The following is a 68,967-nucleotide window of genomic DNA, read 5'->3' on the forward strand; positions in this document are numbered from 1 at the left end:
AGACGTTATTTAATAATAAATTACGATTTATTTATATCCTCGCTTATTAATAAGAATACTTTCAGATAGTAACCAGAGATATTCCGACTACTGATTTATATAAGTCAGATATTTATTACTTTATTATATCTTTAGTTCCTTTTATTATATTTACGTTTTTTATTTTATTTCTTTTATAATTATTAAAAACTTATTATTTTTAAAAGAAGTTTTACTAGTATTAGTTTGTAAAATTATACTATAAAAATATAAAAGGTAATTAAAAGGTATAAGTAATTTTAGTTAAAAGATAAACTCTTTTTAAATATAAACTGAAAGTTATTTAAAAAAATAGTATATATTCTAACCCTTAGATATTCTTTATAATATACACTTTTAAACACCTTTAAACTAAACCTTATATTTTAATATATATTAATATATACTTATTATTTGTTTACTAGTACGATACTAATAGTAAGGCTAACGTTATAAGGCTAGTATAAGGCTAGAGTTATATAATAAACCTAGGACAAGCCTAGTTTAATAGTAGTTATATTTATCTTACTTATTTTTAAGGCTCTTTAAGAACCTTTTCCTCTTATTATTATTTCTACTTTATATTATAACTAGTACTAATAAATCTGTATTATGTCGTTATAACAAATATATCAATGAAAATCCTAAGAACATTACACTTAGCGCAGTCTTAATATACTGTATTCGCATGGTACTAAGACTACTATCTTATCTTATTAATATACGACAGACTCACTTATGTTAAGAAACCGCAAATCTTTTGGTCTATTATACTCTAAATATACAGAAAAGAGTTTGGCGCCAGATGACTATTGTTAATTTTATCCCTATACTAATGACTAACTACTTTGTCCCAAAGCTTGCACGAACAGCAGCACCGAATCTCTCAATAGCTTCTATCATTTTATCCTCGGCAGCGGCTGCAAATGTGGCCCTAAAGAACATCTCCGTCTGGACAAAGCCAACACGGTCTGCTACAAACCAACTACCTTTGCTGACAAGAACCCCTTCATCAACTGCTGCGAGGAATATCTCTTCTTCGATCTCGGAATGTGTCTTGGTCTTGGCGTGTGGGTGGAGGTGCCAATCAACCCTGAGCCAGAGCTACGCTCGTTAGTCTGGACTTTTGAACAGGGTTCTATTGGAGAGGGCTAACTCACAAACATGCCTGCAGCAGGTGGGTTCCAGGAGACCACTTCCTTAGGTAGGTTCTTCTCACAAGCAGCAAGAATGACATCTCTTCGCTTGGTATATACCATACGGAGGTCGATCAGCCACTTCAGATAGCCATCGTGACCCCAGTGCTCATCTAATAGCTTGAACAGTACCATCTGAGAGATACCGCTAGGATTCTGGACAGAGCATTCATTGGCTCGTACGAATCGCTCAATGATCTGCTCTGAAGCAGTGACCCATCCGACTCGAGTGCCGGGAGCAATAACCTTAGAGAAACTGTCCATCCTCATGACGCGGCCATCGACATCCATGCTTAGGTAGGTTGGGACAAGAGATTTGAGGAACTCATCGTTGGTAGCTGGTGGTGGTACATCTGGGGAGTCAGGGCCAGTATATGGTTGCATTTGCAGAAAGTAGTAAGGCTCGTCTTCAAATATGTAGAGATCATGCTTCTGCGCGACTTTGTAGATCTCGCTTCGGCGAAGAAATGATTGCGTTGCTCCGGTGGGATTTTGGCCAGAAGGCACAATATAGAGAACAAATGGCTTGCGGGCGCCTCTTGCTTTTTCATCCCAACTAGACAGGATATCATCCAGGCTCTCGGGGAGTAGTCCTTCGGCATCCATACTTACTCCGATAAATCTAACTCCCAAGGCAGCAGCTGTTTCGACCGCTGAGGCAAAAGCATAGTCTTCTGACAGAATAAAGTCGCCTCTTTCACAGAACATCCGGATAGCAATATCTAGCGCAGATGTGCTACCGACAGTGAGAGCGCATTGCCAATCTGCGTATGCCGGGTTACAGACTATTTCCGTATGTTCAGTAACGAAACGGATCATCTGTGCTGACCCTGTTCCCAGAGCATAATTCAGCGCAATGGACAGATCATATACGCCATCATCTGTCTCTGTGACATCGTACTTTCCAGCTTTTAGTGTTGTTCCATTTCTTTTTGTCTCGGTTTCGGAGAAGTCAGGCACAGTTGGCACTTTAACGCTGATCTCTTCGATTGGGAAGTTCTCTGCTAGCGGAAGGCCGCCTCCGAGGGTTATCAATCCAGGTTTACTGAGATATTTGGCTGCTCCTTTCAAGCTAGAGGGCTGTCTTGCTTTAGCTTCAACGCTGAGATAGTCTGTAAGATGTAAGCAGTGGCTGAGAGTGGGCTGGCTTAGGTAACAGACGATCCCATCTTTTTGCCCTAGGTTTGCCAGCATTCTAGAGATATTAGCCTATGCCGTTTAAAAGATATGTTAGGACTAACCGGAGTCTTGAATAGGTCACTGCTAGTTGCAGCAGCAGTCTTTGCGACCAATCTGCCTGCTTTGATACGTCTTGCTGCAACGGCCTTGATAGTCAATGGGTTGGGGAGGACGATCGCTTCGGTATCCGTGACGGCCTCAGCTTCAAATCCATTTGCGATTGCAGATGGAGGAGCCATGTTGGTGTGAGAGTACAAGTGTGAGTATAAACATGCAGCAGAGACAAGAGGGGAGTTATCAGAGAAATCGAGACTTATGACGGAATGTAGAGTCGGGTTGTACTTGGGCAATAGGATGTCAAGGTGTCAAGCACGGTGTCAATCCAAGGGCGGGCGTATCGTATCTGTGCAATCGGAGTTCGCTATTAATCTGCGAGCGAGCTAGGGACACACGGGACGAACAGGGCAGGCGAGGAGAGAATAAGGTACCTTAAGCAAGCAGTAAGAGTGAAACTAGAGGGATATCTGCTGTCATTCGATGCTTTTTTGTAGTTATAGACGGCGCTTTATACCTTAGTAAGTACGAGTAAGTAAGGTAAATCCACATATTCTACTCCGAGCTCCGATCACGGAGTCGCTTTGCTGTGTCAAACTTCATGCCTTCCTTCGGTAGGCCGAAGATAAGCGCCGCACACTCCGTACCTATCCTGGCTAAGGTAAATTATCTACTAGGTACGGTCTCCAAAGCACCACCAAGTTGGATCACGAATCACGCGTGGTACTCCCGAAATTACAGTACCTAATTTACAGCCTTTCCAGTTACCTACCTAGGCAGTGAGGAGTGGGGTTGTCATATATTCGATTGTCGGTACGGTACGGTACGGTACAAGCAAGAAAACACAAGATATTGCAAGTAATAAATAGGCGAGCTTGACATTTTAGTGGAAAGAATTAGAAAGACAGGTCCGTGTAGAGGGGAAAGTGGAGAGGTTGACAATGGAAGTGAAGAAAGCCAGGTGTATTACAGTACAATACAAGGATTCGAGGGAGCACCTTAGAATTACCTTACCTCGTGCGTGGGCAAGTCGGCAAAGTTAGGTTCTAGAGGGGTGGGGTGGCTGGGAGGGTAAAGGTCCTACAGTAAAGGAGGCTGAGCAGAAGTTTAAAGGCAAGGAGATTCCCGTACCCGAATTCTGGGGTGGATTAAGGATTAAGGTACTTTCGTACCTTAAGCTAAGGTAGAGATGATGTGGGGAGTTTTAGCACGGGAGGGGAGAGGGACAGTCGGACAGTAGATTATATGATATGATCGCTTTTAGCATGTTAAGCTGGAAGAGGGACGGGTGGTTGGAAGATAGATACCTTAGGTTGAGCCCCTAGGGCCTAGGGGCAAGAGTACCTAGGTAGGTACTTCGTACAGGTACCTGTGCTGTCTGTACCTTAGTGTCACAATCACAATCGGAAGGGTCACGCGTGTCTTACAGTAGCCCTGTGGCTCGGCAGCCTCTCTCCCTCTCTCTTGACTTCTACAGTATCCCTTTTCTGTCTTCCTGTTTACTCCTCAATTTCACTTTCTGCCCTGCCCACGGTCAACTTTTTTTCTACCATGACCCTGCCGTGCGCGACACTATTGCGACAACAGGACCACAGGACAGCAGCGCTCTACTCGTAATCCGTGTCCCAGCCATGGCTATCATGCCTGATGACAAAGAGCCAGCCTCGTCGTCGACCCCGCCGACCAAATACTCTAGATACAGACGCCAGGCCGTCAAGCCAGAGCCAGAACCCGAGCCTGTACCAGTACAAAACCCCAACAATGACTTCGCGCGCTCGAAAAGCATGTCTAGATACCGACGCTCAGTCGTACCTGCGAAAGCTGCGCAAATCGCAGACTCCTCGAATCCTCCAGTCCCAGCTCTGCCAAGGGCGCTGAACACAAATGGCGCAGATGTCAGAACTCCTGTCAGACAGGTCACGGAACCGGCGAATAATGGCCGTATAGAAGAGCGACAGGGGGGAAATAATGGCAGATCACAAGGGCGACCACGCGAGACCGAGGAGGAGCGCATGCGCCGAAAAGTCAAGGAATTCCAGGAGCGCGAGGAACAGCAGCGCAAGGTTCAAGCAGCAAAAGATGAGCAGGAACGATTGCGAAAGCAGCGGCGGGAGGAAGAAGAGCTGCAGAGGATGGCAGAGGAGGAACCTGAGAGACTGCTAGCTGAGCAGAAGCGCAAAGATTTGGAACGACTCCAAGCCGAATTGGATGCTGCTCCCCCGCCTCTACCAGCGTGTGTGGCAAGTCCAAAGAAGGAGAAGTTTGCCTTCTTCTCGAGGAAGAGGGCCGCGACGAAGACTACACCTCCCACAACTTCTGGAAGTGGATCCGGGACGAATTCGATGTCGAAGTCGCGGAGTCATGAGCCACCGAGAAGTACTGAGGTTTCAAGGAGTACAGATTTACCCAGAGGAATTGAGCAAGGTGGTGGTGGGATTGTGCCTCAAACAGATGCGCCGATATCCGCCTCCAATGCTGGAGAACGGGTAAGTGTACTGATATTGATTTTGAGGGTATTTCTGACTGGTAGCAGAGAGTTCTTATCCGGTGCATGCAATCCTCCATCAACCTTCCCATTACCCCCGAAACTACACCTGTCGATATCATATACTCTTCTGCAAACATCATGTCACAAAATATCATTCCATCTACGGCTATTCTACTCGAATCTTATACACAACTCGGTCTGGAACGGCGAGTACGGCGTTACGAACATATTCGAGACATCATGAATTCTTGGGACCGGGATACCCAAAACGCTTTGCTACTCATCAACTCAGACTCTCCAAATTTCGACAAAGATCTCGAGCCTTCTTCAATTCCTAAAGCGGCCCCAGCAAGTGTAACAGTCCTAATGTACCATTCCCAGAAACCTGGCAAATGGAGCAAGAGATATGTCACATTACTTTCTTCGGGCCAAATGTACACAGCCAAAAAGGCTGGTGCCAAAATGTCAGATAAAGATGTGTTGAGCATATGCCATTTATCTGATTTTGATATATACACTCCTACTGCTCAACAGACACGAAAGGTTCTCAAGCCTCCCAAGAAGTACTGCTACGCAGTCAAAAGTCAGCAGAAGACAACCATGTTCCTCAGTACCGAGAACTTTGTTCATTTCTTCAGCTCGGACGATCTTTCCATAGCGGAAAAGTTCTACGACGCAGTTCAAAACTGGCGAAGTTGGTACCTCGTAAACAAAATGGGCGAGGGCAAGAAGGTCGAAAACAAGAAAATCCTGGAACTCACCGAGCGTGGACGAACAGGAAACAAGGCCGGTCATGCAGTCAAAGTCTCCGTCGACGAAAATCCCTACACTATCGGCTCCTTCCAACCTTTGATGGATCTGAATCGCTTCAACAACGGCTCTGACGAATACGATTCAGAAGAAGAGAACATGCCCCGACAGATCCCCTTCCACCTCCGTAACAGTGTTTCCCTCTCCCCGCGTGAGAGTCGCCGCCATCCACCACCCGTATCCTACAAACTCCCACCCGAAGCAGAGGACGAATTCGCGTCCTCTGGTCTCCTCGGTCGCACCTACTCGCAACGTCTGAAAGTCTCAAAAGAACGCGAGGAAAAACAAGGCCCCTTCATCGAAGGCCCATCACTCCTCAACGGTCCCGGTCCAGGCCATCAACGTACCCTCTCCGTGAAATCCACCAAAGCTGGAAAACGCCCACAGACTTCCGGGGCCGCAGGAAACGGCGGTGGCGACTTACAGCGTGGACCAAGCCAGAAGATCCCGAAGCCGCTCCTGGATTTCACGCCGACTTTTCAAGAGCCGCCGCAGTGGGATCGCAAGGGGAAGGGACATGGCGTTGTGCCTGTGGAGGGGGTGCCGCTGGTTGAGATTGCTACGACGCCTGAGAGTGGCATGCCGGAGATCCCGAGGAGTGGGACGGTGTTTAGGAGGGATGCGAGGCCGGCTACTAGTTCTGGGGCGTTCGTGAAGGGAGGTTTGGTTACAGGTGGTGCTGGTGCTGGAGGGATGATGAATAGAGGGAGGGCGAATCATGATTGATGGGTTTGAGTTTCTTTGTGAAGCTGAAGCTGCAGAGCAGAGCTGAAAGCATCCGTCGCTGTATCGTCTTTTTTGTTGCATTGCGTGGATTGTAAAATGGGGTAGGCGGGAAATGGTGGTGTTGTCTGTATAATTTTCTGTTGTTTCCTAACTTTTAAACCAAGACCTGAGTTACGACCGGGGTTATCGATTCAGCGAGTGTCATCTTGGGTCTGGGTCGTTTCTTTATATACCATTTAGTTCTCTTCAATAATCTTTTTGATTCTAGGCCGCTAGTTCTGGTGCGATGCGAGTTGTTGGCCTCCTCTAATACTGTCTCTTCTTGTTCTGTGTTTATACCCAGGCTCCTGTATTTCAATGCTCACAAGCAAGTATTTAGAGGACGTGAGATCCTTGTTCATCTAAGCTCGGGCGAAAGTCATCTCTTGGTTGAAATTTGAGCGTAGAGAGGAGAGGGAGATGCTAGTCGTCACCAACTTTTCCAAATCTCAAATCTTCTGAACAAGGTGGAACTCTTTCTAAGCGACGATTGCTTTTGTTTTGGCAATGTGACTCTCGCCGGGAAGACGCGACGGAAGCGACGGAAGCGAGGAAAGCTTGTTGTTTTTGAGGCCGCGGAGCTGGCTGTAGTTTGTTGATTGGACAAGTCATGATGGATGAGGATGAGATCTGATTCCGGCCGCTGCGGAGACTATTCAAGACTTGATTGTTAATTCTTGGGGCGTCGGAACGCTGGGGTGCCATTGAGCGCTTAAGATTGGGACCGTCCTTTTGTTGACGTTTAGTCGGATAGAGAGGTGTGCAGTAGCTATCTTTGTTGCTAATGGACATATCATCACCGGCATAGCGTCTATGGTCGGGACCACTTTCCCTTCCAGCATAGGAATCACCATACACCTGAAGAACGTCAAACTCGAGATTAATGCTGAAGAGCGGAGGGAGACTGACTTGAGGATGATACTTCTCGGCTTCTGTCATCAATCTCTCTTTGAGCCTTGTTGTTCCTTTTTACAAGCCACCTCTACTACGACTTGTACCAGAAGCTAAAGCCGAACCCTTCTTACGAGAACAAGGAGCTGCCACACCACTCTCTAACATATCATCATCTCCCTCCTCTTCTTCCTCCTCATCACAATTGTTATCGTCTACTATAAACCCGCCCAACGTACTCTTCGGCGGCAAGCGTACCCCTCTCTCCCTCTTCTTCTTCATACTACTCCTGTCCTTGTAGGTCGGACTCTTCTGACTCGGATCCCAATCCAATTTACTCTTATCGTACTCATAACTGTTCTTCGTGGCCTTCAGCATGCAGGCCTGGCAGTATTACAAGGTGCAGTTGTTGTAGCGTTGAAGAACTTTATGCTTCTTGGTGTGACAGCCGTCGCATTTGGCGGAGTGGATGTAGATCAGGTTACAGGTGTAGTGAGATTTTGTTAGTAGCAGAGGCAGGGTACCACTGAGAGATTTGGAAGTGTTAGAGGAATTAGGAGAAGGGTTGAGATCGGAGTTCAGATTGAGGCTGCTGCCCATTGGTGGAGGCGGGAGGGGACTAGTGTCGTCGTGAATTGTGTGTTAGGACATGGCGAGCGTGTATTCAGGGTTCTTGTTGTCTGCTATTATGCTTTGAAGGGAGCAGAAAATAATCGAGACAAATTCAGAGCGTTTGTTGTAGTTATCGAGGAAGTTTTGGAGAGACGAGATTACCAAAGTCGAAGAAGGGAACCATTTGTAGACTGGCCGAGTGACTCCCTTTAACTAAATATAATAAACGACTGTGATTCACAGACATTCAAATCACTTGTTATTAGCTCTTGAAAATCAGCGTCCGTGAATCAGAGTGGAACTCGGATAGTGAACGAGATCATAATCCCAAAACAAAAGCGATATCGCTGTGGGTTTTTTTTGTTTTTGATTTAAAGACACAGAAGATCGGACGGCTTGGATATCAAGACTAGCTGTATATGAGTATTTTCTGGGCATATTTCAGCAAAAGTAAGGTTTCTGTGTCATAATTACAGTTGCATAAGGAGCTACTACAGAGAGAGAGAATCTCCTATATAAAGGGGTAGCGTACTTAGTAGTACGGCCTACAGTACTGAGTCTACGCCTACAATCCCTATATTTCTAACAGCCCCCCTATTCTCTATATCTGTAGTAAATAGAGCCTTCTAAAGCAGTATAGCGCTGAATATTCCCGAAGTGATACTAGAGTATCGCCGAAGTATTGCCGATAACTTGTATCATATAAGGAGCCTCGATTGTGCCTTATTAACTCCTGTAATATACTAGTATATATATAGTGCCTACGTCTCTTATTTTCCTAGGAGTTTAGCAACTTTGCAGTATTAAGGCATATAAAACGGTACAAGAGTGCACCTAAATCGCTCCCTTATTAATGATCTCCTGCTCCTGCCGCTCTTATTCACCTTTCTTTGTAGCTACCTCGCACCTTCCTTTTATAGCTACTAAGATATTCCTTACTAGCTTTCTCTCTAGCCTCTAGGGTATATAAAGGTCGTCCTCTTCTAGTTCTGTTTCTTTTCCTTCTTTCTTTAACCGCGGAACAAGATTCGTCTTAACTATTAGGTGTAGTAGTTGTGTGTCGTGTTTTACTTGATTCGCAGTTGTATATTGTTATTAAGGAAGATATTTATTAAAGGACTGATTTTCCGCGAAGAATATTCTATTTTTTTTATAGGTTCTACTACTAGAAACAGCCTTGATTTATACAGGTCTACTGTTAATTAGCCAACTGTTATTAATCTTAGAGTTATTATCAGAGAATCAGTTGTTACCAGGTAACCCTATATACATCTTATATCATTTAAACGATTCTGAAGGTAAAGCCTTCATAAGAGTATCTGCTATGTTATTATTGCCTGGAACGTGTTTTACTACTAACTTATTATGTGAAACTATATCGTCTCGAATGTAGAACTAGCGGATATTAATATGCTTTGCCTTTAGATGGAATTTCCGTTCTTTTAAGAGAGATTCGGCTCTAGCGTTATCGAGATATAGCGTAGGAATTCAGGATAGCTTTATATCAAGGTCTTTCCATAGCTTAAGTAACTAGGCTACTTCTTTAGAGCTATCACTAGTAGCTATTATCTCAGAATCTAAGCTGGAGAGAGCTGTAGACCTTTACCTATTAGTAGCCTAAGAGATTAGACCCCTGTAGAACCTTGCTATCTATCCTTGGAACGATTTCCTGTTATATTCCGTCCCTTATGTAGCGTTAGTCTAAATATCGAATATATTATTATCCAGCTTTCCCCTGTATTCTATTCCGATTCTAAATGTTATTCCGTTACCTTCTATATGTCGTAGATATCGGAGGAGAGGTTTCGTGTCTTAGAGGTGAGATTTAAGGGGATTTAATATATGCTGCGCTAGCTGGCCTATTATATAGGTAATATCAGGTCGTGTGAGGTTCGAGAGGTATATTAGAGAGCTGATAATCTGCTGAAATAGTGAGATCTCTTCAGGGGAGGCTAGTATGATACCTTTATCTTTAGCTGACTCCCTTAGTACTGTTCTAGCGGCTGCAGGTAAGGTATTGCCTCTAGCTGCGGCTATTCTAAACCTTTCTAGTAGCTTTTGTGTATAGGCTGTTTGATGAATCCGCAGAGTCTTATTCTTCTTGTTCCTCTTAACTTATAGGCCTATAAACGTATTAATAGCTCTGAGGTCTTTACTTTTCTAGGTCTTTAAGAGCTGTTTCTTAAGATATTCGTAGTCGGCAGGGTTACCTATAATTAGTATATCGTCGACGAAGACTAATACGTACGCTCTATTCTTGAAGATAAAGAGATTAGGGTTAGTCTCTGACGCTTCTAGACCTAGCTTTTCTATCTTATCTTTAATAAGGAGCTACTATTCCCTAGGTACTTGTTTCAGGCTGTAAAGAGAGCGTAGGAGCTTTAGATATATATCTTTCCTTCTATTTAGCTCTGGGTGAAGCTTATTCTATATCTCCGGCGTCTTATTATTTAGAATCGTTATATATATATCTTCTTTCAGGTACGCGTTTAGGAAGGTAGTGTTGATATCGATATACTTGATCTCTAGGTCTCTTTTAGCTGTAATAGCGAGTAGTGCTCGTAAGGTAGAATAGCGTACAACGCTCGTGAAGGTGTTGAAGTAGTTAAGGCCGTGTTTTTACTTAAAACCTCTTACTATAAGCTTAGCCTTTCGCTGTGCTATAGAGCTATCGGAGTTGATTTTATTATATAGAACTAGTCTTAAAGATATCAGTTTCAAGCCGGAGGGAGGCTTACCAAAGTATACTCTGTAGGTTCTAGCGCTTTATATAGCCTGTAATTCCTTAAGAATAGCGGCCTTCTATTCCACTGGATTCTCCCTTAGAGCCTCTGCGATAGTTATAACCTTAAGAGGTTGTATAGGTTCACCCTCTAGCGTAATTAGCGCTATTTGATAGGTTAGTGCCTTATTAAGGATTTGCTGAGAGTATAGCTTCGTAGTTATTACCTGAGCGGCTTGCTTGAAGTGTTGTTTTCTACGCTGTTTCCTACTATATCTTAATAATGGAGTGTTATTAGACGTGTTTACTAGTTAAGTCTATTCAGGGAGGCGTTGATTAGACGCTCCCTTAGTATCTCTTACTATGTTTTCTATAGCTGACCTTCCCCTTAAAGGATTTTCAGCTTCTATAGCTGGCCTCTCTCCTGGAGGTCTTTTAGCTTCTATAGCTGGCCTCTCTCTTAGAGGTCTTTCTAAGCCTTTAGTACCCCTAGCTGGCCTCTTAGTAAGTGCTGGACCGGTAGCCGGTAGCAGAGGTCTTTCTACTGCCTTATTACTGCCTTTTAGTGTAGTTTCCTTACTACTAGTGTGTATAGAGTATATTATATACTCGTTGAAGCCGTAGTCGGCTGTTTCTAGTTCCTTGAAGGTTTCTATGTTTAGGAGCCTATAAGTTGAGGTGTTAGCTATACCTACTAATACGAAATACCCCGGAATCGTCCTTTGCTTTATTTTGCCCTGATATAGCCCTGGTGGATATAAAGGGTACGCTATAGAGCTAAATACTCTTATTTTAGAGAGGTTTACAGGCCGTCCTCTGTACACTTCGATTAGAGTGAGTCTAGTGGCTGTTTTATATAGTAAAGCAGTAGTTAGGCGTTTGTTCTTTAGCTTTGCCGCCTACTTAATAGCGTAGCACTATATATTCTCGGGTATCTTCGTGTTATAGAGGATTGAGCGTGTAATCTTAGCTAGTTTATATATCTATCGCTCTACGACTTTATTCAGAGAGTGTTTATATGGAGGAGAGGGTTCAGGAACGATTCCACTCTCTTACAGCTAGTTGATAAACTCAGGACTGAACTCTCCCTTGCTATTATCAGTCCTCTAGTAGATAATTATGCGGAATTTGCTTTGCCCTTGAGTTTTAAGCTGTAGCTTTAATTTCTGAATAACTGGTTGAATAGTTGATATAGACTTGTTAACTAAGAGATCTACCTAACACGTCCTCGTAGTATTATCTACTACTAAAAGGAAGTATTTATAGCTGTGAATTAAGCGTGGTAAGATACTAGAGATATTAGCGTGTAGTCGATAAATAGGTATATTAGTTCTACTGTCTGACTTCTTATTGAAGTGCTCTTTTATACGGCCTGCAAGGTAAGCCTTGTAACACCTCTCTCTCTTTAGCTCTGGAATAGAAATCGGTCTTATTCTATAACCGCTGTGAGTAACCAGTTTCTTTAAATAGGCGTAATTTATATAGCCTAAACACCTATAGAGCAGATCTGCCTTTATTTCCTTTATGCTAAGCTAACTCTTTATTTGTTCCTTCAGTGGCTTTAAGTCTAACGGAATTGCGTTATACGTAACTTAATATTAAGGATTCGTATCTAGAATGTATAAACCTCTGTTTCTTATACCTATAAAGGCTAGTTCACTATTCCGGTATTTATTTGCTGATATCTTAGTTAGTTCCGTATTAATTCCTTTGTCTAAGAGTTGATATATCGATACTAGCTTTATAGCTCCGAAGTTAGGTATATACTACACGTCTTTAAGGGTTAACCTATTGATAGTAATATCTCTATAACCTTTAGCTGTCGAGTACGAATTAGTTGCTGTTTTAACGTATTTGGCGTTGCGCTAGCGCTTGAGTTGCTTAAACTTAGCTAGAACTCTACTGAAGTGGCGAGTGGCGCTAGAGTCGATTTTTTAGATAGATTCTGTAATAGAGATTGTTGATAAAGTATATTCTACGTCTTTAGTGTAGTAAATCTCTTCCGAAGGGAACACGGGATAAGTATTATCGTCTTTAATTTCCTCTACTTTATTAGCGCTATCTCTCGCGTAGGTATTCTTAGCTTCCGTGTAGTCTACGTACTAGTGGCCGTAGCCTTTGTACCGGGCACACTGATTTCGGCCTAATTTAGGGCGATTTCCTCTCTTTTCCACGCGCCCTCTATATCTCTATTAGCTACTATCCCTGCTGTTATTATTCCGTCTTTCCTATCCTCTCCTATTCTCATATATATTACCTCTCTTACGTGAGTAGCCTCTACCCCTCTGGCCTCTACTATCTCTGCTACCTCTCCTTCTATTATAGCTTCTATTCGTGTAGTTCGCGGCGTTACTAGTAGCTATAGGTTGAAGCTGTTCCCTCTATTGAATTTAATATTCGTTAAGCTTTCGTATAGTATCTCTAAGATCTAGGTCTTACGATTCTAGGGTAAGTGCTATAGTAATCCAAGCTCCGGACGCTAGTAACGACTGTAATAGCTTAAGATGTATATCCTTATTAGTGAGAGGTTTACTATTGCTACTGAGCTTTACTTTGAAGAGTAAGAGCCTTATAATATAGTTCTAAAGTGTTTCCTCTCCTAGGATAAACTTTATCTTGAAGAAATCGTCTCTTATATTAGTAAAAGTAAGACTCCCTTGAACTACTTTGCCTTCGTTTATATAAATAGCTTCCTAGAGAGGCTTGGCGTCGTTCAGTTTAATAATATCTCTATACTTAGGAAAGAGAAGCTTAGAGATTAAGTTAACGACTATTTTGAAAGCTTTCTTCTTTTCTTTAGCGTGAGTATTCTGCTGATTAATACTATTTAGCACGCTAACTTCAGTAAGAATATAATGAAGAACACTAGCCTTAGTTAGCTCTTGTTTAGTCTTAAGCTCCTATTTAAAGAAGTTATCGAACTCTAGTAGAGTTTTGCCTTTTAAGGCTCTGGCGACGTGGGGAATTAGTGCTTTTAATTAGGATGATATCGTAGTATAGTAGCAGATACACTAAGAGTTGATGAAGTAGAGATCTTGATAAAAATAAAGTTTTAAGGTCTTTTTCGATCAATTGGAATTGCTACCATGTTATAATTACAGTTGTATAAGGAGCTACTACAAAGAGAGAGAATCTCCTATATAAAGGGGTAGCGTACTCAGTAGTACGGCCTACAGTACTGAGTCTACGCCTACAATCCCCATATTTCTAACATTCTGAGATTGGTATTCGTATGAAGTCAATCCGACATGTCCCTGAAACTACCATAAATGTGTTCATCTCGAACAATGAACTTTTGCTATCCAACCGGAAGTACAGGATCAGATATGTTAATCGAAAAGGTGATCTCGAGAAGTTCAAGGAGCGAGGACTCCTTGGCGCCATGACCGTCACCGAAGGTCTTCTGAAGCGAGCCAGAGGTCGATGGACTATGGCGAAAGTCGCCGAAGAGGAGTGGGTGAGGGGAGGTATTGAGATCGAGATCCATGGATCGAGACAAGCTTCGGGGCATGCAGTCCACGTCTCCTCCTTTTCCCCAGACCTAACAACGAGACCCGACAGATACCGCTTCTGCACCCTCCCAGGTTTACCTGACTGCGATTGTCTATAGATATGGACATGATCCCCAACTATGGAGCTGCTGTCAAGCCTACACGCCAGTCTCTTCTATACCTGCTTTGAGCAGTCGTGCTATGTTACTACTTTATATTATAAGTCTTGCACGCGTGGTTCGTCTCAAAACTCATCTCATCGCCACTAGGACATCAAAATATAAAGCTCAAATGCCAGACTAGAAACACACGGTCAAGAGAATTGAAGATACTCCCAAGCATGTTCCCAGAGCCCGAGGAAAAGACCGTGCTGCTGAACTCCTCAATAACACCACGGAACATGTCGTTCTCACCGAGGCAGAGAACAAACGGATCCTGAGGAAGATCGATCTCACTATCCTCCTTATCATGCTTGGCGTCTACTTCCTCTAACAACTCGATAAGTTAACACTGTCCTACGCCAGTGTGTTCAGTCTAGTGGAAGATGCCAAGCTCAAGGGAGAAGACTAGTCTTGGCTCGGCTCGATCGTTTACATTGCCCAACTCGTCATGCAGCTGTTGATTGCGTACGTATTGGTTCGACTACCCACTGGCAAGTTTGCAGGTGCTATAGTGTTTTGCTAGGGGGCTGTTCTGAGTTGTATGGCGCTTGCCTGTAATTTTCAAGGACTCTTTTTAGTACGATTCTTCCTTGGTTGCTTCGAGGCTTCCGTTGGTCAGGACCTCTAATCTACTTTTTTGATCAAGACTGACCTTCCTGAGTTCCTCTAGGACCAACATTCTTAGCTATCACGACGATGTGGTGGTGAAGAAGCGATTAGACGAATCGAAATGCTGCTTGGTATGCTATGAACGGTGTCACTAATATTATATGTTACTTTCCGATTCCCTCGCTGCGTGTACTTGCTGACTGGTCTCTAGCTCGGCAGTTTACTGTCATACGGGTTTGGCCACATCTTTTAATAATTAATAGCCGTCGCCTTAAAAGGGTAGTCGGTAATCTCGCGAAACGATTTACAGCTAGAACAACGTAGTTGATTTGTAAGGAGGTCTGTAAGTATCATTTTACAAGCGTACAAGCGTGTAGTCGTGTGTTAAATGAGCTGTAAAGCTGTAAAGGTAAGGTATATAAAGGTAAAGGCACACAGGCCTCTACGTGACAGCGTCCGTACTCTCCGGGGGAAAAAACGCTCAATATAAGATAGATGGTGCGCTGCATGTCATAATTGACCTCCCTGGCGCTAAAGTGATGGCAGCAGTAACAGTGATTTCGAAGGAATGGGCCCAGGCCTTTTGGACTGTTTGACTATCCGGCCTAGTCCGCTCATAAGGTTATGCTCCCATTTATATTTAGGTCATTTCTGTTAGATAGAAGAATCAATGTCCACAGTCCAAGCACTCTTAGGTAGTCTCAATGTAAGATGGATGGAAGTGTGATCGACTGATCACGTGAATAGGGCTAAACGTCACAGGGCTGAGGCTACCTAAGGTAGGCGAGCTAGGGCGGAGGGTAGGCCGAGGGAGGGATCAAACAGCGACCTAATAATAATGTAGGACTACCAGCCTGTAGCGGCCGCACCTCCTTGGCAGACCCAGACTCCAGAATACAGAAGCACCAGAAGCATCTCCTGGTTTCAACATCCCGTCAACTTACAATCAAAGAGTGCTAATCTCTCAATTGAGCTCTTAACTATGGCGCCCTTATTACCACGTCTCCTACAGTTCTCGCAAGGCCGAGCACGACGCCTCATCTTCGCTCAATCCCGCCCAATCCTCCTTCCGCGCCAGTTTTCTCGCCCCGCGTTTACAGCAGCAGCCAAAGCCAGCTCCCTCGTCACTAGACTCAAGAATCTGCTGTACGGCACATCAATCTCACTCTTCGCTCTCTTCAGCTACCTATACATCACCGACACACGAGCGAGCGTGCACCAATGGCTTGTAGTTCCCACTCTGCGGTGGGTATATCCTGATGCAGAGGACGCACATCACACTGGCACGAAAGCCCTCAAGGCTCTATACTCTCTGAACCTGCACCCTCGAGAGCGGCCCTCGAAGAAAGACGCGGCGGATTTGAGTGTCGTTGTTTATGGACAGAAGCTGCAGAATCCAATTGGGACATCGGCGGGGATAGACAAGTTGGCTGAGGTTCCAGATGCGCTGTTTGCTCTTGGTCCAGCGATTGTGGAGGTTGGGGGAACGACGCCGTTGCCGCAGGAGGGGAACCCGAAGCCGAGAGTGTTTAGGCTGCCGAGTAGGAACTCGATGATCAATCGGTATGGGTTGAATTCGAAGGGCGCGGATGATATGGCTAGGACGTTGCGAGAACGAGTTCGCGCCTTTGCGTACCGCAGTGGGTATGGCATTGGAGATGATGCTGAGAAGTTTGTGCTGAACGGTGGTGCGGGTGTGCCGCCTGGAAGTTTGACAGAGGGAAAGATGCTCTTGGTGCAGGTTGCTAAGAATAAGGAGACAAGGGGTGATGATATTGAGGCTGTTAAGAGAGACTATGTTTACTGCGTTGAGAGGCTAGCTCCTTATGCGGATATTCTTGTCGTCAATGTCAGCAGTCCGAATACCCCAGGTTTACGGACGCTGCAGAGGGTAGAACCTTTGACTAGGATTCTAGAAGGTGTAGTTGAAGCAGCGAAATCGGCCAAGAGGAAATCGCCGCCTAAGGTCATGGTCAAAGTCTCTCCCGACGAAGACCAAGATGAGCAGATTGAGGGAATTGTGGAAGCGATTTGGAAAAGTGGCGTGGATGGCATTATCGTTGGTAATACTACAAATCGAAGAGACAACATCCTTCCTAAGGACCTGGCCTTAACAGCAAAAGAAAGTTCAATTCTAGGCGAGAAAGGAGGTTTGTCTGGTCCACACATGTTCGAAAGAACCCTCGGACTAGTGAAACGATACCGACAACTCCTCGACCAAGGCCCCCCGCTAGAACCTAAACCTAAAGAATCGACGCCGGCGAAACCTGTCGGTAGTCTGCTACCAGGCGACGAACCTGGTGCTAATATCACTAAAAAGCCAGAATCTACAAAAGAAGTTGTCACTAGTGCTGTGTCTGCGGTAGTCTCTGGTGTCAAGGATACTATCAGTAGCAAACCACATGAACAGAAAGTCATTTTCGCTACAGGGGGTATTACAAATGGGAAGCAGGCGTTGGAGATTCTAAATGCTGGTGCAAGTGTTGCACAGGTGTATACGGCGCTTGTTTATGGGGGTAGTGGGACGATTACAAGGATCAAGAGGGAGATGAAGGAGGAGATTGAGAGGAGGTAGGAGAAGGGGTGGGAGAGATCATGCTATAAATAATGTATTCTAGTACTCTGTATTCATATCAGGTATGCTGAATAAGCCCTCTTGTTTTTGGAACGCTTACTTAAAATCTCACAGATCATATTTCTCGCATGCGGACTCCTCACAGTGGTCTTCTCTTTTATTGTTAAGTAAGTATCATCTGGTACCAATAACCCTGCACTCAGAGCCTAACAAATTCAGACTGTTCATGCCAGACTCCCCTGTCAGCGCGATATTTTTCAACGAATATGACAAATTGTTAGCAGTTGAACGTCTGAGGGCAAACCAAATGGGTGTAGTCTGAACAACATGGAAGTGAGAACACGTCACCGAAAGTATGATCGACCTTAAGACCTGGCTCTGGTTTACTCTGATATTCTCCATCTCGTTAGTCTTGCCTACTGCCCTCCGGCCTGATGACCCTCGCTGACCAAAACAGAATCCCAAGCGGCGGTATCACAACCTTCGGCCCGCTTATCATCAGCTCCTTCGGGTTTGATAAATCCAAGACCATCCTCTTGAACATGCCATTCGGAGCTGTTCAGATCATTGCCACGATGGGTGGCGCATGGTTGGCAACTCGATTTAAGAAATTACGAAGAATGGTCCTGTTCTTGCCCTTCTTTGCATTCCACCAATCATCGGAATGGTGATGCTACTATGTATCGCCTACACACCTAGTAACCGAGGTCCTCTTTTGGTGAGATACTATCTAGTCAGTATCGCCCTTGATACACCTGCTTCTCAGCGCCTCATCTGACTTGTGACATAGATCTCGTTCTATCCTGGTATCTGTATGCTTTCATGGTTGTCTCCCCGAGTTCCTCCCAGCTGACAAGCTCTAGCCCTATTGATCTACTCGTGGTCCTCACAGAACACCGCAGGCGAAACCAAGAAAAAGATCACCATAGCTATGCTCTTCATCGGACAGAGTGCTGGCAATATACGTACTACGCTATCTCATATCTTATCAAGCGAGTATCACTAACTCTCTCAAATCATTGGCCCTCACCTGTACACTGTTGCAGAGAAGCCGCTGTACAGACGTGGCTTGATATCAAATCTGGTGCTTTTCGTCCCGCTCGTTATTCTTGTTATGTAAGTCCCACACATATACATCTTCATATCTGTGAACTCTTCGGAATTGTGGCTGACATGAAATAACTAGCCTTACAACGCTCTACCTGATGTTCCTGAACAAGAAGCACGCTACTCGACGTGTTCAGCTAGCCAAATCAGCGGTCATCGCTGATCGCTCGATGATGACTACAGAGGAAAGGGTGGTGAGTGATGCTGTGGATGAGGCGAATGGGGTCGAGAGCAGCGAAAAAGCATTTGATGAAGAGACTGATCCGAAAAATAAGGATTTCACGTTTGTTTACTAAATTAAGGTTGATTCCTTCCTCTCAACAAGGAGCTCCATGTAGCTAGTTACTTAAATTGACACAAAAAGCCAACTGTGTTGACAACTACGCACTGTTTTGATCCTGCGTTTGGATTCCTGCCAGGACTGAAATTTCCACTGCTATTTCAACGCCTTCGATTCGCACAGGACCTCCGCATCTGTACAGTCTATATAGCTACCAGTGAGCGAAATACGGGAATAGAGACGAAAAATGATCGAAAAAATCAAAACACGGCGCACGATACCCGTTCATGAGTTGACAAGCGTCCCAAGTACCAAATCAAACCCCAACTATCGCAAGACGAAATGGTCAATCATGTTTCCGTAATTCCTCAACTCATTCATGCTGCTAATATCATCGAAAGAGACACGCCGTCCATCGGTTAAGTAGACATCAACGTCAAGATTCCGACGACTCTGGACGTAGTCCTCTAAACAGCCCCATATATCGCGCAAGGAAGCCGAAAGTGGTATCTTGATAGTGTTATTGCCCTGGCCTCGATGATATCGCGTTTCATCTATTAGAGCGATATATAAGCTAGTCCCCAAGCTTGAGTAGAGAGGATAGCTGCCTCGCCCGCTGCTATTGATAATCTGTACCCTATTTCTTCGGAAAGAAGGAGATCGAGATCGGCTCTGACGACGAGTCCGCGAGCGAGATCTCGAACGGGATCTCGAACGGGAGCCTCGATTGAATGGAGACTCCAGACTCGAGTGGCCATGAGAGCCGGAGCATCCGCGCCTGCCGCGACAGGTGGAATGGTTGTCAGATACGTGGTGATGATGACAAGGTAGGGATTGTTCATGGTGATGGTGGCAATGCGGCTGGGCGAAGATATTGGGATATGCGGGAATGTTCTGGTACATTGCAGCTGGTGTGAGGCCAGCGGCGATCATTGGGCTTGAACGGCCTTGGGGGGCGAAAGGAGGCATAAAGGCAGCTATGCGTTGAGGACGGAGAGGTTGCTGGAGTTGTGCAAGTTGGAGCAGATTTTGTGCCATGGCTGGGAAAGGTTGGAGTGGTGCTAGCTGAAGGTTCTGAGCGATCCCCATTTTGAAGCTGGAGTGAATATCGGCAGATTTTGTGTGTGTTTGATGCGGTTGAAAGACAGAGGAATGGGGGAGAAGTTTGCAATGAGCGTGGCAGCAAGTCTATATCTGCCTCTGCCTGCTCAGGTTATACAAAAGAAAAAATTCAACCGGACTGTAGTTGTAGCTAAGATTCACTCAGGAGATCCATTACCGCGCTGGCAGCCGCTGAATCTGTGACACGGGTACAACAACAAGTAACGTTTTGCGCATGGCGAAGCAGAGCAATGTACAAACCAAAGGAGATTAGTGTAGGGTGACCCGAGCGGTCAATGTCTCCAGGTAAACCTCTCTTGCGGTATGAGCTGATTACAACTGGTTCCATGCATTTCACGGAGGCATTATCCGAGGAATCAAGGCTGAGGTCTGGAAACACAAAACACAGTACATTTCGGGGAGCCGATGGACAGCATAGTGAGTGGCTGCATGCTTGAAAGGTCATACTGGTGTTTGCATTGCCGATCTAGGAGCCGAGGTGTTTGCTTCGTTTTGGCTGCCATCTCTCGTGGCGACCTGCCAACTGCTCTACTACCAGAGACCGAGGCTTGAGTGGGAAATCGGAATAGAAAATCCTCGGCAGATATAGAAAATTGTTCACCGCACAAGGGTGATGCTGTAGAGACTTGGTTATGGATACTCGAGGACGATTTTGATGAAATAGGCTCGTTCTGAAACTAGCCGCTGAAGTCTGCCTGTACAACAACAATGATACCTCCAGAGATAACGAAGTCACCTGGTGACATGATAATGGTTTCCTGACCTATTCTGGTGACCACAAAGATTCTTGCTGGAGCAGCCAGGCTGAGCATGATGCTCAGACAAGGGGGACAGCCTCGAAGTGAAGAGAACCGATACCACGATTCATTCAGAGTATTGCAGAAACACCAAGAGCAAAAGAGGTCCGTGTACTAGGCATCAATTGCCAGTTCGGAAGTAACAATGGTCGAGCCCGATGACCCATCGTAAGTTCCGCCGACGGGGGGGGGGGGGGCAACATCTTGACTTCAGCTGGTCATCCAATAGAACCTTTGGAGGAAGACTGACTCAGTCATAAAAGATAAGCGCCTCTACATGATATCGGAACTAATAGTGATAAAATTTTGTTCTCGTCATCAGCTGATTGGGAGCCAGCTCTAGATTCTGCCAGTCCTGCTGTATGTCGGGCTGAGAGCCCAGAGCCTTGAGCTGGGACGCGCATGTGAACTAACAACAGACTGAGAGACTAGTGGCACCATAATTCACACTAAGAAAAAAAAAGACATGTGGTGGCTGTTCGTCGAACAGTGTGCTCTTGGGCAGAGAAGACGACTGCGGCTCAGCTCCATGCTACATCATACCAAACAGACTCGTCGTGTATCCATCCTGAAATCAAGTGGACCGCGAAGAACCACCAAATGGCTCGAATTTGACAGTCTCCTGGCCAAAGTGGACGAGTCTGTGATCCAATATACAGCCAAGAGCAGAACAAAGTAAAGCAGAGACTGAAAAAGCTGGTTCCACTCGCAATACATCGTGACTTGAAGCAGACAGATGCGAGGCGACCCGACTGCTACTTGAGAGCAACGGGAGCTTCCTCCATCACATGAATCCAAGTAAACGTAGGTAGTAACGAGACAAACGTACACGTGCAGGTTAACAATACCACAACTTTGCCTTACCCAAGGTCTTTGATGTTATTAGTACCTTCAGTTGTGCCTCAACTGTTGTGGTCCAAAGGCTTAATTCTTAAGCCGGGCCACTAAAAAATGAATAAATATGCGTCGAACATAGTTTTGTGAGTTAGAGTGCAATTACTTTATAGCGCTTGCTATCATCTACTAATGAAGTTCAACGTCCTGCTCCTGCAGCTTTCGTCCTCTGTTACGCCTACTTGTATACTGCACGTTGTTGATTTGCATACGTGCACACTATCTTGATGTAGGAATTAAGAACTGGAGGCTTATTAGTCTCACGCTCTTAATTCCTTATTTTACTTAGCCATTTCATCCTATTAATGAACTTTGATAACAAAATAGCACAGTTCATAAAGGTAGCCCTTATTATTAAAAGCTTTAGTACGAAAACGCATAGAATCTCAACCTAGTTATTATGCATGCCATATCCCGCTACTAGATTATCACGCCCTCCACTGTTACTGCCGTTTTCTCAAGACAGATATCTCTATTTCCATGTCTATTCAGGACTCTAGTATCGATTTAGTCTAATTCTGCTTGCTATATAAGATGCTACTTAACAGCCCACGCTAGTAGTTGCGAGAATTGTTTCCGCTCGATTTGCCTCCAACGCTTCTCACTGATCTCAGCGATCTTCAATATCATTTCTATTAACGTTTTGTCACGAACCAGGCTCAGTCTTGGTACAAGTCACGGGTTAGCACTATAATACTGATGGTACTACTAAGTGGATGGCACCAGTCGGTATTTAGTACTAAAGGGTTAATAGTACCATTAAGAGAATAGCACTAACAAGAGAATAGTACGAATTAGCGAGTAGTACTATACTCTACGCTTATTGTTATAATAATAGTTATATTAATCACAGTGGACATAGGTCACGTGATATACTAGCTTACTAGACAGGCTTACGGGCTTACGCGCCTTATAAGACGTCTTACACAGCTTATATAGGAAGTCGGAAGTTCTATATAACAAGTAGGTAGTTTCTTAGATAGTAGAGCTTTATACTTAAATCAAATAGTAAGTTTACACCTAGTTTACTACTACTTGTAACGTCTTAATTCCTATTAAGAATCGAGCGTCTTATTACCTTACTTTATAGCTGATACTAACTGACGAGTCTATACTCACGATACCGACCGAGTTAGAAACGTTATACTTTAAGCACTTTACTTAAAGTATCATTAGTAAGACACAATAGCCCCTAAGGAAGGATCTGTTATAGGAGAAAGCTCCTAGACTAGTAAGAAGGAAGATAAGGTTACTCTACCCTAAGTTAACCTACCGGATACCTTCTATAGTTAACGATCTAAGCTAAGATAATTCGTACTCTAGTACTAGATATACCTAGCCTTCAACGGAGACAAGTTTAAGGCCGAATCCCTTAAGGTCTTATAGATCGCCTCGTTCCTCCGCGACACTATAGTACACTAGATCGAACTAGCCCTTAGCGACTACTTTCTCAACTGATATATAACCGGAGCTTGCTCTACTACTATAACCGAGAAGAGTCGCGTTATCTTCCGCACTATCACAGGATTTACTACAGCTATCAAGGGAGTCTTCAAAGACCCTAATAAGAAAGAATAGTCTAAGAAACACCTACTTAGTATCTGCTAACAAGGATCTGTTCACGAATACACTACCGAGTTCTACTATTACTCTATACGACTAGACTAGACAGATAGTGGTTTAAAAGCCTAGTACTATAAGGGCCTAAAGGACTATATTAAAGACGAACTCTCTAAGGCCGACAAACCCGATAGCCTAGAGGAAATAATTAAAATAGCTATAACTATCGACAAACGGATCTAGGAACAATAGAAGGAAAAAAGAGGGTATTTTACCCCTACTTAATACAGGAAGCCTCAGTTCCCGGAACAATATAGGAAGAGAGGAGGAAACTTCTAACTCTACCCTAATAATAAACAGAGTTATTATAACCCAATAGAAATAGATAAGGCTAAGAGAGGAGGCAAGGGCTAAGCTAAGAAATAGAAACGACGAGAGAAGGGCTTATACTATACCTATAGTAAAGCCGGCTACCTCACTAGGGACTACTCTTAGAATAAGAATAGAGGGAAAGCCCCTCTTAAAGATAAACAATAATTCGCTTTAGCTAAACAAAAGACTAAGCGCCGCGAAGCAGTAGTACTTAAACGAGTTAGCAAGGACAACAGTTAGGAGGAAGTCCTAACTAAATCCCTTAAAAACTAGCGAATCAGTGATATAGAATCCCTAGATACCTAACAAGAAAGCTAAGTAACTAATAATCACTAGGTAGACCAGCTGCCTATCATTAATAAAAATTAGGCCCTCCGCTCTTATAACAGAGAACAACGAGTCTAGATACACATAGGAGATAAGCTAGACCTAGCGGAAAAGCAAAAGACTCACGATACCTTAGAGCGAGGCCTTAGTTACGTCGTTATCTACTAAGACACTGAGATTATCGTATTCTAAGAGAACACCAAGTATATAGATTAACGATCTAAAAGATACACAGCTAGCCTTGTAGAAGAACCCGAGCCTCGGGAATATAGCTAGCTAGACGACTATCTAGAAGTTAAAGATACGTAGGTCGTAACTGTAACGACTAGCGGAAAACGGTATTAGAAGCGAAGATAATAAGTATAGGAACCCCTCTGATTCCAGAGGACAAGAGAGGAACCTATACAGAGCTAGGTTAACCTTAAGGAGGATATCCTATACACCCTTATTAGTTATAACTAAGGCTTAAGGAAGTAGATAGACGAGACAACAGGAGAAATCGTTAAGGAACAAAGGGATTTACTTATAAAACCGTAAGAGTACCCTAATCACCTCGATTACTCTGAACTCGCTACTACCGGAGAGATAGACTAACTAGTAGTCTAAGTAGAGCTGAATAGGAATACAGCTAAGGCCCTGATCAACTTAGGAGCTATAGGAAGGTTTATTCACTTACAACTAGTAGAACAACTGAATATACCTATTATACGTAACCTACGCCCTTACAGACTTACTCTATTAGATAGGAAAAACGCAGGGGTTAACAGGTAGGTGCGAGACAAAACAGCGAGCATCGAAATAAAGATACCTAATAGTTACACAGAGTACTTATCGTTCGATATTATCCTAGTTAGACGACATAATATCATCCTCAGAACTATGTAGATAAACAGCTATAACCTTAGCATCAACTGGAAAGCAAGAACGCTTACTTTTAATAGATATAACTATCGCTACAGTTAACTATCCGGCGAAAGGGAGGCTAGCGCCGCCTTCTTAAGGATAACGCCGATTAACTCTACACGGAAGAGTCCGATTCCTAGCTAGAAGGAATCTGAAAGTTATCCCAAATAGAAGGATAACGTATAAGAACAGCTGCCCGTACCCTATAGGAAGTACGCAAAGATATTCGAGGATCTACAGGACATAAGGGTATTACCTGAATATTAACCCTAAGACCACGAGATCAACTTTAAAGAAAGGTTTATACCTATTGCAGAGAAGCTTCACTACTATAATTACGCTACCACAAGGACACTTAAGGAATAGCAGGAATAAGGAGTGAAGAAAGGATAGATTCAGAAGTCCAAATCACTATACGCGGTTAATATATTAGTCGCTAAGAAAGCAGGGGATCCTAAAGGAAGACCTTATAGCGACTATCGTATAATTAATAACAGGACAATAAGGGACGTGTATCCTTTACCTAATACTTAGTACCTACAGGACAAGCTAGCTAGAGCAACAGTATACACTAAATTAGACTAACGTAACACGTTTAATTTAATCCGAATCAAAAGAGGGCACGAATAGAAGACAGCTTTCATCTTACCCTTAGGCTTATAAGAACACACAGTGATACTATTCGGACTTACAAATACACCAGCTACATACTAAAGGCAGAATAACGAGATTCTGAAAGACTTCATCAGAAAATTCGTAATATACTACTTAGACAATATCCTAGTCTACTTAAGAACTATCAAGGAACACTAAGGACACGTCCTATAAGTTATAAAAGCCCTATACAAAGTAGATTCTAGACTAAAACTATCAAAGTATAAATTCTTAGTCAAGCAGGTCACTTTCCTAGGATATATCATAAACCTAGGACAGATAAGTATTAACCTAGAAAAAGTCAGAGCGGTGAAAGAGTAGGAGTCACCTAAGAACGTCAAGAATATATAATCCTAACTAGGATTTACTAATTTTTATCAATAGTTTATCCGAAACTACTCCAAAATCGCCGAACCGCTCACCAACCTAACTAGGAAGAGTATCTCTTTCACCTAGACTAGCTAGTACGAGGAAGCCTTCTAACGAATTAAGAAAGAATTCACTAAGGAACTAATCCTTTATAGTTTCGACAAGGAAAGGGAAAGTATAATCGAAACCAACGCTTTAGATACCTGTACTAGTGCAGCCCACCTATAGCAAGACAAGGAAGGCCGACTATACCTAGTCGCCTACTATTCTGAAAAAATATCCCTAGCTGAATAAAATTATAATATATACAAGAAGGAGCTTATGGCTATCGTTAAAGCATATAAATATTGGAAGATCTATCTATAAGGAGCCAAGTATCTAATTATCATCTACACCGACTATATGAATCTTCGAACCTTCATAACTACTAAGGTCTTAGATAATCGACAATTAGCTAGGTAGGCTGAGGAACTTACCTCTTTTAATCTTGTAATTAAGTACGTGCAAGGAAAAGATAACGCTAGAGCCGACGCCCTGAGTAAGCTGCTAGGGTACAAAAGAGACAAGATCTATAATAAAACCGCCTTACTCAAGGAATTAGATAATAGGGACTTAGTCCCTTATATCCGAGAAGCAGCGGCCTTAGAACTCAAGGGACCCTAGGCAGAAACACTAAAGAAAGCTCAGGAGCTCGAAAAGTCTCTCCTAAAGACTAATAACTATACCGCAGTTAAGAAAGGATACGTGCGAGTAAATAGGAAGCTATAGCTCCCGCTTAGCCTAACTAAGGAATATATTCAGGAATAATATAGACTACCCGCACACGGATATTAAGGGGTACGAAGAACGTACCTAAGGATTTCGCGATACTACTAAGGCGAGGGACTTCACGTAGTAGTTAAGGAGGTAGTTGGAAATTATAATACCTATATCAGGAATAAGCTAACTAGGCATATACCTTATAGGCAGATAATTATAGTACCTATACTACTATAACCTTGGAAATCAATATTATAGGATTTTATTAGACTATTACCTATATCTAAAGACCCGGCTACAGGAGTTAGCTATAATATAATACTGGTTATTATAGAGAGACTTACTAAATACATGAACCTAGTACTAGTCAAATCAACGCTTACAGCCGAGGACCTAGCGCAGGTATACCTTAAAGAAGTAGTCTCTAAGCGTAGAGTACCGGAAGAAATAGTATCCGACCGGGATAAGCTATTTACGTCTAAATTCTGGAAGGTATTAACGAGTTTCCTCGGAACTAAACGAAAACTCTTAACAGTATTTCACCCTCAGATAAATAGAGGAAATGAACAGATAAACTAAGTCGTTAAAGCATACTTACGATACTATATCAACTACTAATAAAATAACTAGGTAGGACTGCTGCCACTTACAGAGTTCACTTACAACAGCTCGACCACAGAAACAACTAACATAACACTATTCTTTACTAACTACGGTTACGAACCTGTCGTATACAGAGAACCTAACCTGACAGTTGAGGATAATAATACAGCTCGTATCCAGGTCCAGAAGATTCAGGACCTATATAAGGAATTATCCCAGGAACTCCAGTTCGTAGTAAAAAGAAACATACACTACTATAATAAAACACGTAGCCAGGAGCCAACGCTACAGGAGAGAGATAGGGTTTATCTTTTACAGAAAAACATCAACACGCAGCGGCTAAGCGATAAATTAGACTATAAGAAATTAGGACTATTTAAGATTAAGTAAGTCAAAGGACCTTTGAATTACGAACTCCAACTACTAAACACAATAAAGAAAGTATTCCTAGTATTCTATATATCCTTATTAGAAAAAGCACCACCGGGCGCACTACTAGCCCTAAAAATAATCGCAGAACCTATTAATCCGCTTAAAGAATACAAAGTAGAGGAACTGCTAGATTATTAGTACAAGTACAGTATTATTAAATACCTAGTGAAATAGAAGGATTACTTACAATCCGAGAACACTTAGGAACCTAAGTTAAACCTTCGCTACCTGAAGCTGCTTACCAGTTTCTATTAATAAAACCCAGGTCGGCCTAGAGCAGGTCCTTAAGGTCGAAGGGAAGGCCGACCGTTAGGTCGTAAGGGGGGTCAACATCGCCGGAACTAGGACGTTCCGCGCTTACTAACTTAGCACTTTTCTATACCTCCTCCGCCTTCCGCTTCTCCTTAGCTTCCTTTTCTAACGCTTTAAGAGCGTCAAGCTCTTCTATTAAGTTTAGCTCAGCAGTAATTATCTTCTGCTACCTTTTATAGAGGAAACGTTTCTATTTCTTTAAACGAAGGATTTTCACTATCGCCTCCTCTTCCTTAGTATCTAACTTCTCGATCTAGGAGTTAAGGGACTCCTAATCTAACGCTATTAGTATATAGTTCACAGTACGTATATCGCATATCTTATTTAGATAGGCACATCGACTACACTAAGTCAGTTTAAGATCGCGAGGCGACATATAATCTTTGTAATTCGTATTTTTATATCTAGTACAAGGTACTATGATTTTTCCACTTAATTCAATCTATCGCCTAAGCGTAATATAATCGACTCTTTTAGTTAAGCGTTCAGGTAGCATAATAAAAGAAGAAGACGGCCGTAGGCAGTCGTCGATATTTCCTTAGGTATACTTAAGCGTGAGGACACGCTAGGCTGGAAGGGGGATAGTGTCACAAACTAGGCTCAGTCTTAGTATAAGTCACGGGTTAGCACTATAATACTAATGGTACTACTAAGTGGATAGCACCAGTCGGTGTTTAGTACTAAAGGGTTAATAGTACTATTAAGAGAATAGCACTAACAAGAGAATAGTACGAATTAGCGAGTAGTACTATACTCCACGCTTATTATTATAATAATAGTTATGTTGATCACGGTAGACATAGGTCACGTGATATACTAGCTTACTAGACAGGCTTACGAGCTTGCGCGCCCTGTAAGACGTCTTACACAGCTTACACAGGAAGTCGGAAGTTCTATATAATAAGTAGGTAGTTTCCTAGATAGTAGAGCTTCGTACTCAAATTAAATAGCAAGTTTACACCTAGTTTACCACTGCTTATAACGTCTCAATTCCTATTAAGAATCGAGCGTCTTATTACCTTACTTCATAGCTGATACTAACCGACGAGTCTATACTCACGACACCGACCGAGTTAGAAACGTTACACGTTTCTCAAATTATCAAGTTTAGCTATCCAGAATTGTAAGAAAGTTATATTGCAACGCAAGAACACATTCTTAGTTCCTAGTAGCGTTAAACAGGACAAAGAAAAGTGGATTTCTTTTCAAACTTGTACCGCAACCGAATTTGGAGACAAAGAGGTCAAACAACCAAGGTTAATCGACAAAGTCCCGTCTCCTTCAAGTCCGCATCATCTGTTCCAACTGTATCAACACTTGTTTATATAGCGCTGTGTAACCGACTTTAGGCGAGACTTCAATTCACAACAGAAAAGAAACATCGCGGCATATGCTAGGATCATACCATGAGCCGGTATGCTACACAGTCCCGAATTTGTATTCTATTGCTGCTGCTTCGTTGACATGCTTCAATTTTAATCCTGATCTACTACTTCTGTAAAGCTAATATGAGGACCCTACGCCACCGACTAAAATTCTAAAACTCACACTTAGTAGTAGTTAGTAGTGTTCTTTAAAGCAGTAATAGCTCCTTTGCTAAACTTATAACTGAAGTAAAGAAATTCCCTCGCTTCTAAAAGTAGCTAGTATAAAGTATAAGCTAATATATATCAAAGGAGCTAGATACTATAAAAAAGAGCTTACACTAAATATAATTCGAAAAATTAGTTAAAGAGATATAGTATTAGAATAGTAATTATTATTAATATATCTATAGGTAATTAAAGGTCTATAAATTAGCCTTAACTTAGAGGCTAAGCTTCTTTAATCTAATGTTACTATTATAAATATCTCTTTTAATAGCTTATAAATTAATCTATATCTCGTTAATAATTTCCTTAGAGAGAAATAAGAAGAGATACTTATATTCTTTAGTCTTAAATCACTGATTCTCTTAGTACTAAGAAGTCTTATATATATTTCTATCTCTACTTTAAGGACTATAATATAATTAGTATATTATTTCTTAAGTAGGTGTGACGCCGCGTAGTATATAGAGTGTGAAGACCTCCCTTTTACCCCTGGCTGGCTCGGCTACAGCTATCCCCTTTAGGAAGTGCCTCAGCTAGCTCCTTTTCTAGAGTATATAGCTTCGAGAGCCTTTAAGCCTCTCTCTCTTCTATAGCTTTAGATTCTTAAGAGATAACCTTTATCTCTATATACTATTGATTAGTATATAAGGCAGTACTCCCTGTGATGTCCTATCTTTATAGCACTAGTAGTTATAGTAGTTATTTAATTACTTACTCTTAAAAGTCCTCTTTACTCTCTCTGTGCTATCGGCACCTATACTAAATAAGGTAGCGTATCTAACCCTTACTACCTTTGCACTTAAGTATAGAGTCTTTATAATATCTGTACCTCTCTTAATACTACTATCGACTTACACTTTAATTCTACTAAGTACCTTAGGGTAGTACTTTCTGATTTCTAAGAGAGTATAAATAGTAGGAGGTGCTATATTAAAAGTACGACTATTATAATTAGAGAGGATAATAGCCTTAACTTATAGTGTATATTACGTAGCTAATGTAATAGCACGGTTTAGCGTTAGCTAGCACGTGAGCGAAATAACCACGGATCAGGTGATAACCTCTCTATTAGCGCGAATATCAAGCTAAGGAGCCCTCGATTCCATAGAGGGCGCTCGAGCCTATATAGACAAATTCCCCGGGCTATTCCCGATTAGGCCTAATTACATTTAACGTAAAACTTGACGTAAACTCCTATAGTAGCGTAGAGCTATTTCCCTTTGCGTATAACTAAGTGGGTAACTGTCGGTAGACCCCTTCAGAGTTAACCGAGCTCTACCGAGTCTTACCGAGCTTTGCCGAGCTCTAGACTCTTCCTAATCGGGTATAGTAAAGAAGTGGTTACTACTACCTTTACAGCTAAATACGTATCCTTATAAGTCTAAAGACCTTTTAAAACGATTATATCAGTAAAAAATTCTGGCGCCGGGTACACGTGCCACTCGCTATTTTCGCTGTTTTCGCCGAATAGTCGCTTTTTACGCTTAAGGCGCCTTAAAATATAAGAGGCCGTCGTACGTCGGCCTTAAATAATAAAAGGCCGCCTTATACGCTCTAGGCGCCCTTTATAAGACCCACTTTTATATATAAACTAGACCTAATTAGGAAAGATATAATACTTTTAATTAGAATTAAAAATTAAAAGTTAAGTTTATTTTTAGATTTTAAACTAACTAAAAACAGTTAGATTAGCGTAGATTTTAACTGAGAATTTAAAAAGACCTGCACTTTCTACGCATGTCCTTAAAACTAGTCTCGCTAAGCCTTTAACGCTATGAATATCCACGCTAAAAAATCGCTAGCGTGCTTATAATTCGATTCGAGTAAATTCTAGGCAGAGGTGAGCTACCGCCTTGCCTAATCGGGCGATATAAGCCTAATAATACCCCCTTATAAGGTATACCTTTATAAGTACCTTTAATATCCTTAGTATTCTTAGTATTACTTAGCTTTCTAAGCTTACTAATATATCTTATATAATAAATAAAAAATCGGACTCACTTTTATTTTATACGCTAGTTCTAATTAGGCTTATAAGCACCTATAGCGCCTTAGTCGCCTTAGGCGCCTACGTCGTTAATTTAAATTACTATATATAGCCTTAGGGGTCGCTAGCTATTAAATTAATCGATATGCAACTTAGGCTAAAAATCGCGAAAATAGCGCTTTTAGCGGCTAGCCGGCGGCTGCCTGGAGCCAGATCTTTTTACTGATATAGCAGATTTATATACTTAGCTAGCTAAGCTAACTTCGTCTTTTAAGTGAGATCTACTATTATTCCCTAGAATAGCTGTTATCTGATACTACGCTCGCTAAGTCTCTTTAGCTCGTCGATAGTCTTAACGCTAGATAATACTAAGAGTAATACTCTTATTAGGTTCCTTTTCTTATCGTACTCTCTCTTTCTTAACACTAGAGCGTCTAGTGTTAAGTAAACGAACTTATATTTATCTAATATCTTATTAATCCGAATAAGTATATCTTCGCTTTTCTTTTAGTTATTCTAGATATATAATTATTAGCTAAAGATCTAGCTAGGTAGAGATCCTTTTATAATTTATTCAGGCGTTATTAACGTATTATTCGATATAATCTATATAGCGTTGAACTAGCTAATTCCCTAAGTAATTCCGCGCTCTCTATTAAGATATACTAATCTAGCTATTACCGCAGGCGAAAAGAATAATAGAATCCTAATATTATACCCTAGGAGTATTATTAAGGTATTATATCTTATATAATTAACGAAAACTCTTAGCTGTAGTAGAATCTACTTAGTATAAACTAGATTATTAAAGCTCTTTAAAATAAGGTTATTAGACGTAGAATAGTAGTACGCTTAGCACTTCTTTAAAATCTGCTTTATAGCTACCTCTTCTATCTTATTTAGATTTAATATACTCTATATATTTAGTAAGCCCTTTTTCTTCTATTCTTATTTTATAATATCTACTAAAAGTTTAAGTAATAAGAGAGGATCGATCTTTCCGAGCTTTTTCTTAAGCTTAAAGTTTTCCTTAAAAGTTCCCGAAGGATATAATAAGTTATATTTTTCTATCGTATCGCGGCCGGTTAGCTTAAGGATTATATTTAAGCTACTAAGGTAGTTAGGAAGGAATTCCGTGATATCCTAGATATCGCTATAAAGACTCACTTAGTAGGATTCTAGGGCATTATACTTCGCGACTAGTAGGAAGGAGTTAGTAGAGATATATTAGGAAAATTCTGGAAATATACTTTTAGTAGCGTTAAATATCTTTACTATTCTGAATAACAATAGAACAGTTAAGAAGAATTGAAAAGAGAGTAAAATTAAAGGTATCGGCCTTAATTATACCTTACCGGAGAAGAGCTGGAGGTCATTGGGCGCAGGGGCAGGGGCGTCCAGCCCCACCGTTGGGGAAGCGGGTTTGTGGGTGAGTGCAACTGCCAACGAGCAGCTCGAATGTTAAAATCAACGGCTTGAATTGGCAATTTCCGGCTATTGAACAAGACGCTGACGCACGGCACGACCATCCGGCAAATGGCGGTGCAGCGCAAGCCGATGATGGCTTTTGAATAATAATGCCTCCGAACCTCGAGAAATTACTGCATTGGTATCATTCAGGGCTAGAGGCCGTCGCAAGGTAAGGTTAAGGGTCGGACAGCTGTGCGATAAAGTTACGTCTTCAAACCCCCTCCTCTACTGCGAAGCTGCTATTAATCTTAATTTTGAATATAGCAAAAAATCAGTTGCATTTTAGATAATATTTTCACTACTTAGAATTGTTATCACAAGACTTAGAGGTGGAGAAATAATTAGGTTAAAATACAGTATAGGACGTTCCGCACAAGTGATTCATTTGGCTTCCCGTAGGAGCGTCTAGCCGCTTCTGCCTAAGGCACCGTCACAGCAAGGCGTTGATGTTTCATCCTTAGAACTCACAGTCTTGCAGAAGATTGGACATTCTTAGCTTTCATGTGGTGATATGAGACTTGCTTCTTCTTTCTAGCGCCTGTATACCTCGACTTCATAGGGACAATAAAACCACATGAGGCCTTTAACAATGGAGGCTAAAGCTCAGGTACTCGCCTCTACACTTTACTATGATATATCAGGCACTTACCTATTACAGGCAGCTGAATCCAGCATAGATTCATCACTTACCAAAGATGATGCCTTGAAAGCCGCAATTACCGCTGCTGAGCTGTACATAAAAGCCACTGGTCTTGTCAGCAACGATCGAGCTAAGACGAGACTCCAGGGAAAGTGTAAGGAATTGCTTTCACGAGCCGAGCAGATCAAGAAAACTGAAGGATGGACTCCTGTCAAAAATGATACCTCTTTAACAGCTCCAGTGTCTCAGAGAGCTATCTCGAGACGCGAAGAACTCATCCTGCTCGAAGGCTCGAAGCTTCACGGCTTTATATTTCCGCCATGGTCAAATGATCCTGACGATTCGATTTTCGAAGAAGGCTTTAATGGCTCGCCATACTACACGTAGGTAATTACCCTCCCCTTAGTATCTCCTGCTTAACGAACTCAGTGAACCAGGGGATCTTAAGTTGTCCAAATGCCAGGTAGACAACTTTAGCGGGTGGAAACGACCAGAAGAAATTTTCCCCAAGAGTGATAAGTTGATGAGTTCAACCACCGAGATGGATCTCGTACAAGACATCACCACAGATTGTTCTGTGGTAGCCAGTCTGTGTGCAGGTACAGCACGAGCAGTTAAAGGACATGGAAAGGTAGCGTTCTCTCACTGTTAATGATATTTTCACCACTAAAGTCGATGAAAGCTGCTAGCCTCTATCATCTATCCACATGACAAACCTAGCATGACTCCTCGTATTTCCAAAAACGGAAAGTACATATTTCGACTTTTTTTCAATGGTTGTCATAGAAAGGTGGTCATCGATGACCGCTTGCCCGCTTCGAATACTGCAAGAAGTCTTCATGTGATCGACCGGAACAATCCCGAGCTACTATGGCCTGCTCTGATAGAAAAAGCTTATCTAAAAGTACGAGGAGGATATGATTTCCCAGGTTCTAATTCTGGAACAGATCTCTGGGTTTTAACGGGGTGGATACCGGAACAAGTCTTTCTCCAGAGGTTAGTGCTTGACCACTTCTTCTCAGGCATTTATTCACTCCTTATAGTGATGATCTCCAACCCGAGCAGCTTTGGGGACGAATACATAAATCCTTTAACTACGGAGATATCCTGATTACTCTCGGGACTGGCAAGCTGTCTCGTAAAGAAGAGAAGGCTCTTGGTCTAGCCGGTGAACACGATTATGCAATTCTCGATTTGAAGGAAGTTGGCTCTCAACGCTTGATGCTCGTCAAGAATCCCTGGTGTGATGGGATGGTCTGGAAAGGTTCTCATTTCAACCCAACTGATACTTCCAACCAAGCCTGGACGTCGGATTTGAAGGAAGCTCTCCTATCTGAGGAATCTCCTTTATCTCCCGGTACATTCTGGATGTCATTCGATGATGTGTCCCAGCACTTCGAATCATTGTACCTTAACTGGAATCCAGGACTTTTCAAACATCGTCAAGACCATCACTTTACATGGACTGTTCCCACCATCCAGAGCCCGGGAAGTTTTATTCACAATCCACAATACGCCGTAAGTGCTAGCAGCTCAACAGCTGTCTGGATCCTCCTCTCTCGTCATTTTGCTACCGGAGAAGAGAACATAGCTCGTAATAATAGCCATTCATCTCACACCCTCTCGTCCCCTTCTGGCTCTTCAGCCCTCGGCTTTATTAGTCTCTACATTTTTTCAGCCTCTGGTCAGCGAGTCTACCTCAGCGACGACGCTCTCTACCGCGGTGCTTTTGTCGACTCTCCCCAAACTCTTGCAACACTTGACGTTTTGCCTTCGACACCATACACGGTCGTCGTCGCTCAACATGGCCTCCCCCTTCCCAAGTACTCTTTCACACTCTCCTTCTTCTCGCGCTCACCACTCACAATTGCTACGGCGCCTGATTCCCTCCCGTACTATACGACAAACACTGGATCCTGGACATCCCGCACTGCAGGCGGCAACGCCTCCGCATCAACGTACCCTCTGAACCCACAATTTAGCATCCTCCTCCCCTCGACCTCACCAGTCACTCTCATCCTTGAAACAGACCAGGAAGAGCTCGCTGTACACGTCAAGCTCGTCTGGGCAAACGGCAATCGCGTCACAGCTGTAACAAGCAAGGACATAGTGGGCGGATCAGGAGACTACCGTCGCGGCTGTGCCTTAGCATCTCTCCCCTCTGTTGCAGCGGGGAAGTATACTATCGTCTGCTCGACTTTTGAAGCTGGTCAAACCGGCAATTTCACATTACGAGTTGGCACACAAGTCCCATGTACTGTTCTTCCTGTTGCGGCGGAAACTGCTGGACGACTTTCACTTCGACTTCCTGCTCTGATTTTTCAGGATGGGGTGGATAGGATGCTTGCTCCTATTATGCCCTCTCGTCTTACGAGGCTGAGGATAATAGCACGTGGCCCTACTACGACGACGAGTTCACGGTTTTCTCCGTCGCGGTCTCGTCCGCTTATTAAGATCTCTATCGAGCTCGGGCAAGGGCCAAATAAGCGCATCATTGACGTGAGTAACAATAGAGAGTTCAGTGATAGTCCGATGGGAATCCGTACTGCGGATCTAGATTTAAGTCCCGGCATGGAGAGGCAGGGTGGACTGTGGGTCGTTGTTGAGAGGCTTGGCGGGAGGGGTGGAGTGGATGAGGTAGAAGTTGAGGTTTTGAGTGACAGCAGCGTGAGTGTTGGGTTGTGGGGGACAGGCGATGGTTGATGATAGGAGATTCGGTAGATGAGCGATTCGTTAAGACTGAGTTGAGTAGCTTAAGTACCTCGTAACACAGGCTTCGCATAAATAGTCTGGAGGATTCTTCTCTAGGCTGATACCGTATAGAGAATAGGGAGCCGTTTGATGTTCTGCTGTCTAAGGTGACCTATTCCGTTGTGCCAGGCCACTAAATTAAAGTCAGGATTGTAGTCTGAACTGATATCTCCATATAGTAGGACAAGAGGGGCACAGGGAGCTGGAGACAAAAGCAGGAGACAAACCGAGCAGAGAACCTAGGACGATAATCTCAAGGGAGATATAGCTATACGTTTCTTTCGACGCTTCAAAATACAATATAGTATCCACGAATGTGGTTGATATGAATCAATTCATTTCTGGAATCGCTATATCATGTAGCTCAATGGCATAACGATAAGATATACAATTTTATTCCCCTAAAAGCATACCCAGGAAATCACTATGTTAAAATGCCCCAATCCACCAAACACCAATCAACACAAAGCAATACAATACAGTGCAATCCATCTAGATCAGATACAACGCCGCTCCAATAGCAGCCCCCCAAATAGGAGCAGCAGTCATCACCGCCGCACCCGCGGTCGACGAGCTGGTTGGGCTTCCATTTCCATTACCCGTTGCAGCAGCCAGATCACTCGATACCCTCGCACCGACCGAACTGGCCCTCGACGCGGCAGCAGCACTGATACTGCTCGCCTCACTCGCTAAGCTGCTCTTCACAGCGCCCGTAGCTGTCGATGCCACACTCTCAATACTCGACACCCGCGCCGACGCCTCAGACGCAATAGCGCTCAGTTCTGACTGCAGCGCGCTGGTGGCAGTTGACAGGGCTCCTCCCACAGCACTTGTAGCGGTCGAGAATGCTCCCCCGGCGAGACTTGTACCGCTAGAGAATGCACCACCTGCGAGGCTGGTTCCTGAGGAGAATGCGCCGCCTGCGAGACTTGTTCCTGTGGAGAGGGCGCCGCCGAGGACGCTGGTTGCGGTGGAAAGGGCTCCGCCTGCGAGGCTGGTAGCAGTGTCGATTGCGCCGCCGACTTCAGAGGTGAGGCTGTTAAGGGTATCGCCGAGGTTTTGGCCTTGTGTTTGGGAGGAGAGAGCCAGGATAGCGAGGACGGAAGTGGATGCAAAACGCATTTTGGTGGGATTTGTTGTCTAACCTATCTGTCAGGGTTTGTTTGTAATTTTCGAGGATGAGGCAGAGGAAACTGGTGTAGAGAGAGGCAGAACTAGAATTAATGATAAAGACAGTAGGTTGGGATAAAAAGAGAGAGAAAGGGAGAGGTGGATATGCTGTTGTTTATGTACTTTTAAGATTGTCCAAGCCGGAGTTGTCCCAGTCAGCTCATGCTCATGGGCTTTACCGAGATGCGCAACACTAGACAAGCCCCCAGAACTGCGCCCTGGACTGCGCCTCAGAGCCGGTGGATCGAAGGCCGCTAGCACACAGTAAACACGGAGAGCTATACTCCAGGAATTGATTAGAGGAGTCGTGGGTTTTCGAGGAAAGGTGTGCATGTCACAGTTCTACGGAAATCCTCCCCTTGGAGAGCGCAGTTGCTGAATATAAGGACCAGCTGGTTGAGGTTTTTGTCGTTTCTCCTCAGTCGTGGAGTATAAACCATAGGTATTTGTACCTGTCGGAAGGTGCACCTGAATAGGGGCTGATCTGGTCATTATATAAGGAAGGCACGTTATCAAAAGGGAGAGAGTTCTTATGTGAGCACTGTAAAGTCGAGCTTGAATTACTGTAGGAACGGAATGTCTTACATAGCAGCAATAGCTAAAAAGGACAATAAACTGGATTCAAAAAAAAAAAAGTATCCGTGATGGGGCTGCTTTCCTCTACTTTGATCCTGCATCAACTCGAGTTGACGCACAATCTGATGTCTTTATTTCTCTATCCTTCATTCATTCTACTGAGTTCTGTATTATATCTGTAGTGTAACCCCAAGACACATGAAGCAGGAGCAAACGAACAGTGTTTGTAAACTGCATTCATTATGTTGTCTGGAGTTCTAGACAGCAACTATAAACGGTATAAGACTGATACATCCATATTCATCAAGTGGCTTTTGGACAATAGAACAAAATGCGGGCACAAAGTCGCAAAGCATAAGCATCTCGTTCAGTGGCTATTTGAGCATAGGGTAGACTAACTCCGTTCCAGGCTGACGGCCCCGACCAATGAAGCATACGTAGAACAACCCAAAGTACCTCGATTGAAGGGGAAGGCTCGGGAAGAGGCCAAGAAGGGCACAGCTAATCCCTCAGCTGCGGTCAGCTCGTCCAAGATGCTAACCCGAATGAGTTCCTCGTCAACAGTAGCGAGCTGCTTCCCTCTTGCATATGCTATTGTTTCCTGCCAGAAGCCCATCGAAGTCCCTGCAGATATCATCCGAGCTGGTCTCCGTGCGATCTCTGCACGTAAGCGAAGTGCCGAGTTCTTTTGGAAAGTAACAGACGATGAGGACGAACAGACGAGTGCGGCCAATCGCGGCTATTCATATTTCATCTCCTTGATGGAAGAGGTCTCTCCGCTCTTCAGCCTTGTTTTGCGGTCTTCGCCAGGACCGAATCTACCAAAGCAACCTCTTCGGGGAACATCTTGAAGACACTGGAAAATCGGTTCGCCTTGCTAGAGGTGGAAGAGCCCGTGGAGCCCAAGACAGGCCCGGCACCGAAGGTTGGGCCACGCGTGTATGAGCTACGAGCGCCAGCGGAGGATAACAAGGGACTACCACTCGAAGCGGCATGGACCGTTGGATGGAGTACTAAATCTTTGTAGACTCACACGACGCTCTTCGCACTTACTACTACTCTTCCTATCAATATTAACTTGTTCTCCTGTCATCAGAACCGATAGTGAGTAAACTTGAAAAGAGCATTTCCTAAAAGAAAGCGCATCTCGAATCGTAATCGCACTAAACTGAAGTTGATCAGAAGTGACAATCGTATGACAGGTTTTACTATTGCATTGTATTGAACATAATTAAACAAAACGCCGTACCTTACAGACAGGTTAACACGGTACTTTATCCAGTCCAACCCAGACCGACTTACCCAGCCCAGCCGAGCACCAAACGCCATGTCCCACTCCAAACCCCCTCCAGATCTTTGTTGGATAGAAGAAATTGAGAAACTCCCAGAGCAAGAACAAAGCTTTCCTTGCAATCAACTCACGCTTTTGAAAAGCAAGCACTATTAAGGCCCCTCACAAAGGCAGACCCTATTCCTACACCTGTCATCTTCTGTCTTCTCCTCTCAAGTTATCCACAAAAGGTTTTATTCAATCTCCAATACTCATCCACCCGAACATAGCCGTAGCACCAACCAATACTAACGTCGTCACAATACCCGCACCGGCCTTATCCCCCCCAGTAGCAGGCTTCAACGCCTCGGGGTTAACCACACTATGACTCCCAGCATCCGGGTTCCCCTCGCTCGTCCCACCCGTCGCGTTCGTCAACGGCGGCGCAATCGTCTCCAACGGAAGCAAATTAACAAACAGCGCTGACATCGCCGCCATCTGTTGTCCCACGCCCTGGGTGCCGTCCCAGGCTTCGCCTTTACTCCAGCTGAGACCGCACATACGGCCATTGTCGCCGCCGGAGCATTGCTTTGCAGCTGCGACGGCGGAGGTTTTCAGTTTAGGGAGGATACGGTCGCGTGTAAAGGGGGCTATAAGGGAGGTGGCCGCAAGCCAGCGGGTGACGTAGGCTTTGAAGGAGTACATATCCGTGGTGCAGGTTAGTTTTGGCTCGCAGGCTACTTCGTAGGCGATGTCGTTGGGGAAGAAGGTGTTGAAGGTAGAGTTGAGGAGGAGGTTGACTCGTTCTTCCCAGATGGCGCTGCCGTTGGTCTAGAGATGTTAGCTTTGGGACAAACAGAACAAGTGGAGGGAAATGGAAAGTAAGTCTAGACGTCTATAGGAGGTAGGACTCACGTAGTTGTACATATTCGCAGCCCCAAGCAACCAAACCGCAACATTGTACGAGAATTGCACCTTATTGATATCCGTGCAATTATGCTGAATATGCCCGCCATCATAAACATTATAATTCTTATCCATGTACCCCACACTCTTGATCCAATCCCAGGTCGTCTCAGCATGTTCGTAGTAAGTGTTATTGTTCGTGTACCGAGCAAGTCTGGAAGCGATGTTGAAGAAGCAGCCGTTTGCAATCGAGTTCTTGTAATCATACCCAGTGAGATATGGGTAAACCTGCCACCTCAACCTAGTCTTATTAGCCCAGCTCACATTCTCTTGCCCTTCCGTTTCGTCCTTCAAATGCTACGGGAAAGCATAACTTACCCTCCACCACAAAGATTATCCGGCCTCCTAGCCTGCGTGTTAAAAACCGCCTGCGCCAGAGCCAACCAACCTGGCGACCCCGCAGGAGGATTCTGGAAATTCGTCTCCGCAGCACTCATAGCTGTCATTCCCCAAAAACCCTGATCGTCATTCCCCATACTCTGCGACCAATTCCGCGGCATCATATCAAGGTCTTCGCCCACCTGCGCCTGGATACCCTTTGCAGTTACATCATTGTATGAGGAATCGCCTGTGTAGTGCCAGTAATCGATCAGAGTCCCCCACATAGCTCCTGATTCCCACCAGTAGTCTGTTTATTTTGTTGTTAGTTTTAGTACAAGACAGGGAGGGAGAGGCTGAGAGACGTACAGCCGTTTGGAGGGTTTGGAGGAGGGCCTGGGAGAACGCCGATTATTCCACCGCTTTGGTTTCCCTTATAGAATGTCATCATGTCGTAGGCTATCGTTGCAGCAGTGTCTTTGATAGATGCTAGAACTGTCAGAGTTGTTTTGAGCGGTCTGTCCGGAGTCTTAAGGTACGTACAGGCAGATGTGATATCAACCGTTAAAGCATTTACGGCTGCACTCCCAAGGACAAGCGCTGTCGCAGCACGAGAAACGAGAGTAGATAACATAGTGAAAGTGTTTGTACAGCCCGAGGTGGAATGATGCGACTGTATTCGTGGAATTCGAGTCCCCAGATTAAAAACGAACGGCGTGAACTACTTCAATCGAGAGTCGCACATCGAGGGAGAAGAAGTGGTCGTTGTATGCTGTGTGTTATAAAGACAGGAAGCCTAGTGGCGAGCGTGAGGAATTGGTAGCTAGATCGGTCGAGGAGAGGAGAGGGTAGTGATGAGCAGTGCAGATGCGTGCAGGTTGTCAGGTTCAGGTTCAGGATTCCAGCGCGATGATAATCTTAGCGGCTAGCTCAATTTAGGTGGGAAGCCCCCTTGATTGGGGCGAGCGAAAGGGGGGCGGTGTTTACAGTAGAGATGTCAGGTGCGCGGACAGTCCGGACCTTCCTGAATTTAAACTTCTGCTAGACACCAGTTCATCCATACAAACAATCTTGCAATCTCTCCTTTCTCTCTCGATCACATTATTCCCCCTCTATCGCATCTCTAAGCCTTACAATCGAAAAAAGCATTCAGGGTCTCCGTTGAAGCATTTTAGCAGCCTGGGCGCGGGGCCGCGGTGTGATTTTCAGTGGTTTGCCCAGCAGGCCATGGGGTACCAAGAGCTGGGCTTATGCTTAGTATGTCCAGCAATTCAGGGGTACAAGGGACTACCACTCGAAGCGGTATTCACCGTTGAATGGAGTATTGAACGCTAGTTCTTACTGTTGGTATCGTGCCGGTAAACAAATAACAAGTGTATCTCGATATACGTTAAAATCAAAGGTTTAGTTTAAAGGTGTTTAAAATTATATATTATAAAGAGTATCTAAGGGTCAGAATATATACTACCTCCCGAATAACCCCCGGTTTATATCCGAAAGGGGTCCACCCCTTAACTAGGATTACCTGTACCCCCTGATTACCTTATATATTTCTATAGTATAGGTGTCGTGCACCTGGCGTACCTGAGGCACTCTCTAAGGCGCTCTAGCTAACCAGAGGATGCTTATGTAACTAGAACTCCTGGAGCTTCCCCTTATAGGGGAGCTCTAAAATACCTTAATAAATCAAGACTTTTATATTATATAAAGCTCCTCCCTATAGTACACGATAGTTAAGAGCTATATTCGCTTGTTTAAGCTACTATACGAGTATACTATATAGTATAGGTAGAGTTGCAGGTAGTGTTAAGAGATACTTATACTACTACTTGAAGAACTCCTTTAAATACTTCCCTGAACTTCCTGAAATACTCTTAACGCTATTAGTTCTATAGAAAGCCTCTTAGATATATTAACGTACCTTTAAGATAAGTTAATTAAATATAAGGGCGATACTCTCGATTAGAGAAAGTAGCAGCTTTAGTAGTAGATGACTTTCCGGTACTATACTAAACTTAAAGGAATCTGGAGATTTATTAACCTTAACACTAATAACGTTAGAAATATCGTTAAGTAATAACTGAATCTCCTAAGTATTAATGATTTTATATAAGAGGAGACGAATAGTCGCTTTAGTAAGTAGATAGCGTCGTTAATATAAGCTGACCTAGATTTACTAGCGAAATAGAACGTTATTATTACTAAGGAAAGAGAGAGTATAATAGAACTGCCGGTATCTATAAGTAAGCCCTTAGAAGCTAAGTTTAAAGATATTAAAGTACTCTGGGAAGCTTGAATAAGAGAGTACTTGAATAAGCTAGCTGAATAAATAGCGCTTAATAACTATATTTAGAACTTCTTTAACTAGGTAAATAGTACTATTAGCTAGTCTATTCTAACTGATGTAATTAATAATAATACTACTAAGGGCGCCGTAGGACTATAAGCGCTAGTCAGGTCTATTAAGTGTGATATAGTACCTTTAGACGCGGCGGTACTAACTTTTGTTATTTCAGACTATACTAATATACTTAGCTTACTAACACGTTAAGATAAGAAGTCATGAATTAAACCTTGTACGTAGTATAAGCTATAGTAAAAGAACTTCTGTCTTATGAGAACGTATAATATTCCTAATATATAAGGAGTACGTAGTATACGAGCTTTCCTAAACGTAGTGTTAGTTTAGTTAGAGACTTAAGCTACTTAAGTACTCGCTAATATTATAAGAGACGATACTCTAGGATATTAGTATAGTATAACACTAGAGGAGTATAGTCTAGCGTTTACAGTAAATATAGAGGAGTACTACTAGAACAGAGGCAAGGGAGCTAATAGTTTCTACGCCACGCTAATACTAAGTAGTTATTCTAATTTAGGAGGCTCATAAGACTATTCCAGAAGCTCTCGGAATCGCTCCTATTTAAATTAAAGAGATAGGAAGACTGATTACCCCTACGGAATTAGATACCGGTATCCTCCGATTAAGTGCTAGAAGCTCTATTTCGCCTATAACAGCTTTTAAGCTAATAGTATAAGATTCCGTCTAAATAACGAATAAATTAAGAGGATTCGTAAGGCGGCCTAGACGCCTAAGTATATAGAACTACGCTAAGAGATCTCGAAGGAAGGTTAGGCTACTATCTTAGTTATATAGATCACTAGAAAGAAGTCTAGTAAAGACTAAGACTTATTATCTTAGTATACTAAAGGGAAGTACTCCGGAAACATTAATATAGCTACTATTAATTTAAAGCTCTTAGACCTTAAAGAGACACTCGGAATCTACGCCGCGGACTTTATTAATATCCCTTACGTACTATCAGAGAGTACCTTAGTAAATAACTGTAGCGCTTAGTACCTAGTAAACTATAAGAGTAAACTAGTTCTAGGCTCCTTTAAGCGATCTACTAATAACAATTATATAGAAGCTGGCATATAACGAATTCCAGTTGTTAGTAGGGGAAAGCGAGTGTAACGGTCCGGTATTTACTCGCTATAAATACAGAAGGCTATAGTTAATCTCTGATAATTAAGAGGTAGGTATATCATATAGATAGAAGATAGTTACTAAGTATTAGAATACTATTTAAAGTTAAGCACAAAGCTCCTATTTAATAGTAGATATACTAATCTTATATAGAACCTTTATTTACTTTAGATCCCTTAGGATACTAGATCCTTAGATCCTTAGATCCGTTTTCCTATAAGAGGATCTAAGGATCTAGGGATCTATTATATAACCTATTATCTACTATAATCTAAGTAACTATTACTACTAAAGCGTGAGTATATAGTAGTACTACTCGCTTATCTTATATTATTCCTTAGCTAGTACTACCCTATCGATAGTACTACTCCCTTATTAGTACTAATACTCTTATAGTACTACTAATAGTTTTATTATTATATAGGTGCTAACTGAACTATAGCGCTAAGGGGTTTATAATACTATCTCTCTCTTAGCTTAGCGTAGTCCTCACGCTTAAGTATAACCTTAAGAAACGTCGATAGTTACTAATAACTATCTTCCTTATCTATTATATCTAGTATTATAAAGAAATCGAGTATCGCTTAGATAAAGAAAAAACAGAGTATCTAGCTCGCGCTTTATATCAAGTGTACTATATAACTCGTAAAATCTTATTCCTTCTATTATAGCTTTTCCTATACTTACTTCTTAGATTTATCTATTTCGAAATAATACTTTAAGTGTATTTACTTAAAGTATTACGATTATAATACCTCGGGGTATATTAAGAGGTTTACTTCTAAATAACCTATATATCAGTTTAAGATAGGAAAAACTATAACCTCTACTCGCCTTCTAACGCCTCCTTATAAGCTTATTAAGGATAATTTTACTTCTTAGTTCCTTACTTTCGAACTTAATACCTACTTAGCGTCCTTCTTTAAGGGCCCGGCTCCTAACTTTAAGTCCCTTTCTTTCTAAGTAAACCTGGATTTCTTTAATAGAATCTCTATAGAAGCTTAAAGTAGCGGAGGTTAGATTTAGGTTTCTAAGTGTTTTCTGATTATAAGTACCCTTTCTATTTAATCAGATATTTTAGTTTACTATAGAAATACTAATAGTTAAGAATAGCTTTTACCTTATATTTAGCGTTCGGATTAATTAGTTATATTTCAGTAATAGGAGCCGGTAGTGCTCCTAGTAGTGCTAGTTCGAGGAGAGATATATAAAATACTAAGTAGATATTTATTATCTTTAGTAGAGCTAGTTAATAATTAACTAGTCCCTTGACTTTAGTAATCTTAAATAGTCCTAGCTTCTTATAATCTAATTTATAACTTAGTCACTTAATTATAATATTTCTTCTAAGTAAGTAGACTTTATCCCCCTCTTTAAGCGTTAGTCCTATACTACACTTTCTATTATAGTAGATCGTAGATCTTTATATAATAAAGAGAATATCAGCTAATAATTCTTTATAAAGCTACTTAAGCCTATCTGCCTATAGTATAGCCTCCTACGTAGTTCCTTAACCGGTTATTAGTGAATTATATACCGTAGGATTATACCTATAATTCACGTAAAATAGTGATACTCTAATAGTCTCTTAATCCGCGCTATTATATATAAACTAGGTAAGTAGGAGCAGTTGCACCTAGTTATCCTACTTATAGTTTATATAACACCGAAGATAAGTCTCTATTATTTAGTTAATTCGTTCTATCTATATATTAGTCTAAGGATAAAATATAGTTAATATTTTCTATTTTATTCCTAAGAGCGTAATAAGAGTTTTCTAGAACTTTAAAGTAAAGAGCTTATCTCTATCTAAGATAATCTTATCTAGTATTCCGTAGCTTATAAAGATTATTCTAAGGAATACCTGCGTTATTATAAGCGCGTCTTATATCCTAAGTACTAGTACTATATACACGTACTTCATAAACTTATCTATTATTATATAAATTAAGTCATATATAATTCCTATAATTAGGTCTTTTAAGAGTAGTAACTTAACTACGAAATCTAAAGCGATTAATTTCTATAGGCGAGGTAGTATTATTAGTGACTTCATGAGTCTATACGGAGTATAGTATATAGCCTTATTCCGGATATATATATCACATGATATTACCACGTCTTTAACTACCTTCCTTATACTTAGGAAGTAATATTCCCTAGATAGCTTAAATAGTATCTTAGCTACCCCCTAGTATCTATAAGCGGGTAGCCTATACTAGTACGTAATAAATTTCATCCTATCCCTAGTAAGTATATAGATTCGTCCTTAGAATAAGAGAGTTCCTTCTAGGGAAAAAGAGAACCCTTCGCCTAGTTAGTGTTATTATTCAGCTACAACCGGGTTATTAGCGTAACCTTTCTAGATTTTCTCTATAACTAGCTATCTTATCGTAGCTAGCTATCGGCTATTAATAACTAATAAATCGCTATCCTTCCGTAATACAGTATAAGATTTATAAGTTTTATTTATAAGGTACTCTAGTTTCCGGCTTAGAGCGTCAGCTTAAGTATTTTCCGTTCCCTTAATATAAGAAATTCGAAGCTTAATAATAGAGAGTGTTTTATACTAATAAACCTACTATTAGTTCAGTTCCTTAGTAGTCGTAAAGTAAATAAGATTCTTGTAGTCTATTAGGATCTATATCTCGTAAGCAGCGCCCTCAAGGTAAACCTTCTATTCGCGTACTATATCTATAATTACTAGTAACTCCTTGTCATATATATTATAGTTAAATTCTACTAGTAATAGTTTCCGCGAATAGTAAGTAATTAGTTACTATCTTCCGTCCTCGCTTAGCTAGCTAAGTATAGCTCTAATAGCGTAATCCGAAGAGTTTATCTCTATATATATTTCTTTATTAGGGGTAAAGGAAGTAAGTACTAGTTCCGTGATAAAAGCTACTTTAAGTGCCTTAAACGCTTTTTATACGCTATCGGATTAGTGGAATTCCTTATTCTTATAAGTTAACTCCGTAAGTAGCCCGGCGATTTTCAAGTAGTCTTTAATAAATCGCTTATAGAAGTTAGTAAACCTAAGGAATAATTCTACTTCTTTAATATTTATAGGCCCTATCTACTTAATAATTGCTTTAATCTTTTTAGAATCTATAGCTAATCCTGTAGTAATAACTATATAGCTTAGAAAGATAACCTCGTTTATATGGAAGTTACACTTCTCTAGTTTAAGTAATAGGTAGGCGTCCTTTAGCCTCTAGAGAATAGTTATAACATCCTTTATATATTACTCCTCTGATTTAGAGTAGACTAGTATATTATCTAAATAGTATATATATATATTATATCTAAGTAAGGCTATAAAATATTATTAATTAGACACTGAAATATAGCTGGTACGTTAGTTAAGCTAAAGGGTATAACTATATACTTATAGTAACTGAAATAGGTGCGGAATACTATTTTTTCTTCTTCTCCCTTAGTTATCCTAACGAGGTTATACGCTCCTCGTAAGTTAAGCTAAGTGAAAATCTTAGCTCTAACGAGTCTGTCCCGTAGCTCCTTAGCTAATAGTAGTATATAACGATCCTTCTTTATAGTATCGTTTAATCGATAGTAGTTAATATATATTTATCGCCTCTTATCTTTCTTCTCTACGAATAAGATATTACTCCCTTATAGAGATTTAGACTCTCGGATAAATCCCTTTATTAGGTTTTTATTAATATATTACTTGATTATTATTAAGTTTATCACGGAATATTCCCTAAGTAGTTAGAATATTAGTTTAGTACTTAGTTCTAACTCGATCCGATAATTATAGTCCTAGTGCTTTAGTAAGGCCTCGATATCTTATTCTTCTTTGAATAGTACTATAAACTTCTTATATACTAATAGTATATCCTTTATTAGTAGACCTTTATCTTAGTGTCTAAGCTCTTCCTTAGAGGTAGCGCTAACCTCTTAAATACTTACTACTTCTGTTCCCGGTAGATAATAGTAGTCTTAGTAATAACTAAACTTAAGCTTTCCTATTTACTAATTAATAATAGGGTTATGCTTTTCTATCTATAGTAATCTTAGGATAATATCGTGCCTTCTAATCCTAATAATATAGAATTGAATTATTTTGAAGTATCCGGCGATACTTATATAGACTAGAGCGGTCTAGACCTTAATTAGTCTATTAGAGGCGACCTTGCTATCCGCTAGTACCAGATAGTATCTCTTATCCTTTACTTTAGTTAATAGGTAGTGCTTAAGTATAATAGTAGGAGATATAAAGTTCCCTTATGCCTTAGAGTCTATTATTACTTAAAGCTTAACTCCCTTGATCTTAACTTCTAATATAAGATATTTATCTCTAATAGTAGTAAGTTACTATATATAGAAGTACTCCTAGTGTACACTATAGTCGAGGACACTCTCCTATATCCTTCGATTGCTATAGCTTAGGCTGACTTTATATATAAGCCCTATCCCGAGTTCGGTATATATTACTAAGTTATATATCTCGTAATAGTATTAACTGTTATTATTAATATAGACCTATGTCCTATTATATCAGTTTTCTATTATAATTTCCTATTCTTTGCTTACCTCTAGTAGCGCATTAGTATTAAGAATAGTAGTATTCTGGAGTAGTAAGTGCTATATAAAGGTTGTTAGTCCTTCCTAGCTGCTAGCTATCCTCTATCTGATACGCTTATAGTCCTAGTAGATTACTTCGTACTTTACTCCCTACGGTAGACCCCCTAAGCTGATAAGGCCCGGTTCCTAATAAGTAACCTTAGTAGCTATATTAGTCTAGTAGCGAGTATTATAGCTGACTTGATATAAGCTCTCTTCCCTTTAAGTAACTTCCTAAATTTCACTTACTTTTAGTCCTAAGAGTTTAGGTTAAGGTAGCCCTAGTTCCGGAGTCTACTCTAGCTCCTAGGCTTCTTCCTCACTATTACTCAGTATTAGCTCTATATTATCATCCGGCTTAGAGCTATTATTATCTTAATATATATAGTCCTTAGGAGGCGTACTAACGATATCCTCCTTAAGCGGACCCCTAATACTCGCGGAATCCCGCTTACTATCGCCGGAGTTACTTAACTAGGTATAGATATGATTTTCCTTAAGCTTATCTATAGTTATATATTAATATATCACGGCAAGTTATCAGGTTAGTTTGTTATAAGAGCTACATCCTATTACGTTAATATATTTCTTATCTATTCACGACTTCTTTTATTAATAAGAGCTAGCTATATAACTAGGAAAGCTACACTCGAAGTATAGCTTCTTCTCTCGTCGCTCGCTTATAACTTTCTTAGATAACCCGCTACTACGTAGCTTCCCTTAATAACCTGGTTTCCGGAATATTATATTAAGTTCTATTTTCTAAAGGTAGAACAGTTTCTTATTATTACTTCCTTTTCCTTAGTATATATATATTCTAGAGTAGTATTAGCCTTTCTTTTTAAGTACTCTTTCGTAATTTCAGTTATTAATCTTAATAGCTATCTCGATAAGTTCTTATAAGTTAGTAAGCGCGTCTGATCTTGCTATCTTATCTTTCACTTCGTCTTTTAACCTTTTATAGTATTATATTTAAAGGGTGTTATTATTCCAGCTAGTTTAATTCGCGAATTACTAGAAGGCGGTAGTATATATAGTCGCTGACCTAACCTGCTTTAGGTTCTGGATATTCTGTAATAGCACGGTTTAGCGTTAGCTAGCACGTGAGCGAAATAACCACGGATCAGGTGATAACCTCTCTATTAGCGCGAATATCAAGCTGAGGAGCCCTTGATTCCGTGGAGGGCGCTCGAGCCTATATAGACAAATTCCCCGGGCTATTCCCGATTAGGCCTAATTACACTTGACGTAAAACTTGACGTAAACTCCCATAGTAGCGTAGAGCTATTTCCCTTTGCGTATAACTAAGTGGGTAACTGTCGGTAAACCCCTTCAGAGTTAACCGAGCTCTACCGAGTCTTACCGAGCTTTGCCGAGCTCTAGACTCTTCCTAATCGGGTATAGTAAAGAAGTAGTTACCACTACCTTTACATCACCCCCCCCTTTGAAAAAATCGAGTTATAAGCCTAAAAGCGTAATAAAACGATTAAAAAAACAAAGTAGAAGTGATTATTACACATTAGAGATTAAAAGCAAGTAAAAAGAGGTATAAAACCAAACTAATAAGCAGATAAAACAAAGCACTTTTTTGACGCTAGCAGTGTTATAACTACAAATAGTACATATTCACCAGATATTCCTGGACCGCTTATTCCTCATTAGGGTTAGCCTTTCGCCAAGCCTTTTCTATTCGTATTATAATACGGGCGATTTCGACGAGTTTTCGGTTCCAGGCTCGTACATAGGTTATAATACGCTCTCTATCAGGTTTTAAGCCTTGTAGCTTACAATTCGACTTATAAGCGTCTAGCGTTAAGAGCTTTTCGTCAAATACCTGATAAAAGGGGTTTACTACGCCGTCTGGTTTAGCGAAGAATCGAGCCATAGGCTTAGCAAGGTGAAGCAAATACGCCGGTAATAAGGAAGCTAATTCGCTAGCTTCTAAAGCTTGTTACGGCGTAAGCTGTAGAGCAGGGAATCTAGGCTCTAGTTCATCGATATTAGTTGAATCGTCAACTGGGGTTGTAGCTGTAATAGGCTGTTCTAGCCAATCTTTAGCCTCTGATTCGCTCATAAGATTATTACTTGTAAAAGTAAAATCGTCGTTTTATAATAGAGCGCCAAAGGCGAGCTTTGATTGGCTAAGAGGTCTTCCGCCGTTGATTTTATGATAGTCGTATATAGCTTTAGCTGAATTACCGAAGCCGTTTGCGTCGTACCACGTGTTATCAGGGGGGTAGTCTCTCCACTCCACTTGATATTGTATCGTATCGTTGTAATAACAATAAGCTAGTATACGAACTAGCTCGTATTCGTCTTCGTCGTATTCTACGTCGTCCATAGCGTCAGTAATATTTGATTCGTTATCAGCTCGCTTATACGCTTTCCGTAATCGAGAGGAGTTAATAATAGGGTGGATTTTCATCGAAGGAGGTAATTCCAACTCGTAGGCGTAGCCTACTTATCATATAACCTTATAAGGACCTCGCTTAACAAAGTCTAGCTTTTTTAAGGGCCGTATCGACTTAAGGTTTTCCGTATATAACCACACGTGATCTCCTACAGTAAAATCGACGTCTCGTCTCGAACGATTCGCATACTCTCTTTAAGAGGCCTGCGCTTTGCCTATATACACCTTCGCACGCTCTATTACGTCACACATACGCCGTAAGGTGTTTATTACGTCACTCCTTTAAGTACGTTCGTATTACGTAACTATATTATTATCTCTAGTACGCTGCGTATTAGCGTCGAACGGTGGTAGAGCTAAGCGAGGTTCATCGTTAGATCCGGGTCCTAGAATTGACGCGGGAATTACCGTGTTTTAGTGTGGAATTAACGCCTGTGTGGAATCCGGTAACCTAATATCGCTCCCGTCGTATAGTGTAGAGCTATTTCCCCCCACACTTTGGTTACCCTTTTGCACGGTAGAGCTACCCTTTAGCTCCCGCACCGGCGTATAACTAGTACCACTTAGCGTAGGATCTGGTCTGGATATTTGTTTGCCTTGATATTCCTCGCTTAAGTGTCGAGTAGTCGACCTCAACACTTGACGATTATTCGAGCTAGCGTTATTACTAGCGCCTGAATTTAAGGACTCTAATAGAGTTTTAGATCTAGTTATAGCGGCTATATCGTTTTTTCCGATATTATTAGCGGCTTCGCTAGATAATTGCTCCCAATCAAAGGACGTCTTAGGCTTATAGCCGTTAAGTACTTCATAAGGACTTAGCCACCCTAAGCTAGCGTGCGGTAATATTAACTGCGCGTAGTCTAATAAGGGTAGTATTTCAGACCAGTTATCTTGATAGTGATTTAAGAACGCTCGTAGTCGCTGTTTTAAGTAGCGATTATAGTTCTCTGTTTAACCGTCGGTTTGCGGGTGATACGCCGTAGAAAGCTTTAATTTAGTTCCTAATAAGCGACATAGCTCTTACCAATATTTAGAAACGAATTAAGAGCCTCTATCGCTTATAATCGTATCCGGGGCGCCGTAGTATCGATAGACGTATTTTATAAATAACGCAGCCATTTGCTTAGCGTTTATTCGTCTATTACAAGCAATAGAAATCGATTGCTTTGTAAAAAGGTCTATAACTACCATTACGTAATCGTAGCCGTGTCGATCCTTTGGTAGCTCCGTAAAATCCATACTAATATCGCGCCAAGGCTTCTTAGGAATCGGTAAAGGTTGTAATAACCCCGGCGTTTTATCCGTCGATTTTTTAGTCCTTTAACAATCGTAGCACCTATTAACGTAGTTGGCGATATCAACTAGCATATTAGACCAATAATATCGAGCCTTTATAAGCTGATAGGTCTTATCTCTACCGGGGTGAGCTATAGAGATCTGATTATGAGCCTCCTTAATCAGCTGATATCGTAAATCAGTGACATCAGGGACTAATAGTCTTCCTTTATATAATAACAGCTCGTTTTTAAGCGAGAAGTTACTATTAGGCTTTTCTTTTGCTTCTATCCTTAGAGGCTCGTAGGACTTTTCTTGTCTATTAGCTCTTAAAAGCCTATCGACGAAGTAGGAGTCGTCTATAATAGTGCTTATAGAAGCTAGCTGTAAATCCTCTTTTATAGCCTCTTCCACTTGATCGGGTTATAATAACGATTTCAGACGATACTTTGCTTTTATAGCGTCTTGATTTTTAGTATCGCTTTCGTCCCTTATAAGAATATCAGCTTTAGCGTTTTCGGAACCTCTACAATAGCTAATAATAAAGTAATAATCAGCTAGCGCTTCGGCCCAACACGCTTATCTACCAGTTAGAGCTTTAGTTATTATAAAATACTCTAGCGCCTTATAATCAGTATAGATCTTTATACGCTAGTGAGTACGCTCTAGGTCAGATCTCCAGTTTTTAAGCGATTTTACAATCGCTAATAACTCTTTGTCATGTATCTCATAATTACACTCAGCGGGGGCCATAGTCTTAGAGTAGAACACTACAGGGTAAAATTCGCCGTCTAGGTGTTTTTAAGATAATATCCCTGCTATTACGCCGTCGCTAGCGTCGGTTTCGATCATAGTCTCTAATTCCGGGTCGTAGTGACGTAGTATAAGTACTGTAATTAAGCTCTTTTTAAGCTTTTCGAACGCATCTTTACAGCTATTATCGAACTTAAACTATACTTCCTTTTTTATAAGATTAATAAGCAGCTTAGCGATTTTACCATAGTCCGCTATAAATCGTCGATAGAAGTTACAGAAGCCTAAAAAGCTTTATATTCCGCGTACCAAGCTAGGGTCTTTCCAATCTCTTATTACAGAGATTTTATCTTAATCGACTTCTATTCCTTCAGTTGTAATTATAAAGCCTAAGTATTTAGTTCGTGTAACTAAAAACTCGCTCTTTTTAACGTCGATTTATAAGCCGGCGTCTCTTAGCCTTTTAACAACCTTTCGCACGTGATCTTCGTGCTCATTAATATCTTCAGAATATATAAGAATATCATCAAGGTAGGCAGTACAAAAATCGTCTAAATAGTCTAATAAGACGTTATTTATATGCCTTTGAAAAGTAGCGGGTCCGTTTGTAAGACCAAAAGGTAGCACTTTACACTTATACGCTCCGTAACGCGTTCTAAATATAGTTAGCTCCTCGCTATCAGGGTCCATTCTAATTCAATAGAAAGCTTATCGAATATCTAGCTTCGTAAATATCTTAGCTTTACTAATACAAGCTAGCGTCTCGTCGATTAAAGGAATCGGGTAGCGATCTTTTCACGTAATCTCGTTTAGCTTCCTAAAATCGATACAAAAGCGTAGGCCACCCCCTGGTTTTTTAACGAATAAGACCGGCGAAGCGAAGGGAGCGTTCGAAGGCTCTATAAAGCCTTTATGTAAATTATCCTCTAAGTACTCCTTAGTTAGGACTAGCTCCTCCCGTGACATATTATACAAAGGACTGTATTTTAAGTCATGAGGTTTATCGAGAACTATCTTATAATCGTAGTCTCTATGCGGAGGTAGCTTATTAGACTCTTGTTTACTAAAAGTGTCGTATAAGTCCTTTAAAAACTCAGGTACTTTCGCTGTTATTTCGCTTCGATCCTCAGGGGAAAGCTCGGCTATTAGCCGATCGATTTCGTATAAGCTAGTCGTAAATAGCTCAGTTCCCTGCCCTTTATCTCTATTTATTATTCGACTAAAAGCAGTAGCGCTAATAGCAAAAATATCTAGAGAAGAGCTAGTAGGATTTCTCGATTTTAGCAGGGTAGGTGGATTGTGACGTAGGGTAACTGGTTTGTGACGTAGAGTAACTGGTTTGTGAGAGCTAGAACTAGAAAATCCTAATAACTCTCTTTCCATAGTTTTAAGCTGTTCGCGTAGCTCGCTTTTAAACGAATTTTTAGCCACTAATTTAGGGCGATTCGCTTTGCGCTTCCTTTTCTCGCTTATAGCGATAGGTGCTAGCTTAAGCTCTTTGGCCTCTTAAGCCTCTAGACGTCGATTGACGTCATCTTGATGATTTTTATCAATTAGCTTCTTTTTAAGTTACTCTCATCCAATCGATATTTCCTTATGAAAAGGTCTAACGCTCTTAGGAAGCTCGCTAGGCCAAATCAAGGCTTTTCCCGCTACATCTGGTAATACTTTAAAGTACTCTAGCCAAATGCGGCCTAGAATAAGGTTATGATTACCTAATTCTAGTAAAAAGAAAGGCATATTAACCATTCTACGCTTATCAATCGTAAAAGAGAGAGAGAGATAAGACGTAATCTGATTATTAGCGATTCCGTCGTAGCCTTTTATCGTAATAGGCTGTAATAACCGTTGAGGTGTAAGGCCAAAGAGATATTATAATTTCCTAGCAAAAGGCTTATTTAGGAAGGCGAAGCCATTAGCGCCTGTGTCGATTAAAGAGCGTAATTGGATAGAATATCCGTTTTTACTAAGGCGACAAGGGTAGGTAAAGTGTGGACCGCCCATTAACGTCGATAGGTCTAAGTTAGTTAAATCTATTACGTCGCTATATTCGCCTAAAAGAGGGTCTTATTTTAGGCCTCTTCTTTTAAATCAGCTTCGCTCTCTGATTGGCTGATTTCGTCGATTTCCTCTTGATCTAGCTCTTTAAGATCACCTGATTTAGGCTCAGGGCATTGAGGTGATAAATGCCCTACCTTATTACGCCTATAACAGCGTACTTCCTGATTAGGCTTTGTAGCTGTAATAGCTGTAGTTTTTTCGGTAGTCTTTTTTACGTAATCGTTATTATAACGATTTTGCGTCCTTTGCTCTCTACGAGCTGATCCAGAGGTTTTAGAGCCGCTAGTTATAATAACAGACTCTTTTCTTCTTTAATAGGCTATTAGCCTCTCTTATTCGTGCGATTTTAGCGCAGCTTGGCAAAACTCGTCGAATCCGTCGATAAAGTTTACTACAGGTTTCATAGTAGCTCTAAGATCAGGATATAACTTCATATAGAAGTAGTCTTTTAAGCGATCCCTAAGCTTTCTAGCCTTATTAGCAAGGCGTAGGAATTTAGCTTTGAAATCACTAAAATCGTCGGTAGACGACATACGTAAGCTGTCGTATTCGGCTTCGTACATCGATATTTGCTTTGTAACAAAGATCTTACGCAAATCAGCTATTAGCTCCGTATGATGCGTATAAGGATCCCCGCTATGCGTATCGTGCCTTATAAATAAGGCTTCTTGTGCTTTACCCTCCGTCATATTATATACGTAGGTTATACGAGCAAACTCGTCGTCGAAGTAGTCCCAATTTACTTTTAGCTTGGAAATAATCGATAATTCCTATCGCTCGAACGTAGGGTCTACGCCGTCTATAAGCGGCTTCGGATCACGTATTTTTCCGGTTTTACGCCGCTCGTCGTTATATCTAGGAAACCTATCAGGGGCCCCTACGACAGTAGCTCCAATTGTATCTCTAATAAAAGAGGAATTTACAGGGGAAATTAGAGGTAGAGACGCTCTAGGAAGCTCTCTTTGAATTTGAGTTATAAAGCGAGTCGTAGCGTTCGCTTCTCTGATTAGTCGATTAGGCGACAGAGTTGTAATACGCGTTATAGGCGTTTTTTCCTTATCTCTTTACCTACCCCTGGTACGTTCTATAATATTCGTTCCAAGCGTATTTTCACGAACATACCTTAAGGGGCTTTCGTCTCTTACCCGATTAGAGTTAGAGTTAGAGCTTTTTAGCTCTTATAGTTCTCGCTATAATAAGCGATTCTCTTCAACTTACTCTCGCATCATACTACATAGTTCGGCGATTTAGTCTACCAGACTCTCATTGGCTGAATCTCTTTATTATAAGCGAGACCTAGGTCTAGCTGTAGAAGCTTCTTCTACCTCTGATTAGTCTACATTACTAGCGCTAGGTATTTACACTCTAGCAGGGGTACCTTGAACCGAGGAGAATAACTCAGCTTCGTCGTCGACTCTTAATTAGTTCGATTCGTCTTGATTTTCCGTAGAAGTCGTATTTCTACTCGGAGAGCCATTATTACAGCTACCCCGAGTATCGTATCGAGAGCTCATAGTTCGTACCATCAATTAGCCGCTAAAATCGCGGAAATCGGTTAACGTTTAACCGAGATATCGTCAAGTGATAATAAAGGGTTTTTAAAGGGTAAGTTGATTGTGAAAACGACCCCTTCAGCGTATAAGCCTAATAAAAGCTCTTTTCACTATCACAACGTAGAATAGTAACCGTTACGTTACGTACTAGCGTATCTTGTCCTATTACAGAATAATAACCGTTGTAATAAGTACTAAAATAACTCTTTTTAGCGTTTTACGCTTATAAGTTAAATATATATTCAAACTCAAGGATTTGATTGGTTCTTTCAGGGAGCCGCGCGTATTAAAGAATAGGGGCTATAAAAACAGTCTTTTCTACCGCTGCTAGGAGCACGCTAGTGGGCTCGCTTAGCTCTCTGAAGTAGCTCTTATTCGCCGTCGTAATGTAACAACGTTTCTAAGAGGGATATTAGCTCTCGCAATAGCTAATAGCGAATAAGACGCTAGTCCGAGTTGGGAGTGTTCTTAACGACTAGCACGACGCTCAGTGGTCGGATTGTATAGCCAAGTCCCGTGACCTAGTTAGACGTTCAGGGTTGATATAAGAGTGTTAGGCAATAACAAGCACTTATCTGCTTTTGGCTAGCCTCGCAATTCTAACCAATAGCAAAGCTAGGCGATTCCAGCTTTCAAATAACGCTAGGCCAAGCGTAGTCTTATAACTTCGTATAAGTTGTCTATCGTCGTATAACCGAGTGAGTAGCGCCGGTAAGGTAGCGACGACAAGGGTCGAAAAACAAAGGCTCGCTTAAGGTGACGAGTATAAGTCGTCGGGATATTATTACGCCGTCACCGGCAGTGTGATTTAAGCTTGATATAATGTAATAGCACGGTTTAGCGTTAGCTAGCACGTGAGCGAAATAACCACGGATCAGGTGATAACCTCTCTATTAGCGCGAATATCAAGCTGAGGAGCCCTTGATTCCGTGGAGGGCGCTCGAGCCTATATAGACAAATTCCCCGGGCTATTCCCGATTAGGCCTAATTACACTTGACGTAAAACTTGACGTAAACTCCCATAGTAGCGTAGAGCTATTTCCCTTTGCGTATAACTAAGTGGGTAACTGTCGGTAAACCCCTTCAGAGTTAACCGAGCTCTACCGAGTCTTACCGAGCTTTGCCGAGCTCTAGACTCTTCCTAATCGGGTATAGTAAAGAAGTAGTTACCACTACCTTTACATATTCTATTTAGTAGTATAGTTCTAATTAATATTACTAAAGACGTAGTTAATCTTATACTCGAAACCTTTGAAAGTTATAAAGATCTTCTGGGATTCCTTAGTTATTACTATAGAGACTCTCTTATCCTTAGTTCAGTTCTAAATATAATCTAAGAGAAAGATCTTAATCTAGTTAAAAGTAGATCCCCGGAGAAAAGATAAAGCCTAAAGGACTTTATTAGTCTCTATAGCGAACTAGTGACTATTAAAGCTCGTATAGAGCTTAACCTACGTGAGGTATACTCTAAGCTTAGATCAGTCTCCGCTATAGAGATCCGGGGCAGCGATCTTAGGTATATTTTTAGTATCGAGGGTCCTGGCAGCAGCTAGGTTATTACTCGATAATAATCCTTTAACAGAGGATATATTATCTTCATGAGTTAGTACTTCTGACGAGAAGGTACTTAAAGTATAACAGTCCGGTATTTACTCGCTGTAAATATAGAAGGCTGCAGTTAAGTATAACAGTCCGGTATTTACTCGCTGTAAATACAGAAGGCTGCAGTTAATCTCTGATAATCGAGAGGTAGGTGTATCATGTAGATAGAAGATAGTTACTAAGTATTAGAATACTATTTTAAGTTAAGTACGAAGCTCTTATCTAATAGCAGATATACTAGTCTTATATAAAACCTTCGTTTAGCTTAGATCCCTTAAGATACTAGATCTTTAGATCCTTAGATCTATTTTCCTATAAGGGGATCTAGGGATCTAGGGATCTATTATATAACTTATTATTTACTATGATCTAGGTAACTATTACTATTAAAGCGTGAGTATATAGCAGTACTACTCGCTTATCTTATATTATTCCCTAGCTAGTACTACCCTATTAATAGTACTACTCCCTCGTTGGTACTAATACTCCCGTAGTACTACTGATAGTTTTATTATTATATAGGTGCTAACTAAACCGTAGCACTAAGGGGTCCGTAACAAGGTGTTACTGAAAGACGCTGGGCTATAGTACTTAGGGAAAGATACTACCTTATAGTACAGGGAGGTTTAAATAAGTGTAGTTATTAGATAGCTAGTTTAAAAGTTTAACTTAACTTTCTTTAAATATAAGCTTTTCAGATACTCTTATCACTCCTATAGCTTAGTGACCTTAATATATACGCCTGTTATAATATACCCGACTCTAAGTTATAGCTTAAATAAGTAAGATTTCTAATTATTATATTAACTACTTAAGGAGTGTTCCGTAACTTAGTAACTATAGCACCTACGCACCGGCTATTTAGGAGAGAGTGCTTTATAGGCGCTACTTAAAGTAGGAAGAGGTATATAATTCGATAGAGTATTAAGAATCCAGTGTAAAGACTATATTATTATATACGCCGGAAACGTTATATCAAGATAGGAGTTAGAGAATAAGGTAGCTAGGCTATTCTACTGAATCCTCTAGGACTTATTCGACTTTAACGTAAGTTATAATAGTACTTACTAGCTACTTATTATTAAGGATAAGTATAGTAGGAAGCTCTTTAGCTATATATTACTAAGTAAGTTAGCTAGCTATATTATACTAGTCTTAGAGAACTTCAAGTGTTAGACTAAGTGTTAATATAGACTATTAGTTTATATTATTCGGTACGATAATAATACCTTAGTTATAGCTATTTAAGGCACGTTAAGGTACGAGGAATAGACTATAAGAGAAGGGATAGAGGTAGAGAATCCCCTACTATATACTAAAGAACCTATAGGTAGCGCAGAGCGCGTAAGATAAGAGATTATTACTAAATCTATTAAGATACGTGTTTAGGTGAATTTACTGAAGAAGCTTTACTTAGAGGTATATTATATAGTAATCTACTTTTATAATATAAGTCCTCTTATACGCCAAGAGATAAGGAGTCTAAATTAAGTACTCTAGGAATAGTTTCAGAACTATTTTTAGTAGTATAATCTACTAATAGTAAAGAAGCTTTTAACTGACTTAAGACTTAACTAAAGTAGAGTATATATATATAAGGCGCGTGTATATCTAGTTATAACTAATAGAGAAGCCGGAAAGAGTTATAGAAGCTTTAAAGTTAGCCCTAGGGCGTATATTAGATACTTAGTTAGTTATATTACTTCTAACTTATATAGGATCTAGGTGCCCTAGCTACGCTATATAGTAATCACGCGTAATATCCGGTTTAATAAGATGACGTTCTATTCCCCTAAGGAAAAGAGAAAAGCTAGCTAACTTACCTTTACTTTAAGGGAGCTTATTAAGGAACTAGAAGAAAACGTTATCACTCTAGACGTGGAGTATAGTATTAGTAATATTACTAACATAGTTACAGCGGAATATACAGCTGAACTAAACGAAGCTATAGTTAAGGCTAATATTAGTATTAAGACTACTATACTAGTTACTAAGGAAGTACTAGAACTAATAGATATTACTCCGGTAGAGCTTCTATAAAGCTCGGGGGTAGTACTAGAGGTATAAGAACTAATAGAGGTCGACTCGCTAGAGCTCCCTTAGACCTCCGAATTACTCCCTTATAAGAGTTAGACCTCAGGGGTAGAGAGTAATAATATAGTCTTTTATAATAATAATATCGCTAATAGTAGTAGAGATCTAACTCCTTACGAGAGGTTAAGTCAAGGTACCCTAAGAGATACTAAAGCTATGAAAACTAATTATCTCTTATCTTAGTACCAGAGGGACGCTATAAGTAGTAATAATACCGGTCTAGGTATTAAGGAGGCGCGCTAACGAATATACCCTTAAGTTATATTACCTAGTTAACAGCTATAAGACCTTAAGTAATAGGTTACTAAGCTTCTAGAAGCTCCTCTTAAAGCGATAGGGACTAAGTTTCTATAGGTAGCTAGAAATAGCTACTAATAGCAACGAGTAATAGAGCGTGATCAAATCTAAGTAATATAAGAAGCCTGGAGAGAACGTGAAAAGCTTACTATACACGGCTATTACTTTATAGTAGTAGCTTTAAGATAAGATAGCTACTCGCGCCTCTAAGAGTTTATTACGACCTTCTATAGTAAGACTCTAACGCGAGCTAATAGCTATAATACTATTATATTTCATATAGTAGTTTTAAGCGCTGTATTAGATATCCGAGTAGAGGTAAGAGCTTCTAACTTATAAAACTAATATTAAGGGAAGCTCCCGAAGCTACCTAAGAACTAGAGAGAGCTAGAGAGTTACTTATATAGCAAGTAGTTTAAAGCTAACGCGGAAAGGGAGATATTAAACTTAGAAGCTCGAGACTATTAGAGATTAATTCCTAAGGAAGACGTAGCTACCTTACCGATTCCCTTGAAGTAGGTATTTACTTATAAGGTAGATTCTATAAGATAGCTTAAGCGTTACAAGTCTCGGATTATAGTACGAGGTAATATATAAGATAACTCTATAATATTCTTAACTTACGCGGCTATACTCGTAGCGAGGTTATTCCGAGTTATAATAGCACTAGCGGCTTAATTCGACTTGGAAGTGAAGTAGTTTAATATAATTAACGCCTTTATTAATGTAAAGAGAGATAAGAGAAGCGCCTTAGTCTTATATTTCCCTCCGGAAGGCTAGAAAAGACTAGGAATAGTAGTGGAAATTAATTAAGCGCTTTATAGCTTAAGAGACTTACCTGTACTCTAGTATAGCGACTTTGTAAAGATACTTAGTAAGCTAGACTTATCTCTACTCGCGAAGGAGCTATATATCTTTATAAACTAGTATAGGACTATCTTTATAGCGTTTTACATGGATAATATTCAGGTCTTATATTATATTAGATACACTGAAGAGGGCTAGATAATTATAGATAGACTATACGAGGCGTACGAGCTAATAGTCTTAGGAGACGTGGAATAGTTCTTAGGAGTACAAGTAGTACGGAATAAGGAAAAGAAGATAGTATCTCTCTTATATAATATCTATATTAAGAAGATAGCTCAGAAGTTTGATATAGTAGATAAGAAGTGCTTTAGCACGCCTCTCCTATACTACGAGCTAGTTAAGAACCTTAGTATAGTAACTTTTAAGTAAATTAAGGAATATTAAGAGAAGGTTAAGTTAGTACTATATATAGCTATTATACTCTAGCTAGATATCACTTTTATAGCCTCTTAACTGTTATACTTCCTTACTAACTTAAGCGCGCTACACTTAGAGGCAGTTAATTAGACTATATAATATCTGTTCAACTTAAAATTCCTAGCTATTATCTATAGTTAGAAGGATAGAGAGATATACCTTCTTATTACCTTAGACGTGTCTTTTATAGATAACGCTAAATCGCGTTATTCCTCCTAAGGATTCCTAATTATACTATTTAGAGGAGCTATTATTTAGAAAGCCTCCTAATAAGATACTATTACTACTTCGACGACCGAGGCAGAGCTTCTTAGTATAGAATAGACTACTAAGGAGGTGATAACGCTTTAAAGGTTCTTTAAAGAGCTAAGGCTTAATATAGGAGCTCCGTGGAATATATTCTATAATAATAAACAGATAATTTAGCTAATAGTTAAAGAGAACTAGCGAATCTCGACGAAGCTTTAGTATATCGATATACAGAATATATAGCTACGACAGAAGTATAAAAAGGGGAGTTTTCAGGTAATATATCTCCTAATAAATAATATACTAGCTGACAGCTTAACTAAAAACCTATTAAGGCAGAAGTTTAAAGTATTTATTACTCTTTTAAACCTTTAAGACTCTCGAGCTAATATTAAGAAGCTCGCTTAAGCTATATAGTTTATATAGATACTTTCTTTTATCATATTTTCTTTACTTTATATTTATAGTTCTTAAACGCTATTAGAGAGGAGAGAAGAGGTGGAATTATAGGACCTGATCCTAAGCTACTACTTCGGGGTTATAAAGCCGCGCTAAAATAACGTGAAGTGTAAAGGACCTAATCCTAAGCTACAACTTCTAGGTTATAAAGTCGTACTAATACGCTAGCTTGAATTATAATAATAAAGGAGTAATATTCCTAAGCTGCTACTTAAAGGTTATAAAGCTTATACCGCTTACTAAGGAAGGAGGAGAAAGTTAATTAACTGCCGGGTAGCGCTAGCTATAATATTAACCTCTACTAAAGTAGAGGCACGTAAGGCTAAACGCGCCGCGGGGGTAATAATAGTAGCTCCTATAGAGCCGGAGCCTATTCCTATAGCGCTAAAAATAAGGCGGGGGGGAGGGAATAGCGGTCTCTCTACGGAGAGCAGAGGCAGGGGTAGGAGTAGCGGCTGATATTAATAGTTAGATAATATCTGAAATCTATAAGATTATTATTATAACTTATAAATAGTAGTATAGATCTTATCCTTATTCTTATTCTTATTCTCCTCGGCTTCTAAGGCCTTCTGAATAGTAGCCTAGCGGACTATAAGAGCTTATATATATTATAGAGTTAGCCTCGCTTAGTACTTTAATATTAATACCTTAATACTTTATTATTCTAATACTATAATATAAGGAAATACTTACGCGTGTGCCCTCTAAGAGGGCCCGGGCTACTAAGTAGCTAGCGAAGAGTTCAGTAGCGCAGGCAGGGGCGGTAATATAACTTGATTTATTATTTTTATAATAATAAAAATAGCGCGAAGCTATCTCTTTGTCGCGATAGGGGTCGCTCGGCGTACCCTATAAACTACCGTGAATATAGTAGCTATAAAGTATAGCACGGATAGCCCCTGCTATAGCGGGGCAGCAGGCGGGAGTTAGTAGTAGTAGTAATAGTAGTAGTAGTGGTAGTAATAGTAGTAGTAGTAGGGAGGCGGCGGCAGGGGAGGTGCGGCGGCTATAGGCTTATTTTATAAGGTATCAGTGTAGTTCTAACGATTCCTTATAACGCTAATTACGTCGGAATCTTTAAATAAATAACTTATAGTCTTTTTCTTTATTACGCGAGTAGCGGCGAGATTAGAAGCGCGTGAGGCACGGGAAGCACGGGAGCTTTTAGCTATATTTACTAATATTACGTCGAAGTTATTATTTAAGGAAAAAGCGTTTAGGGGAACCTACTTACTTTATATACTTAGAGCCACTAGGCGATTAAGACCTAACGCTATTAGTTAGTATTAACTTCTATTATAGTTCAGGTAGTATTATCTATACTATTTACGTCGCTTCGCTTATTATTATAAAGCTAAGCGAGGGGGTGTGTTATGCACCTGGCGCACCTAAGGCACTCTCTAAGGCGCTCTAGCTAACTAGAGGATACTTATGTAACTAGAACTCCTGGAGCTTCCCCTTATAGGGGAGCTCTAGAATACCTTAATAAATCAAGACTTTTATACTATATGAAGCTCCTCCCTACAGTACACGATAATAAGTCTGCGGACTAATAATATCCTTATCCCAGAAGATTAAGTCGTTAAGAGTTTCTATTTTTGTATACGCTATAAGCTATATATTAAGAAGAAGTAGAAGAATAAGTTAGAGCTATTATATATCAAGAAGAGAAAAATAGAATATTAAAAGAGTAACTACCTAAGTTTTAAAGAGCAGAGGTTAATGTTATAGTTTCTAATAATAAGAAAGGTAGTAGAAGAGTTAAGTTTTATTAAGTGAGTTTTACCTTATCTTAGTAACTATTAATCTTATTGATTTTAGATTTAAGATTAAGGATATATAATATATTAAAGATAATATAGCTATATAGGCTTATATCTAGCTTAATCGTTTATAACAAGGATATCGCTTTATTTATCTACTTAATATAAAGGGCTAAGCTACCCCGGGATTATTACTTATAGAAGTCGAGAAGAGACTAGTGACTTGTAAGCTAACAAGGAGCACGTTGCTTATTAATAAGAGGCCGGTTAAAAAGAAGTCTTCCTTAGACGTTAGTATAGTAGGATAGAAAATTATAATTTCGTTTAGTTCCTTCCTGCTTCTATTCTCGTTCCTCTAGCTCTCGATTATCAGCTTCCCTACGACGTACCGTATCTGTCACGACAAAGGATCCAAGCTTAGTAATACTCTATATATTGAAGAAGACGAACGAGGTTCGAAGAGGTTCTTAAGGAACCTTACAATATATGGGGAGCGCCAAGACTCGCTTAGGGCGGGTGCGCTAGCCGCATCAGGCGTAGCCTACTGGCTACTCCTGACACACATTGTGTTTTCTTCTTCCTAAGTTCCCTGAGCGCCTGAATGGCTTACTACAGGAAGCCTAGTCGTGAAGGAAGTCGAGCCCGTTTATTTTGAGAGTTAGGTTTTAAGTTTGAGGGGTAGGAGGTGTTCTTATAACTGTTGATGAGCGAGGATTTAGTGGTGCTGAGAGAGGACAGATTCACTGAGCTACGTAGGCAAGGGAATATTTGGGCGATGGGCGAGGTCTAGATGGAAGGTAGTAGCTGCTTTAAGGCAAGGAAATCTTCGTTTGTGTCTCTATCTGTCTGTCGTCTAGCTGTACTGTACATAAATACATACATACATGCATACTCGTTTCTTCTCATCTTATCCCATCTTAACATACAAAAATCATACAATACCCATCACCACCTCAATCCCCTTCCCCCAACTATTTCTTGTCATCATCCCTATCACTATCCTCCTCCTCCTCCTTCTGCTCCAACACAACCTCCGTCACCTTCTCCCCCCTCCTCTCCCCATCCTTCAACAAAAACTTATACTTCCCACCCAACACAAGATCCTTCGCCACAATCTCCCTCGTACGTCCCAGACTCTCGATATCGCTGATCCTCTGCAACGTCGCCTCGAGATAGTCATCGAAGCCTTCCTCTTCACAGATACTTCTAAATGCTCTCTGCATTGGGACAGAATCGGCGCGGACGAATGCGGAGGACGTGATAGTAAAGAGGTTGATGTGGTCGTAGTCCTTTATGAAGTCGGCGCGGGTCATGATTTGCCGGGCTTTGTGTAGGGGGATTTGCGGGATGAGGTGGGAGCCGTCAGAGGGGGAGTAAGGTGAGGTTTGGGACTTTTCGGCGGCTACGAGGGCTTGGGCGAGGACCATTGCTGCGGACTAGGCGGATTTGTTAGTGATTTTATTTTGTTCTGTGTGGGGGAATTTGCAGACGGAGGTGGGGGAGAGAATTTACGGCGTATTTCTGCTGGTCCATGACATCGTCGTCCATTTCCATGCCCAGAATCCAGCATTGATTGAGAAACCACCGCCTTTCGGTGTCGATGATTGAGTCACATGTCTCGAGCATGTCTTTCGACTTGGCTACACGATTGAGAAATGTTAGACGACCGCCGACGCGATCGTAGACTTCTTCTAAGATACTGCTGTTGGGTTTCTCGCCGAAGTACTTGAGTCTATATTTAGAGAGGGCGGAAATAGCTTGGTTCTTGGGGAGGTCTGTGATGGAGGTAACTTCCATGCGGGTGGCTAATTGCTTTAGTCGTTCGTATACCCAGTAGTCGTCGCTGTTGAAGACCATGGTGACGAGATTGCTAGCTGCCCATTGCTCTGCTCTTTGTTGAAGCAGTTCAAGGAGGTCCCGACCGTCTTCGTCGTCTCGGAGGAGGTGGACGGCGTTGATGATCACGATCAGTGGTCTACCGACAGTTTTCCGCCTGTTAAGCGCAACTTTTTCTAGTTTATTGAAGGCTCGCTCGATATCGAGTAAAGGTGTGCTTTCTCTCGGTCCACGTTCTGAGAAGTATGACCCGATGTAGTCTTCGTGGAATTCGAAATCAAGTGCTTTACCTAGCCGCACACGGAAAATCTCCATGTCTGCATGTGCTTCGAACATGCTACATCCCTCGCCATCAATTTTCTGCATGGCGTCCAGTAACATGCTTGATTTCCCGGTACCCTTCTCACCGATCAGGAGGTGATAGTGGCCCTTTTCGGATCCATTGACGATAGCATCGATTTTGGCTTGCTCGTCTCGTAAAACCCAATGTTCGTCGGTCTCTTTGCTGAGAGGAGGTGATGTGATGGAATTGGGAATCTGTTTGCCGATTGCAGCGAGATCTAAGACTGGATCTCCGGGTTTAAATGCCCCTTCCATCTTGTGGAGGACTAGCCATTTGTAGAATTTATGGTACATGTACCCGCCGATACCAAAGCCTGCTCCGAGGACGACGATACTAGCAAAGGCAGTGGCGGCTGCCTCTATCATTTTCCGGGACAGTGGAGTTTCATCTTCAGGTTCTCTCTGTGATCGTGATTGATAATTTCTTCTTCTGGAAGGGTGTTGTGAATCTCCTGGAGGGTTGTTAGCGAGGTGTTCTGGCAATTGGCCGCTAGCACGGCTGCACGGCTGCACGTGTCTGCAAAACACCTGGTTTGCACGTGATATAGGCCCATGGCCGGCTTGCGTTCCAAGGTTCTCTTGGATACGGTTATATCCCGCGCGAACTGCAAGAGACCCATTTGGTCCGTCGGGAGAAGGAATCTAGACTTCTAGATAATTTAATTCTAACTTGCGTTCAAATCTGGGGTGTATGAACCGAGATGCGGCCGGAGATGTGGCCCTCGTGGCAAGACGGGATCGAGGATAGGATAACCTGACATGATATCGATATCGTCGCCGGCGTGCATCACAATGCATAATATGGTAAGAAGAACCGATTTACTTACGCAATTCTCCGACATCTCCAGATTCCCCAGGATGACTTGTGGCAATGCCCGTCCTGCCTCGAGTGTCGAATTTAACTAGCTGTGCGGCTGGTCTTGTCCAACGGCGCGTCAGGACGCGACGCAGAGCAGCATATCGATAGAGGCGCTGTGGATGCACGCCCGGTTTCTTCATCGTGCGTCGTGGGCCACGTCAGCAATTCCAGGAGTGCAGGCGAGGCGAGACGAGGCGAGGGCGAGTCGCATGGATTATGGGAGAATGTATTGGATGTGCTTGATATGGATGGAATCAATCATTGTTGCTGCTGCTGCTTGCTTGTCGCCGTTAGAGTTCCGGATGTTGTGTGCGTTAATCGCGGGAAGAGGAAAGGAAGGTGTGGACAAGCCGCTTGGCAGAGGGACCGTGGGACAGTATCAGTCTCCTTCGATGTTCGAACCCCTTATAATCATGGTGGAGTATGGAGATCATAAGAGTACCAATATCAATACATCATTTAGTATCAGAAGAGTTCAGACGAACGGGGATTATTATTGTGCTCATATCTCATATCTCATATCTGAACCGTCAAAGTCATGACTTGGTCAGCCGCTTAAAAGACCCATCTGGCGGGAACCATCCGCCCGAATCAGGGGCTGCAAACGCTTCGCTTTGATACTTCACTACTACTCGTAGTAACTGTTAGAGAGGTCTTTAGGTTGTGCGGCGAATCGCACTTAGGGGATAGTCGACAGTTAAGTTACTTTACTGTCTAGGGACTCTAAGTAGGGCAGCACTTTCCTCTAAGGTAGTCGTGTCACTCAGGTACAATTTCCTAAGTAAAGTGCAGGTTAAGAAGCGTACCCAATCACGTTTGATTAGACTTGCGCACCCCAAATCACGTTTTACCCCCAGCGCACCCCTTTGCGCAGGTGCGCTCTTAACTACACCAAAATCCTAAAGCGCATGCGCCTCTGTACCATTCGCCCTGGAAACCTTCCTTTACTTTGACTTTATTTGCTAAGCACGTGCTGGCACCAGTATCTCAGGTCGTCTCACAAGAGCAACTCCTCTCACCCCAAGACCGGCAATAACCCACGCACAATGAGCAACTTGACGGCTAGCATTTCGGCGCTTTCAGCGAAACAGATAGAGGACTTCTTTTCTGCAGACACTGGTACGACGCAGGAAGAGTGCAACCAAATGGCTGAACAACTCATCGGCCAGCCTGTCCACCCAACACCTGTGCAAGGCTCAACTAGCTACACTGTCATAGCTGACAATGATACCAGGGGATTTG

General features: G+C 41.5%; 13 protein-coding genes across 15 annotated transcripts in view; 8 read left to right on the forward strand and 5 right to left on the reverse strand.

The window, feature by feature from the left end:
- Positions 1-721: 721 nt before the first annotated feature.
- ARO8_1 (Aromatic/aminoadipate aminotransferase 1) lies at positions 722-2,987 on the reverse strand. Its single transcript, XM_058502126.1, has 5 exons — positions 2,882-2,987; positions 2,456-2,796; positions 2,376-2,409; positions 1,179-2,326; positions 722-1,122 (listed from the first exon to the last, which is right to left on the reverse strand). Exons 2-5 carry the CDS (start codon positions 2,630-2,632, stop codon positions 862-864), a joined length of 1,620 nt encoding a protein of 539 aa, XP_058349156.1. The 5' UTR covers positions 2,633-2,796; positions 2,882-2,987; the 3' UTR covers positions 722-861.
- Positions 2,988-3,128: 141 nt separating this feature from the next.
- On the forward strand, positions 3,129-8,500 carry ONS95_008570 (uncharacterized protein). Its single transcript, XM_058502127.1, has 2 exons — positions 3,129-4,933; positions 4,981-8,500. Exons 1-2 carry the CDS (start codon positions 4,079-4,081, stop codon positions 6,469-6,471), a joined length of 2,346 nt encoding a protein of 781 aa, XP_058349157.1. The 5' UTR covers positions 3,129-4,078; the 3' UTR covers positions 6,472-8,500.
- Positions 7,480-7,779, reverse strand: ONS95_008571 (uncharacterized protein; the record flags this gene model as incomplete). The annotated part of the gene is made up of 1 exon (XM_058502128.1): positions 7,480-7,779. The coding sequence occupies one exon, from the start codon at positions 7,777-7,779 to the stop codon at positions 7,480-7,482; it is 300 nt and encodes a 99-aa protein (XP_058349158.1).
- A 5,467-nt stretch (positions 8,501-13,967) lies between the features above and the next one.
- Positions 13,968-14,345, forward strand: ONS95_008572 (uncharacterized protein; the record flags this gene model as incomplete). Its single annotated transcript, XM_058502129.1, has 1 exon — positions 13,968-14,345. One exon carries the CDS (start codon positions 13,968-13,970, stop codon positions 14,343-14,345), a length of 378 nt encoding a protein of 125 aa, XP_058349159.1.
- Positions 14,346-15,978: 1,633 nt separating this feature from the next.
- Positions 15,979-17,571, forward strand: URA9 (Dihydroorotate dehydrogenase (quinone), mitochondrial; the record flags this gene model as incomplete). The annotated part of the gene is made up of 1 exon (XM_058502130.1): positions 15,979-17,571. The coding sequence occupies one exon, from the start codon at positions 15,979-15,981 to the stop codon at positions 17,569-17,571; it is 1,593 nt and encodes a 530-aa protein (XP_058349160.1).
- A 355-nt stretch (positions 17,572-17,926) lies between these two features.
- ONS95_008574 (uncharacterized protein) lies at positions 17,927-18,242 on the forward strand (the record flags this gene model as incomplete). Its single annotated transcript, XM_058502131.1, has 2 exons — positions 17,927-17,976; positions 18,029-18,242. The coding sequence occupies 2 exons, from the start codon at positions 17,927-17,929 to the stop codon at positions 18,240-18,242; spliced, it is 264 nt and encodes an 87-aa protein (XP_058349161.1).
- Positions 18,243-18,776: 534 nt separating this feature from the next.
- ONS95_008575 (uncharacterized protein) lies at positions 18,777-18,974 on the forward strand (the record flags this gene model as incomplete). Its single annotated transcript, XM_058502132.1, has 1 exon — positions 18,777-18,974. One exon carries the CDS (start codon positions 18,777-18,779, stop codon positions 18,972-18,974), a length of 198 nt encoding a protein of 65 aa, XP_058349162.1.
- Positions 18,975-33,123: 14,149 nt separating this feature from the next.
- On the forward strand, positions 33,124-36,454 carry RIM13 (cysteine protease; the record flags this gene model as incomplete). The annotated part of the gene is made up of 5 exons (XM_058502133.1): positions 33,124-33,718; positions 33,774-34,134; positions 34,181-34,382; positions 34,434-34,747; positions 34,795-36,454. Exons 3-5 carry the CDS (start codon positions 34,275-34,277, stop codon positions 36,452-36,454), a joined length of 2,082 nt encoding a protein of 693 aa, XP_058349163.1. The 5' UTR covers positions 33,124-33,718; positions 33,774-34,134; positions 34,181-34,274.
- Positions 36,455-36,994: 540 nt separating this feature from the next.
- On the reverse strand, positions 36,995-37,624 carry ONS95_008577 (uncharacterized protein; the record flags this gene model as incomplete). Its single annotated transcript, XM_058502134.1, has 1 exon — positions 36,995-37,624. The coding sequence occupies one exon, from the start codon at positions 37,622-37,624 to the stop codon at positions 36,995-36,997; it is 630 nt and encodes a 209-aa protein (XP_058349164.1).
- Positions 37,625-38,781: 1,157 nt separating this feature from the next.
- ONS95_008578 (uncharacterized protein) lies at positions 38,782-39,275 on the forward strand (the record flags this gene model as incomplete). Its single annotated transcript, XM_058502135.1, has 2 exons — positions 38,782-38,914; positions 38,968-39,275. 2 exons carry the CDS (start codon positions 38,782-38,784, stop codon positions 39,273-39,275), a joined length of 441 nt encoding a protein of 146 aa, XP_058349165.1.
- Positions 39,276-39,776: 501 nt separating this feature from the next.
- Positions 39,777-41,436, reverse strand: ONS95_008579 (uncharacterized protein; the record flags this gene model as incomplete). The annotated part of the gene is made up of 5 exons (XM_058502136.1): positions 39,777-40,349; positions 40,434-40,725; positions 40,803-41,112; positions 41,172-41,291; positions 41,346-41,436. The coding sequence occupies 5 exons, from the start codon at positions 41,434-41,436 to the stop codon at positions 39,777-39,779; spliced, it is 1,386 nt and encodes a 461-aa protein (XP_058349166.1).
- Positions 41,437-65,182: 23,746 nt separating this feature from the next.
- Positions 65,183-68,360, reverse strand: ONS95_008580 (uncharacterized protein). Of its 3 annotated transcripts, XM_058502139.1 has the most exons (3): positions 67,694-68,360; positions 66,201-67,318; positions 65,183-66,124 (listed from the first exon to the last, which is right to left on the reverse strand). In XM_058502139.1, exons 1-3 carry the CDS (start codon positions 67,863-67,865, stop codon positions 65,660-65,662), a joined length of 1,755 nt encoding a protein of 584 aa, XP_058349169.1. In that variant the 5' UTR covers positions 67,866-68,360; the 3' UTR covers positions 65,183-65,659. The 3 variants fall into 3 exon arrangements, with proteins under 3 accessions (XP_058349169.1, XP_058349167.1, XP_058349168.1); XM_058502137.1 differs by having other exon boundaries at positions 65,496-67,318; XM_058502138.1 differs by having other exon boundaries at positions 65,496-66,124; positions 66,201-68,360.
- ONS95_008581 (uncharacterized protein) overlaps positions 68,361-68,967 on the forward strand; it is a 1,601-nt gene continuing 994 nt past the window's right edge. The window contains exons 1-2 of the mRNA XM_058502140.1: positions 68,361-68,452; positions 68,518-68,967. The exon at positions 68,518-68,967 is cut by the window's right edge and continues 226 nt beyond it. Of these exons, the coding sequence (XP_058349170.1) occupies positions 68,772-68,967 (196 nt within the window). The 5' untranslated portion in view covers positions 68,361-68,452; positions 68,518-68,771. The remainder of the gene's footprint in view (positions 68,453-68,517) is intronic.

Source organism: Cadophora gregata (genome assembly GCF_030347475.1).
Source record: "Cadophora gregata isolate MNR1 chromosome Unknown scaffold_21, whole genome shotgun sequence".
NCBI lineage: Eukaryota > Fungi > Ascomycota > Leotiomycetes > Helotiales > Ploettnerulaceae > Cadophora > Cadophora gregata.

Excerpts from the sequence above, each read along its gene's own strand:
- ONS95_008570 (XM_058502127.1), top strand. The coding sequence starts at position 4,079 with ATGGCTATCATGCCTGATGACAAAGAGCCAGCCTCGTCGTCGACCCCG. Across the intron at positions 4,934-4,980 it reads CCTCCAATGCTGGAGAACGG|AGAGTTCTTATCCGGTGCAT; the intron begins GTAAGTGTACTG and ends GACTGGTAGCAG.
- ONS95_008580 (XM_058502139.1), bottom strand. The coding sequence starts at position 67,865 with ATGAAGAAACCGGGCGTGCATCCACAGCGCCTCTATCGATATGCTGCT. Across the intron at positions 67,319-67,693 it reads TGGAGATGTCGGAGAATTGC|GAGATTCACAACACCCTTCC; the intron begins GTAAGTAAATCG and ends ACAACCCTCCAG. Across the intron at positions 66,125-66,200 it reads TGGACCAGCAGAAATACGCC|TCCGCAGCAATGGTCCTCGC; the intron begins GTAAATTCTCTC and ends AAATCCGCCTAG.
- ARO8_1 (XM_058502126.1), bottom strand. The coding sequence starts at position 2,632 with ATGGCTCCTCCATCTGCAATCGCAAATGGATTTGAAGCTGAGGCCGTC. Across the intron at positions 2,410-2,455 it reads GTGACCTATTCAAGACTCCG|AATGCTGGCAAACCTAGGGC; the intron begins GTTAGTCCTAAC and ends TAATATCTCTAG. Across the intron at positions 1,123-1,178 it reads CACCTGCTGCAGGCATGTTT|CTCTGGCTCAGGGTTGATTG; the intron begins GTGAGTTAGCCC and ends TAACGAGCGTAG.